A 60,948-nucleotide genomic window follows, 5' to 3' on the forward strand; every position below is an offset into this window, starting at 1 on the left:
TTTAAAAATGAATTAATTTAATTTTTTAAGCAACTTTCGTATGGAATTTTTTTTAAAAAAACGCACCGTTTAGTAGTTTAAAAAGCGTGCGTGTGAAAAATGGGAGGGATGTGTTGGGAAAAGGGGATGCCTAACAAACCCTCAAAAACGATATTTGATTATACTTTTACTATAATATATATACTTGATATTTAATTTGTTACTATTTAGTATAATATAGTTAATATTTAATTTGTTACGATAATTTTTCTAAAACACAGTTCAAACACATATACACACTTTTTATTTCCAATAGCACTTCTGAATTGGGCTGTGTACATCCATTGTGGATGTAGAGACTGGATTTTAATCTATTTTCTTAAAAAAAGCACTTCTAAAAGACGAGTTGGCATATTTTAAAATTAACGAAGTCATTTTGGACACATCGTTGTCGATAGTTGTCACTTATCATTGAAATAATAATTAGTCACAAATACGAGCATCATTTCAAGTCGGAACACACCCAGAAATACATGAAGCAGCTCCTTTGAAGCAAGGTTAGAGAAACGTGAATCCTTGGCAGGTGGGGTCCACTCCTATGGATCCACAAGTAAGAGAGGCACATCCATCTAAGAGCAAGTTTAATAGTATAGCCGATTATTGGCTCAAAATCATCTATAATCAATTTAATAGCCAATTCATATAATAGTTACATATAAACATGTACTATAAAATTAATTAATGTATGGTCGCACCTATTATACACACATGCATCTTGCAGTCTGTGCTGAAGCTGGCTATAAATCTGTAGCTCGTTGCTCTTATCTCTCATCTTTTATCTGCTTAAAATATGCTGTTGACCTGTTGTACATGCTCTAACGTACTTTAGAGGAGTCCCATCGCGGAAGTACAGGTTCCCAACTTTTACTCTCACATTTTTTACGTGCACGCTTCCCAAGTTGTTAAATTGTGTGTTTTATACCAAAATTTTCCATAGAAAAAATGCTTTAAAATTTATATTAATCTTTTTTTTGTGTTTTTATGGCAAATACTTAATTAATCATGTACTAACCGAAAATTTCCTCTGAGTTTCATCGCTCTTAAATTTCTGTGTTTTTACTGCGATATAACCAAATGGGCATTTCTATTCCTTTATTTTCTGAATCTCAAGTTTTTAAGGAGCATGTGACATGATTGGTGAGATCCTATAAAATGGTAGTATTATTTATGCACCTGGATTCTAAAAGGAAAATAATTAAAACATAGGAGTTTCCCCTTTGAGAAGTCTAATCCACTCTTTCATCCCCCCTCTACTTCCTTTGTTTTCCTCAAGTAACTTCCAGTCATGTGCTTTGATTTGCTTGGAATCGTCCAAAGACATTACCTCAATTTTTCTTATGTTTTAAAATCCTGTGTATTCTAAAGAGAATGATGTTCGTTTAGGGCTATTGAAAAAAAGAGGAAAAATATAGGATTTTAACCGCTACTACAAGAGCAAAACAATGAGTTTCAAAACCTGACAAATCACATAGAAATGATAGTTTGATTAGACTGTAGAAAAAAAACGTAGAAATAAAATGAGATAGACTTGAAGAAATTTTCTAAGAGAATGGTTAGGCTCACTTTTCAATAAATTCTTTAAAAATGTGCATTCCAAAGGGAACAACATGTTTCAGTCATTTATTTTGAAGACCTTAATAGGAATTTTTCTAATAAAATTAAAATCCTCCGAATTTTCTATATAATTTTTCTATAAATCGAAGAAGACCTTCGTTTCAAAGAAAAAACCTTAATATATGCTTTTTAGTACGAGTACTCCCTCCATACTGATATTAGAAGTCGTTTAGGAGAATATTTAAGTCAAACCTTGGGAATATATATCATGCAGAACTCTCGAGTTGTTGAGTTTGAAAATGTAAAAATTATATGAATAGATTTGTCATGAAAAATACTTTCATAAAAGTATACATATATCACTTTTCAATAAATATTTTTATAGAAACAAAAAGTCAAAGTTGTGTTTTGGAGATCGTGTCACGGTACAAAACGACTTTCTTTACGAATACGGATGGAATATTCCTGTATTTCCTTTTACAATTATGGAGTACGTTTCGAAACAAGTGGGCCATCTCAAACGAAACTGGTCGTATGTGCACATCACCCCAAAACCCTCAGAAAATTTGCGCACCGCCCACTCCACCAGTCCACTCCCGGCCCAAGAAAGCCATGCTCAGGCCAGTGTGCTCAAGAAAGGGGCGCGCAGCGAGCTCGCGACTACTCACTCTCAATCCTTTGGGAAATGGAGCTGCTCAGTGGCTCAGTGGCCGCAGCTCCGGGAAGCGGAGGCTACCGAGAGCAACCGGACCACGCCAAGAAGCACTAGCTAGTGTACTGCCTCCTCGATCTTGCTCTATCTACCACTAGCATCGAGCTTGCTTCGCTAGCTCCTGTATATTTAAGGCCGTAATAAGTGTAAACACAGCACCAATAGTCCAACACAGATACTAGTAGTAGTGTGGTAAAAGGGTGAACTGAAGACCAAGAGGCAAAGGCGCCTGTGAGGCTGTGACTGTGAGAAGGTAGGAGGAGTAGGAGAAGAGAAGCTTTGGGCGCCGCCATGGATGCATACGAGGCGACCAAGGTGGTGTTCTCCCGGATCCAGGCGCTGGACCCTGACCACGCCGCCAAGATCATGGGCCTCCTGCTCATCCAGGACCACGGCGACAAGGAGATGATACGCCTCGCCTTCGGCCCCGAGGCGCTGCTCCACAGCGTCATGGCGCAGGCGCGCAAGGAGCTCGCCCTCCTGCCGCCGCCTCAGGCGGCGTCGTCGTCGCCCACCGTGCCGGCAGCCCACTCGCCGTTCCTGCTGTCGCGGCAGAACTCCGGCCGCTGCCCCGCGCCGTCGCCGTCGTCGTGGGCGCAGGCGCAGCCGTTCTCGAGGAGTAACAGCATGGGCAATGGCGGCGCCGCGGATGAGATGGTCGGCGCTGGGGAGGAGCTAATGAGCCCCTTGAACGGCGGGGGAGGCGCCGCGGCGAACGCCCCGCCCTTCTTTCCTCGGGGTGGGGACGCGCTCCTGGACGACTTCGAGCTGCAGGAGCAGCTCGCGTTCCTGCACGACGGAGCCGGGGGCGTGAACCCCGGGCATGCTCTCCAGGCGTTCGACGGAGCGGAGTGCCGGAGCCCCGGCCCCGGCGAGAGCGGCGGGATGCTCCCCTACGGCCTCGCCTGGGCCAACGGCGGCCCTGGGCACCGCCGCAGCGCGTCGGTGAACGAGCTCTGCCTCGGCGGCGACGGCTTCGGGTGGAAACCTTGCCTGTACTACGCGCGCGGGTTCTGCAAGAACGGCAGCACCTGCAGGTTCGTCCATGGCGGCCTCTCCGACGACGCCGCCATGGACGCAGCCACCGCCGAACAGCAGCAGTGCCAGGATTTCCTCCTCCGCTCCAAGAGCCAGCGCCTCGGCCCCGCCGCCTTCCCGTTCACCCCCACAGGCTCTCTCCCTGCCTCGCCATCCGCCACCAGCAAGTGCCTCAGCCTCCTCCTGCAGCAGCAGCAGCAGCACAACGACAACCAAAGGTACTACCGCCTTCGCAACCTCCATGCGTTCTCCAAGCCAGAAGGCATTTCAAAGTTCCAAAACGTTTCTTGCTTGCGCGTGTGAAGAGCCGCCGCGGCCACGCTGATGCTCGCCGGCGGCGACGAGGCGCACAAGTTCATGGGGCGGCCGCGCCTGGACCGCGTCGACTTCGCCAGCATGATGAACCCCGGGTCGCGCCAGATTTACCTCACCTTCCCGGCCGACAGCACGTTCCGCGAGGAGGACGTCTCCAACTACTTCAGGTATATAATGCGATGTTGCAATGATGCTTCTTCCTTCTTTCATGGCGGGCTCGGTAGGACGCGATCTGATTGGCATTTTTGCATTGCTGTTCTCGGCAACGCGCCGCGCTGCAGCATCTACGGGCCGGTGCACGACGTGCGCATCCCGTACCAGCAGAAGCGCATGTTCGGGTTCGTCACCTTCGTTTACCCGGAGACGGTGAAGCTGATCTTGGCCAAGGGCAACCCGCACTTCATCTGCGACGCCCGCGTGCTCGTCAAGCCCTACAAGGAGAAGGGCAAGGTCCCCGACAAGTACAGGTACGTTCGAAACGCGGCTTGAATGAAGAAATGCATGCGCGATTATGTTAAGCGCTCCAAATTAGTAGTAGTAGTACTACGTTGCTTGTCACGACTGCAAGCCACCAACCTGCATGCATGTGAATTTGTTGTTCGTCGCTCCTCAGGAAGCAGCAGCAAGGCGATTTCTGCTGCATGTCGCCCACGGGGTTAGACGCCAGGGACCCCTTCGATTTTCACCAGCTCGGTATAAAAAGATTCAACCTTTACCTGCTCCTACCATTTGGACGCCCTGTTTGCCTGATGTTCAATGTTGCTTGCTAGAGCTGTAAGTTTTGATGGATGTTGGTTTGGTGTTCGTCAGGTGCAAGGATGCTGCAGCACTCCAACAGCGCGAACGAGCTAATGCTGCGGCGGAAGCTCGAGGAGCAGCAACAGGCGGCGGATCTGCAGCAGGCTATTGATCTCCATAGCCGCCGCCTCATTGGCCTCCAGCTGCTCGACCTCAAGTCTTCTGCCGCTGTCCATGCGGCGGAGACGACAACAATGTCTCTGCCCACTCCGATCACCAATGCCTTCACCTCCGGCCAACCCGGTGCCACCACAATCGTCGAGTCACCGCCTAGCTCTAGTAAGCATAGATAGCATTGATCGAACTCGTTCTTTAGACGTCAATTAATCAAGTTCTCTTAACTTGCCAATATCCACTGTACATTGTCAGCTGGGCAACTGATGGCGAGCTGCGGCTCTCCATCGGAGGGGAAAGTTGTCAATGGTGGTAATAAGGCGGATTCTGCCGGTGAGGTTACCCGCATTGCCGATAGTGACCAAAGGTAGATTTTTACCATTATTGGCATTCTGCTTGCTCATGATTCTCGGACTGATGTCATTAACTCATGAACAACAAGCCTACAAATCTGCAATTATTCCGTGGCTGAAAGTTTGCTTCACCATTGTTTGTGCATGTATTTTGAGCAGTGGTGAGCACAACTTGCCAGACAGCCCGTTTGCTTCCTCTACCAAGTCGACCGCATTCTCTACCGCAACCGCTGCCACTGCCATTGGTAGCGAGGGAGATTTCACCACCGGTAGTAGCTGCAATATTGGTGGCAGTGCGGTCGGCAGCGCCAACCCTCTCCGGCCTCCCACATTGGACATACCTTCGCCAAGGACCTGCTTCTTCCCCATGCCCAGGTTTGGCCATGCCACTACTTTGAGCAGTTGATTACTACTTGATTGTACTGGTCATTTCGTGATCACTTGCGATTGGAATGATTCGATCAAATGCAATGAGCAGGCTGTCCGAGCACGGGGCGATCGGGATGTAAAGTAGTCCACAATGGAAGTGGCTGAAACCCTCTCCAGAAATCATAGTAAGCACTGCTTTATTCCCACTACGTTTCCCAATTATTAGGCTTCTACCCATCTAATTATGCTGCCATTTTTGCGTTCTTTCTTTTGGTGTTTATTTCTGTGCAGGAATACATGAAGCAAAGAAAGTGTTAGCGGAATATAGGGGAAAAAAGGAGTGGAGTGTCAGCGTAGTTTTTAGGATGTTTAGCTCCCCTTTCTTTTCGTTTTTAAGCTTCTCTCACCTTTTAGTGGATAGCTCCATTAAACAACACGAGAAGAAGAAGATGCCATTTGCCCTTATGGAAGAAAAAGTGGCAGCATATGAAGTATTGTGATATACTACTATATATAATACTTCTCTATATATATATAAATAATTTAGTGGTGCGCCTAATTATACTAGAGAATATAGTACTATGTGGCAGTTAGCAGTTATTTTGTTTACTACTGCCATCAGACAATTGATGTTACCCAGTTCTTCCATGTATAACAACTACTCGTATATTATACTGATTCTGTGGTTAATCCTGGAGGCAAGTGCCTGCCACACGTTCACATGTTTAACAACAGTACTACCTGCAAGCTGTAAGAGTGTCATATGTGGACAGCAGGACAGGGGTAGCCCAGAAACTGACGAAGGGCACATGGCCATTGCAGTGGTCTCTGAAGCCTTTTACTGGCCGCAAGGTCCTACTTGGCCGTGCGGTTACATCAGGTGATTATGGTGAGATAACAGATCAGTGTCTCCCACTTACCCCCCACTGTTTTGCTTAAACTCAACATGTGGTTGTTAAACTCAACCTGTGATTGTTATAGTACAACATTACGACATTACTGTGAATAGATGCTATTCCCACTACAGCAAAACAGGCAACTATAGACGACTAAAATACTACGGGTCATCAAATCGTTGCTACTAAACTATCCCAACGTACGTGCGAGAAATCCCCCCTCACCTAGAGTTGGATAAAAGAGACGGAGAGATAAACCGTGGCTACCTCCCCACTTAACTGCACCCACCATCATAATATCCTTTAAAATTATTAATTAATCGGATAATCAATATTTATTTTTGGAACTGCTCGGTACAATCGTTGGTCTATCGAAACCCTCGACGGAGTCGCACGCCGCTGCGCGCCCGCTCCAGATCGTCGGCGTGCCTCCACCACCATCGCGCGCCACCGCTGACCACCGCCGCTCCGGTCCTACACCCTCGCTTCTCCTTTTTGGCCGTTGCTGCCTATCGCCACTGCGCTGCCACTCCATTGCAGCCACCACGGCGCGGTTCAGATCTTGCGAGTCGATAGGTAGATGAACACGTGGGGAGCAGATTTGTGGAGGGATGAGACTCTGATTTTTGGCTGATTCAGAGTATGATCCCCTGATTGGCTGATTGAAAGTGCTAGCACGACCAAGGGATTGACCTATCGTGAGGAATCAGATCGAGTTGCACAGCTTCATCAAAGAAAAGGTAATTTAATTGTTCTCCCTTTCTATTGAGAATCCACATAGGTATACATTGGTTTAGGACGATTCGTGATGAACATCTGGTTTGGTGTGCTTTGGTAGTTTTAATTTGCATTCATTGGGACTGTGGTTAGAGGCCATTGTTCTTAATGATCTTTCTTTCCTGAAAAGTTAGGTATGTTGTTCAAAGTTGTCAACATTACTGCATTCAATGTAAATCTAGTTTCGGGAAAATGAACTGAATCCCTTAATTTCTGAAGTTCAAAAAGGGAACAACAGATATACACATATATATATATTGACTTTGATTGCTTTCATATGCTTCCTACCTTAATGCAGGGTCTCTGTTAGCAGACTAGCTAGAGGGACGGCTTTTGCTGCTATTTGACACATATGTGATTATCAATTCTTAGGAACTTCAGTTACTGCTGAAGCACCTCCATGTTACTACTAGCAAGGTGAGGTTGATTAATTCCCAATAAAATATTATGCATATATGATTGCTAACTTACATGTTGCCTTATCATGAGAAATGATATCAACTCTGCACTTGTTGTCAATATATATTTTGTTTCACTATATATCCAATGCAGGACATTATTAATCATGTTTCACTATTCTTTTGCTTTTCCTTAGCAGATCAAAAGACGATTTCTTCTGTAGACTTCACTACAAGCTGAACCTGGAAACTCCGTGATATACTTGATGATTGAAAGGCATATTCCTTTGCATCCATGTCTTGTATGACATAATTTTTTTTTCATAGATTCTCTCACAAACTCTGATCGAGTGATCTACTTTCAGTTTCAGATGTTCAGATAAACCATGGAGTTAACTTGATCTATTATTCACATGATTCATAGTCCATCCCGTGTTGTTTTGCATGGTAAGTCTTGTCATTATTTTGTTGACAGAATATTTTATCAATAGCTTCCTTCACAATCTCTACTCTAGTCCACTTTCACTATTTATTTTTTTTCACATTGTAAAGTTACATTGTATAGCAGGTTCTTATGTGAAGATGATGATTAACGGGTGCATGAAGATGATGATTAACGAAATAACAGTTCAATCAATCTGGAGCAATAGAGAGTATACTTCAATTAGATGGAGAAGTCCAAGTTATGTATTTGTTTATGATACTGTAGCTGAAATTGTACATTTTTTTTCCAGAAGTTCACCTTTTCATGTAAGATGTAAATTACCATTCAGTGAATGAAATGTGTGATTTTTCGACAAGTCCCTCCCTATTTTTTTATTTATAATACTAAAGTGTGATGCAGTCTGATGTTCTCCAAATAAAATTGTGGATGCCAGAATTGAGGAGGTTTGTTTCTGTATCTAAGAAATTTATCTGTAGAGACGGTCCGAAGCCGTGTCTAGTGTGTTTATTATGATATTTCTACAAAATATGGAAAATATATGTAGAGACGGTTTTTCCGTATGGACCGTCTCTACCTGGTAGACACGGCTAGCAAAACCGTCTCTTGTTTATTGAGACGGGAGCAATGGCAACGCCTCAGAGACGGTTCACAGGGCCGTCTCTAGTACACCTAGAGACGGGCAAAACCGTCTCTACAAGAGAAGAAAACCGTCTCTACACAGGGCCGTCTCTAGTACACCTAGAGACGGGCAAAACCGTCTCTACAAGAGAAGAGAACCGTCTCTACATCCTGTTTCTGCTGTAGTGACCTTCTCATTTTAAGTAAAGACGTGGGATTCTGTGTACAATATTTTACCGTTCGTCTTATTTAAATTTTTATATAATTAGTATTTTTATTGATATTAGATGATAAAACATGAATAATATAATTATTTTTAAAATTTTTTATAATTTTTTTAAATAAGACAGACGATTAAATGTTAAACATGGAAACTCATGACTCATGACTGTATTTAAAATGGGATGGGATGGAGAGAGTATTACTACAATGGACTAGTACTTTGGTTCTTAATATTATGCTTTATTTGTATCCATTTTGTTGGAATGAGCTCAGAACTCAAGAAGAGCTTTTTGTTACTAGTACAAGAATAGCAGTGCTAAGAATATTTATATTTGTTGTGGACGGGGGAATAATAAATTTTACGATGAATGTATAGTTTGGTGATAATTTTCGAAAATAAATGTTTTTTTGTGCAAAATTTTAGGCAATGAAAGTTTCTTTCTGCTAAATTGAACGCTATACCTTTCTTTTTTTTTGTCTGAAGTCCCTACTCTTTACTGAGCTGCAGAGAACTACAGTTATTCTTCATCATGCTGAGGTTTGGTGAAATCTTGAAAGCAAGCTGACTTGGATCAAAGATAGGCATGTCTTTTGGGGTGTGCAGAAAGAACCAAGGAAAAAAAAACAGGAGCCAGACCAAATTATCCGATCTATTTTTCGTTATTTCGGTCGTGTTCCTCAGGTACCTGAGCAAACCGATTATTACGGCCAAACTTAAGTCCACCTTCGCTACGACAGGTCACAGGAGAGTCCAGCAGACTCAAGTTCCCATTAAGGGCTCCTTTATTCAAAGGATTGGTATAGGATTTTTTAGGATTCACAATCCTATGGATTATTTCCTATGGAGGCCTTTGATTCATAGGAAATGAAAGAAAACATTCCTAAGGATTGCATCCCTTTAGTTCATTTTCACAGGAAAAAAAGAAAGAGGTCTGACCTCTTTGGAAAAGAAATCCTATGTTTTTTCCTATAGCACTATCAAAGGGCACATTTCTTTTTTTCCTATGTTTTTTATTCCCACATTGAAGAATCATACTACTTCAATTCCTATGTTTTTTCTATTCCTATGTTTTTCCTATCCTGCGAATGAAAGGGGCCCTAAGTAGGGATGGCAATGGATCAAGTTTGGTTCAGGTGGAGTAAGAATATACCTAACCCAAGACGACAAAGTTCTCGCGCATCCATGTCCAATGCTTTCATCGTAAAATAAAATCCATGCCAATACCCGTCATGTATCAGGTATCCATGGATTTTTCAACAACATGATGTGATATATCAATTGATACATATATATCTAAACTATCACAATAAGTATAATCACAAAGTATTAAATACGGACCAAAATCCATAAATTCTACAATTACAAATTATTTCATCACCAAGAAAAAAAAAGACAAATGACTAAGCTAGAGTGATATATGACTTTGTTGCACTTACACAGCTAGTATGTTTTAGTTAGTATTGACACTTTAAAAAAAAATCATGTATGAATAGAAATATTTGGGTACACATGCCCATACCCATCGGGTGTGGTACCAGCGAATGCCCGCACCCACGGGTAAAATTGCCATCCCCTACACTAGAGTCTGCCTACGCGGGAGTGTTCGGTCAAGTTAGCTAAGACTGGATACACCGTCATATCGGTTAACCAATTGTCGGTTCAAGAAATCTTATTGACCGAAATTATGAAGATTGAGATATCGGGTCTGAATCTTCAGAGAAGATCGAGTACATGCCATGTAATCATATTTTCTTTGCCTGTAACCAAGAAGGTAAATGGGCATTGTGATGCTTGTTGACATTGAGATAGACAAAACACCAAAGCACTACAACGTGTGGATTGCAATTAGATCAACTCGTAACGCTTCTTGAGAAAACCGATTACGGATTACCCTGTTTTGGAAACCAGAGTACCTGTTCTCACATAATCGTCTTGAAGACCTACGAACCCCCGCTCAGGAGGAACCCCGTTAGGGTAGGTGCACCTAGGCTTGCTCTAGAATCAGCAGGGCACCTAGAGTGTCTTCAATTGCTATGGAGACGAAGGTAGAACATTAATTAGGGTTTGGAAATGTAAAAGGCAAAGAAATAAAGAGATAAAATGTTTCTCATAACATAAAGTTTTCCTTTGAATACCCAAAACCGGACCATACGATTTGGATCAAGCTCCTCCACCTTCAAAAGCATTTGGCTTTGTCACTGATATACTGATATGTGGACCCGATAAACCTTGGACTTATATATCAATGATAAAGATATGGTGTCTTTGAAAATAGAGGATCTAACGGGGAAAAGGGAGTATCCGATTTTATGAGCCGGTTCTAGCTTCTAGGGGTCAACAATGCTCTACCACTAGGCACTAGCAATTTCTCTTTCTCACCTCCTTGACTCATAAACCATTCTACCCAATTAATCCATTTTGCTTATCCACTCTGTACTGGGAAAGGTACTAGCGTGAAGCTGTCTGTGTGATGCTGCGTTTGCGTTGCATATGCGCACAGGAGTTGACTGGTGTTTCCGTCGTCCGTATACATGTTTCTCGCACGCACAGCAAAAGCTTCTGCTTGGCTTTACGGCTGTTGGTACAGCGTACGTGTAGCTTTCCCCGGTTTGAAAAAGCCAGTACCTGTGTGGGTCTCACGGCTCGCTATGCCCATGTGGCCCTTTGCAGTGCGTCCCCAAGATTTTATACATGGGTACTATACTATTACCACACAGCTAGCATGGTGGCTGATATGTGGGCCCCACCGCTCTCGGGCCCACCTGTCAGTGACCATGTCATGGTGACTTCACGTCCTAGAAAACCATAGCGATTGCTTATACTACCACATGCATGGCACTGTACAGTCTGTTGTCTGTACTCTTTTTTTTTTTTTTTTTTACTTTTACTACTATTTGCTTTATCTTTTCTTTTCTGATAACAAAACGCACAATGCTATTGAATGTCAATCACCAATGACGGGTAATTAGATAATGGGGTAGCGGTAGCACTAGGAACTGCAGTACTATCACACAGTGCTTCGCTTTGCTGCCTCGTTTATATTATAGTCTTATAGATGGTCAAATTTTACAGGATTTTTCTCCGAAATTAAACTATGGGCCCCTTCTTAAAACGTTTGATTGAAAAAAATATTAAAAATAGGAAAAAACAAAGGAATAAAATACGAGCATACGTGCAACATAGATGATTGAAAAACACATAAATTTTGTAATGATAAATGATTATTGAATAAATTGGGTTACTTATCTACTTATATCCATATAACCTACCCTAATTGAATAGACAAGTGACCAAGAGCTACTATTGCTGTCTGGGAAGCTTGTGAAAGCTGTAGCTGCTTTCAGAATCGAAAACCCCCAAATAGTCTTAGTTTTTCATTTAGGCCTTGTTCGGTTGGGCCGTTCCCGGCCGGGATCGGCGCCCAATCCCCGTGGATCACCCCGGCGAGGAAACAATCCCGGCCCATCTGAAATTGTGTGTTCGGTTAAGCCCAGTCTGGGTTTTACCCCGGCCTATCCCGGCCTTTCCCCCTCACCCAGGCCCGGGAAAAAATCAGCTTCTCGTGTGGCGTGGAAAAATTCCTCACGACGGGAGCGGGAGGCGACGCGCAACACGCGTAGCGGCAGCACGACGCGGAGGCGATTCGAGGTGGCGCAACGGCGGGGGCGGCGCGACGCGGAGGCGACGGCGATGGCGACGGCACGGTGCTCTCCTCCGGCCGCCATCTTCTTTCCGGTGAGCACGCAGCATTTTCCCCTCTCCCCTCCTCTTCCAAAGCTAGGGTTAGGGTTTTCTTCTTTTCTCCCTTTCCCGTCGTCGTTGCGATTCGTCGTCCTCCTCCTCGTATTTTGCTCGATCTAGTGAGTTCTTGATCTGGGTGAGGATTAGTGAGTTCTTGATCAGATGGGGAATGAGCTTTTTTTCTTGGTTGGGTGGTGATGAGTTCTTGATTCGCCACCGCCGCTGCCGCACGTCCTAAACCATATCATTAGTTCTTGATTTGGGCATGGTGAGTTCTTGATTGCTGCATTTCCGGTGAGTTCTTACTCGTGGTGAGTAAGATCGGAGCTGCGAAGGCTGTCCATGGCAATGCAGAATGTAATAACTCTCTGGAGGTTAGAAGAGGGCAACTTGGGCTTTAAACTGTATGATTTCTCTGACATAAAAGATGCAACTAATAATTTCTCAAGTGAAAGTTTGCTTGGAAAAGGTGGTTTTGGATCTGTCTACAAAGTAAGTTCAGATTTCAGAGTCACACTCTATTACCAGTAGCTAGCAAGCAAGTGTTTAGTGTTTTCAAGGCTGAATTGTACTTCCACACGTTCTAATTTCTAGAGAGAGAAACTAGAAGAAGGTTGAGGTGGTCATCCTTTTCTACATTCACCATATATTTGTTATACACTTGAGTCTGAAACTTTGTGCATTATAATGTTCACTGGTTTTATTTTATGTATGTACAACAAGAAATGGATTGTTGCATTAGTTCAGTTCAACATGTTTTCATAAGATTATACTTCATGTCATGTGCAACATGTTTAAGAATGCTGAAAGTTGACAAGATATTAATTTTTGTGATGTGAATATAATAATTCCTCTATCAATTTGTTTCTGTCTAAAGTGTTATTATGAATATTAATCATGCATGATGAAGATGATCATTTACAACTAGCTTATATGCTATTTTTAGAAGAAAAAAAATCATTTTTTGTTTGTGTGGCATGGCAAAAGGCAATGCTTGCATAAGTTCCTCGAAGTACTGTAGATTAAAGTTAATGGTATTTGTGTATACCAATGTCACCATATGGATGCATGGGGGAATAGGAGCATGTTGCTTAATTTCTGGATCATTGTTCTGAACATGGTTAAACTTCAGAAAATTGCAAGTAGTTTGTATGGTCTTCCATACAAAACTATATTAGATAATGCTTAATTTTTAGTTGTTATAATCTACCTCTCTTTGGGGTTACCCACAAGTAGTTGTCAATTGCTGGAATTTTAAATTACCATATACATATCCTCAATCAGCTCTATTATGGTCTTACATAATTTTTCGTAATTCTCCTGTGATGACAGTTGGAGAAGATGTTGATGATGGTGTAAATTATGGAACTGGAAGGCTGTAAGGATCTTTTTGTTGCAGGGGCGCTGAAGGATTAATTATGCATCTGCACTGCACTTCTTTCACTATGTCTAAAATATTTATTAAGCATAGACTGTAGAAGCTAGGACTGATCGATATTCTAACTTATATTAGATAATGCTATGTTTCGACGAAAAGCAAAAGTGACATTTGATGTTCATTGGAGATTACAGTAATTACTCCACTGAGTATATTTTGTTTGTACGATAAGATATTATCAAATTCCGTTGCTATGTTTGATGCTTCCTCCGTTTGATGCTCTGAAGTTGATGCATATAAACTGCCAAGCTGAACATCAACTCAATAGCAGCGTTGAAGCAGGAAAGCACCAATCCTGCTATTGTTGATCTTAACCAAACCGAACACATGGATTTGAGAGGGGGATTAGTGGGTAGGGTGGGATTCATCCCCAACAGGGATTGAGTGACATGAGAGGGATTCACTCAATCCTCCCTGGATTGATTCCCCTTGGGGATTAAATCCCTAGTAACCGAACAAGGCCTTAGGTTTTGAGAACAAGTAGTTGTTGAATTCAGCAAATAAACTAGAAGAGAAAGTCTTTGTTTAGTTCCCAACTTTTTCTTCAAACTTCCAACTTTTCCATCACATCAAAACTTTCCTACATACAAACTTCCAACTTTTTTCTTCAAACTTTCAATTTTAGTCAAACTTCTAATTTTGGCCGTGGAACTAAACACACCCAAAAGCTAATTTTCCCAACTTCTTAATACTCTCACAAGCTAAATCCCCTCTAGCTGTTTCTAGGGGCGGATCCAGGAACAAAAAATTGGGGAAGCTCAATTACACAGTTTCTTCAACCTTTAGCTATTTAAAGACCTTTAGTTTATCATTTATGGTGAAAAAAATTGAAGGGGGTGCTCCAGAGGTATCCATGGGTCTTGAGTCCCCCCTGCACCCACATTGGATCCGCCCCTGGCTGTTTCTCAGAATGTAAAACTATCCCAAACAGGCCCTAGATTTGCCTCGATCTTACGTGAGCTAGAAAAAAAAACATGAGCTTATAGTCGATGTTAAATGCCCTATGTTTCCCTCACTACTACAAAATACCTTATAGGTTACGGCTCTAAGTGACGGTTTATTAAAACTAACACCTATTTTCCATTTATCACTTCTATCAGGCAAAAATCTAGATAAAAACCGACACACATAGTATAGGTGTTGGTTTTTTTAAAAAAATAGCATATATACTTATATTATAGGTGTCGGTTCTAGATAAAAACCAACACATGTAGTATAGGAGTCGGTTCTAAAACAACCAACATCTATTAGAAAAACTGAGCCGAGCCACCATCAGGACGAGAAATTTTTTTAGCCACCCTCTCTCTCCCGTCCTTATCCCTTAGCCTGTTCTCTCTCTCGCCCATGCCTCCCTCTTTCTTCTCTCTTGCGAGCACCGTTTCCTCTCATTCCAGCTCTCCCTCTTCGCTGGCACCTTTCCCTAGCAGGTAACGGCCGGCCTCTCCCCAGCCAGTGGATTCATCAGCGACGGCGAGGGTGGTGGCACCGATGACAGATCCAACGGGCCCAACCTTGAGGGCTTCCGGATCTGCTCCCCCCCCGGGGGCGTCGTTGCCCTACACCATATCCGTGGTGGCGTCGGCCTTCTCTCAATGTCGTCAAGTGCACTACCGACGGGTTTTGCTGATTTGGATGTTTTTTCTTTTGTTGATTCTGTATATATTCATGATTTTGTGATGTCAATCAATCTTGGTAGCGATCTAATTTTGATTCGGGGATTTGAATTTGGATTTTGGGGCAATGGGAGAACCTCGATTCGAGCCGATGCATCGAGCCAATCTTTTTTCGCTTAGCGAGTGCCTCAAAGGTGTTAGTTGTGGAAACGACACCAATGACTCGGGGTCATCTATGCCGTCTCTGTGGTGCTGGCTGGAAAATCCACACGTATAGAGGCTTCTTAACTTACACCTATGACACTTTCTATAGTAGTGCCTTCAGAATCATTAGGAAATGCGAGTTTCATGTGTTTTTCTTTTGCTCATTCTTAAGAACAAAAGGAATGAACATTAACCTTTTCTAAAGGATTCCAATTCCTTTGCTTCTTCTGTATTTTTTTCTCCAATTCAAAGAGGCCCTAGTTCCTGAATTTGAACAAGGCAAAGAACTTTACTGTACTATAGGAAAATATTCCTTAGTCCTAGGACGCTCACAACCCCTGCCTCATTTTGTGAGCTCCGAAAATTTTAGGCCACTTTGAATCGCAGGATTGAGAAAACGTATGATTTTAACAGGAATGTAAGTGGAAAACAAAGGATTGTCAAACACAGAAAAAACACCGGAATAATCGTTTGATTGGATCTCAAGAAAAACTCGGAAATTATAAGAGAGATAAAAACTCAAAGGAACGTTTCCATGAGGTTCTACCTCATGTTAGATTTCCTCGAAAATTGCATGGCATGAAGCATTCCATAGGAATTTTATAGCATTCAATTTTGTCCATTCCTTTGATTCAAAGGGCCATTTATGAAAAAAAATCCATAGCAATGAAATCCTCCAAAATTCCTCTAACTTTACTTTGAATCAAAGAGGGCCCTAAATGAATGATTGTAAAATAGAATGACGTTCTCATTAAATTTTTTTTCTCAAAACAAGGTCCTAAAACTATCGTTTGGTTGATACATAGGAATTTAAAGTTATAGGAAAAACTTGAGGTGAAACCTCATGATTATTTTCCTTCAAAATCTCTAAAGGAAATTTCATTCCATATTCTCAATCCATTGTTTCAAAGTGGAATTTTAGTCATTTGGATGGTAGAATTGCTGCTGAGATTTTTGTAGGATTGGAAAACCCCCTTCTGTTTCATACAAATTTTGAACAGATGATTTTCATACAAACATTGGAGGATTCAAATCATTTTGAAAATTTCCATATATTGTTTAGAGTAGAGTTGTTTTACAAGAGTCTCTACCGCACGTTGCTTAAATACAAGAATAAGAAAAATGTAATAATAGATTGTTGCATGCTATGCAGTACATGATTTCAAAATAGAGGAACACTATAGATAGAAATACATGAAGTTTGGAGGAAATTACTAGTGGAAAAGATAATGTAGAGGGAGAGGGGGGGATGCATTGAATTTTGTCAACGCTTGAGATTGCGACTACAATATTTGGATGGTATGGGGATCGTTGGTACCAGGGTATATGCGAGATTGAGGTAAAAGAGATGGAGACAAAGATTTTTATATAGGTTCGGGCCCCTTATCTGACAGGTAATAGCCCTACTCCTGTTGGCCGAAGCCGGTATTGCTCTTATTCACTATAATCACACCAGTACAATAATTGGGATAACCTATCTAGCTGCCGTCGACTTGGCGGCATGGATAACCAATACATAGTCGATGACAGGGTAGTCTTCTTCCTCGAATCCGCACTCGGCGAGATCAAAGATAGCGCTAGATCCCTCCTGTTGGCTTCCGCAGAACCATATTGGGTTTGTCTAGGCTTATCTGATGTCAATATTCGGCGGCTTGTCTTGGCGCATGTTGGTTTGTATTGATATATATTGATATGTTGTTGTTCCCTCTCCCTAGGGGGGGTCTTATATTTATACCCATAGATGTCCCCTTGTCCAAGTAGAACTAGAGAGACCAATATAGATGCAATTCCAACCTTGCCACCTCTCAATCTCTCAAATCTCTTGCCAAATCTCACTCACAAAGATCTACCACTAAGGTAGGAGGTTTGGGAGGGGCTATTTGGTTTTGGATAGGTCTATTCTTGCCCAAAATCAGCAGCCAACAAAGAAGAGGGTGAAGGGGATTAAAAACCCAAGCCCCCAAAAAACTAGCCGTTACTCACATAACAGGACCCGGAACTTCCTGCCCCGAGACCTGGAACTTCCTGGCCCAGGGCCCGGAACTTCCGAGCTACCCTGACAGCACTTCACAAAAACGGTCATAACTCCTTGCTCCAGAGTCAGTTTTCGGTAAACTTGGGCTCTATGGAAAGCTTATTGAGAGGGCTACCCAACCCAACTAGAAACAAGCTCTAAAACCACTCATATGTTAGGTTAAGGCTTTGGTTTCTCTCAAGGTAGCACTTGCATAGGTCACTTTTATCACCGAGACATAAACAAACATATCAATGTTGCATCCCTCTTAATAGTATGGTATTCCTATACTCAAATGCAAATAGAAAAGCTATACCACAAGGAATGCCTTCTTGCCATCTTCTTGCTTCGCCTTGAGGGGTGCCAACGTCAACGCCATTTCTCCATTGGGACTATTCTTATCTACAACTAGTTAAGCACATTAGTCCCAAATCAATTATACCTTTGCCTTGATCAATGCCTACTTTGGCTTTTGACTTGATGTTCATCGGAGAACAGCTTCCTCTTGATTTTCGGCATTCTATCTTGCGGTCTTCTTATAATTGATACGGATTACTCATAGCTTCAAATGGCCTCGCACGGTCCATAATGACAAAGCTTTCACTCGCCCTTCACCACCGGATTTGGTTCGTCGGCGCTAGCCTCTTGCTTGCCCTTCACCCCCGCATGGTCCATTGTAGCCGAGCCTTGTTTTCCCTTCACCGTTTTGCCATAGATAGCCACTTCATACCCCGCATCATCAATGTATCCACTTGCTCCTCATCAAGGTAAATGCCCATCTTACTCGATGCCGGAACTTAACCTAATCTCACCAACTCATGAAAATAGTTAGTTCCAACAATGGGTTATTATTAATCACCAAAACAATCACCACACTCTTAGGATCATAGATCTTCCAATCCCCCCTTACAAGGGCAACTCTAGTGCATATATCTTTCAGATATGAGTTAGGATATGTGGATTGAGATCCTCTAATGTAAAGTCAGAGGATATGATCATTTACATTCATTGACTACGTTAGGTGGGATGTTACGTAGGAGGAATTCTCTTCATCCTGCCAGTCATGTTTGTTTCGTTTTCTTCCAAGTTCGAGTAAAATTATTCTGATTTTTCTCGATACATTTGGCTAGAGTTTATGAGTGTACACAATGTGTAGAAAAGTTCTTATTTATCCTTTGAAATAATGCATTGGAGTTTTCTAAATCTACTACTACTTTAAAAATAAGAGGCGTTTCCATCGTCTAGTGGAAAAAAAGGCGAGAAAAATAAGAGAAAAACAACTTATATCATAAAATAAAAGAAAAAAAGTACCACTCCTCATGTGGAAAAAAGAGAGAGAGAAAAAACCAAAAATAAAAACTTATATCGTAAAAAAATCCGTCTGACTTAAAAAAAATTCCGACTCTCCGTGGAGAAAAAAGAGAAAAAACTTATACATTAAAAATACTGACTCCTAACTACTTTTTTTAAATATATATATATATATATTGAAGATATTTTTGCCGGTACTTTACATTCGTGCGCTTTTGGAAATATAAATCCGTATTTGAGTCGGTTTTTAAATTCGTTCGTTTTTGGAAATACAGAATGAATCATATAAGAAATTTCTTCTAAAAACTCGCGTGCTAATTTGAGACGGTCGGACTCCTAATTGCAGCTCATGATTTTCTAACAAAATATATATGCAAGCAAATTTAACACAGTGAATTTCATCTTAACTAAACCATATAACAATAATAAGATTAAAATAATCTTCACTCATTGCAACGCACGAGCATTTTTTCTATTACTATAGAATTTGTAAGGAGTGGTTTTTAATGTACTATGTATATTTCAAATGAAAGTTAGCAATAGCTTCAATCTTTATGAAATTTTTTCTTTGAGTTTATCATTCTCATCAGATTGCAATGTTTTACCTATGGCCTATTTAAACTTTATATATATTTTTTTCCTATATTTTATAATCCTTTCTTTTATACGCATATTGCTATCAAAATATTATTTACTTCCTATACATCGTTCCTAATCTGGAGCCAGGACGTATTGGGAAACAGTTTATGAAACTTTTGTACTCGCCGAAAATTTTCGCAAAGAGGACTTTTAAAAAGCGAGAGTCCAGCCACAAGTCTTTTTTCAATGCTTTACACTGTAGACTGGCAACAAAAAAGCCTGTAAAGTTTGCTGGACCCTGAACATGCACAGGCAAATCTTTACCCAATGAACAAACAATTGGCAAGACACGACATTGGAAAGCAGAGCTCGAATTCCGAGAAGGAATAAATAAACAGAGAGCCTCTCGGTCACGGGCAAAGGTACTGGGTACTCTACCAGGAGTAGCAAAAGTGCAAAACTCAAGGGGCTCGATGAAATTTCTCCCTCAATGCAGTAGTGGGGCAGTATTCTTTTGGACAGCGTTGCAGTCAAACCTAAATAAAGCAAAAGACCAGATCTTGGAGCCCAGGCCCACGGCCCACATCTCCGCCGCTAATCTATATACTAGGATCTCACTAACACGTACTACTACTCCTCTAGTTACGTCGTTTGCATTAGCTTGTGCTGTTGTGCCTAAGTTAATTAATATCCTAATGATCCTTTGCTAGTCTGGGCCAAACAGGACACGGGGCCCGGCACAAGCCCGTCGGACCCACACATCAGTCTGTCAACCCGCTCCCGGTCCCGAACCTGGGCCCACAGGGGCAAAGCCCTGCTGGGTTTTGTTTCCTAGCCGGGGCAGTGCAGTCCAAGATGCAAACTTGCATTGCAGATAGCGCTGCCGCATATGCACGCCGGCCACGGGCCACGGCTGCTGCTGCTGCTGCTGCTGCGCACAGGTGTGGGCAAAGCGTGGTAGGGCCGAGGATAAGCAGGGTGTGATACGGTATCATGGTGCTGTGTCTCTCCCCAAGACTCCCAACTTGGCCCGTGGCCTCTGGGCTGACTGGGCGTGCGCAGCGGGTCGCATGTGCCGCGCCATGTGCACACCGTCTTGTCCTAGTGTGGATCAGTACTGCTACGGCGGCTCGCCCAGTTTTCATGTGGGTTAAAGATCAGGATTGGATCGTCCGCCGATCTGCCTCCTCGGGCTTGTCGCGCCGAGCGAACTGCGGCGAACCTTCTCTGCGTGCACACGGTCGTGCGTGCACAGCCGCCCGAGTGCCCGACGAGCATGCTGTTGTCTACGGCTGCGCCTCGCGCGCGCGCGGTGGATACACACATATGGTCACTTGCCACACAGCCCACACGGCCACACCCCGACGAGTCGCCAGCCAAGGCTGGAACCTGGCAGCTGCGTGGCCCGCAGTATTGCGCCGAGCGAGCCGCGAGAAGTAGTTGCAAGTAGGGCTGTGAACGAGCTGATCTCGAGCGAGCTCTCGCCTAAGCTCTAAGCTCGATACAACCTCGAACCGAGCCTATAAAATATTTGATCTTTCAAACAGCTTGGTTCGAGTTCGATCAAGCTCAAGTTCGACTATCAAGCTTAATTTTCAAGTAAAAGAATATATATTTTGAGAATAATGTCTTAAAAATTATTAATATCTAGTTAATCATATTAATAGAAGAGGAAACAAATAATAAAATAAATAGATGATGTCAATATAAGACATGCAAATATCATATAATTTATTGAATAACAACAAAAAAAATCATATATTAGTAGACTCGATGGAAGCTTGAGCTCGACTTAACAAAGCTCACGAGTTTTAGGAGAGGCTCAGGCTCAACTCGTTTGGAGCTCAAGCAGTTTACGAGCCTCGAGCATTTTTGACAGCCCTAGAACTTGCAACGACCACCGAGGGAATTCACTGCAAACATTTTTGGATGGTCTGGGTTGGACCTTCAGGCCTCTTTGAATCGCTGGAATGAAAAAAATAAAAGAATAGAAAAAACACAGGATTCTAACATAAATTGTAGGGTAAAATAGAAGATTGAAAAACACATGAAAAACAAGAAATGGTTGTTTGACTGAGCCGTAGGAAAATACACATAAATTGGAAGAGAGAGACTCAAAGGAAATTTTCCAAGAGCTTTAAGTTCTTGCTAAGTTTCCTCCTAAATCTCTACGAGATCGTCCAATTCCATAGAAATTTCAAAGGATTGGATATGATTTAATTCTTTGATTCAATGGTATTGATGTGAATTTTTTCTTATAGGATTGAAATCCTTCAAAATTACTGTGTTTTTCCTCCAAATCAAAATCTACGGTCTGCAGTAGTACTACTACTATTTTGTTCTATGGTATTATTTTCTTCCGTATTCGGAGTTCAATCCATTTACCCGCAATTTGAACTCGCCACAGAAAAAGCGAAGTTTTTTGCCGGACCCATATGCGGCGACAACAGAAGACACCCCTTGCTGGCGCCGACCAAGTTCGAATGGCCATTATCCAAAAGTATACTAGCAGCGAACTCGGTTGGGCTGGATTAGGCCCGCGGGGTAGTAGTAGTAGTAGTAGTATGCTGGGGCGCCACCGGCGGGGCCGATCGGTCGTCAAATCCAAAAGAAATCGGAGCGGTGCAATTAAAATCCGCCCAGGCGCACACCCACAAGTCACCAACCCTGCCTCCCTCTACTGTCAATCGATTTGTTCTGCCTTGTGCGGCCGCTAGCTTGTTTTGGTCTGTAGGCAGGCCGCGGGTCCCGATGCGGGATTCAAATCGCGCGTGGGAGACCGCGCGGTTTCTCTGCTCCGCGACTGCGCGTTGCGTATGCGCAGTGTAGTGCGCAGGAAGGCTTGCGTTCATGCGCGCATCGATGCGCTCCGGTCGCGCATACTCCATCCGTTGTTCATTTCTTATCTCTCCCCACGTACTCCCTCCGTAAAAATAAAAAAATAGAAAAAAAAAACCTGGTTGTTTAATGTTTGACCGTCCGTCTTATTTAAAAAAATTATGAAAAAATTAAAAATATAAGTCATGCATAAAATATTAATCATGTTTTATCATCTAACAACGATGAAAATACTAATTATAAAAAAATTTTATATAAGATGAATAGTCAAACGTTGGCACGGAAACCCACGGTTTGTCTTTTTTGGGACGGATCCCAATACAAGGGATTTTGTGTTTTTGTTTACACTGTTTGATCACTCGTTTTATTTAAAAATTTTTGAAATTATTATTTATTTTTTGTGACATACTTTATTATCGAAAGTACTTTAAGCACAACTTTCCGTCTTTTGTATTTGCACAATTATTGTTAATAAGACAAGTGGTCAAACAGTGCAAGCAAAAACTCAAAATCTCTTATATTATAAGACGGAGGGAGTAATAAAAAGTAAAATCACTAAAATACCCTTTACTCTTTTCGAATACTAATGTAATTATCCCACGCTTTATCTGGTCACAATATATTTGTTTCTATTTTATCAACTTTGATATAATAATTGCTTGGAACATAAAAATAGTTTGTGACGGAGGAAATAAATCAATGGCAACCGTATCCGGTCTAATAATCAGGCTTGATACGATCAGACAAGCACTCCTTTTGTTTTGTCTGTGCTCATTCCATTCCCAAATAAAAAATATTACACTTAGGTGCGTTCTTTACATCAACTTCAAACTATAATTATCTTATTTTCAATAATATAGTTTTCAAATTGCTAAACTATGCATTTATGTAAAAGTTTTTTATATAAAGGTTTTTTTGGAACAAAGGATTCTTTTTAAGGAATTTTAGAGAAATTCAATCATGTGAAAATAATTTCTATATGGACATTTGGGTTATAGGAATAGCTATAAAAATCCTACGGATTTCCTTTGGATTGGCTCAAAACCTAGAAGTTCTAGGGGAATTCTAACATGAGCTTTAATTTCTTAGGGAAAAAAGTCCTTTGTGTCTATCTCTTTTCTTATTCCTGTACTTTTCATGTGCTTATTAAAATGGCTATTTTTTGGGGGTTTTTTTTCCTAATCCATAGGATTTGAGGTGTTAGGACACTGCAATAGTGCATTTTTTATGTTCCTGCGTTTTTAAAATCATGTGTTCCGAATGAGGCTGAAATGTTTCTTGAAAAATTAAATAAATTTACTTTTAAGTTTATGATAATTGATATGCTAATGACTTATCTTGTATCACGTGTCACAAAAAATTTAAAACTGCTACTGCTAGTATAGGAAGGGTACGTGCTATTAAATCGATATGAATTTAGAAGATAAGAGCAGTGGCGGATCCAGAAATAAATAGCAGTGGGGTCTGAATAAACTAGATAGAGTTACAGTCCCCCTCCCATCTACATATGGTAAAAAAATTTAGTGGGGTCTTTGTGGCGTCTCTCATAGTCTTCACACTAGTAGTGGGGGCTCGAGACCCCGCCGCCCCCATGCTGGATCCGCCACTAGATAAGAGTAATGTGTTTTGATGGCTCATATGGTTTATGGATTATAGAGAGAAGCTAAACAAAAATATATTAAGGGTGTGTTCGGCAGTACGATTTTCAACTTCTAGTTCTTTATTTTTAGCTCATGTTTTCCTAAAAATTAAACGGTACATAAAAAAATCATACATAGAGCCGTACTTATCGGACCAGGTATCCACGGATAACCAAACCCAAGGGCAAAATTGCAAACACTCCATGAGAGACTACGAACTACTAAGTACTCCTACCGCTGTGTGAGGCTTTCTTCTTTGTCTCCTCAACGGCGACGAGCGGTGGCAGTGAACCTCGTTGGCCTTACAGCCTCTGACAACCCCCACCACGATCACGATGGATTATAAGTGGTGGAAGACTAGAGGTCGGCGCAGGGGTGTCACTCACGCGACGAATGCTTGGGCAATGGTCATCGCCGCCGCCGTGATCGTCTTGGCCGCCTTGCTCATCACCGGTCTCGTTGTCGTCTGGGTATGGTGGCGTGTGGTGAAGGCCAATGCCACGACGCCTCCCACTCCCCCTGTCCTTGCCCCTCGGGTGACGGTGGCGGTAGAGGCAACCGAGGTCTGAGCTCCGGCGGCGACGAGTGCGATCTAGGAGTAGAACCACTGCGGTCTCTGCATTTCTACTTGTGCTTGAATTCGTATTGTAGAATTAGTAGTAAAATTGGCTCTGCATTTCTGCAATAATGATGGTGGGAGGGCGGGCGCTGCCTCGAGACGGAGCGCCTATGTGACGACGTCGTCGTCGCTGCTGCCGCTCCAACACCCACTCCCTGCACACAGTGCACACAGCCGAACAAGGGAGAGAGGGAAGAGGAAGAAGGGAAGAAGAGAGGATGACACGTGGGCCCCACATGTCAGTGGCCCATAATTTTTTTAATGATAAATGGGTCCATGTATTATAATGGCATACCATATCAATGTCACGTTGGACGAAGACCAGGTCAATACCGCCACGTATGCACCACGCCAGCGAAACAACCCTCTAAAAACGTCAAGGGAGTCAAATTACACCGGTTTTAATAGTTGAGGCTTTGGGGGGTCGATATATCTGGTATTGTGATTCAAGGATACGAATCAGATTTGGTCATTAGTTTAGGGAGTGAAGGTGGACTTTTTCCTAATGAAAATGGGTTGCAAGAATCATCATTATTCATGACCTTTGGCCCAAGTGTGGTACTCAGTTTCATCTCAGTAGAGTACAAATCGAATGGGTTAGGACGTGAATGTTAATATGAGCGTTGCCGTTTCATAGACTGATTCAAGAAAGCAGAGTCTTAAAAATCTAACTCCCACAAATCCACGAGGAAAGATAGTATTAATTAGTAGGTTCATACCAGAACAGCAATAGTGTTACATAACATGGGGATTATACAAGTATACAACAATGGGAGAAACAAAGATAAAAACCTGACGCCTTCTTTTCTGTTAGGTTTCCCCCAGCATTTCCAGAACAAGGGAGAAAAACACTAATCTAAATAAGCCGTATACAAAATGAATCAGAATCAGATAGTGGCAGCCAATCATGGTTTCCATGGTGCCGGAGGCGGTGGGGGCGAAGGGAACATCGGCGGCACGGCAGAAAACATAGTGTTCTTATCCACGCCATGGCCTTCACCTGACAATGCTACTAATGCTGCAACTAGACCGGCATTGCCAGCTAGAGTTGCTTCCGTGTAGTTGTAATTCTTGCGAACATCCTTGAAGCCGTCGTGGCGATCAGGGCCAGCTACCATCGCTCCGACGATGATGTTAGGGTTTGGTTTCTTGGTTTCTCTCCACTTCCAACCTCCTTTGCAACCGTAGTGGACACCATTCTTTGGGATCGAGGCACCCCGATGATGAACATGTTTAGGGTAACGGTTTCCGTAACCAACCACATAGCTCATCTTCAAAGGATTTTTTCCTAAGATGTATTCGATCTGAAATAAGTAGTGAATTAGTATCAGGAGTTAAAAACTGCTGGAATTACAAGATTCCAACATTTTAAACTCTGCAAACCTACTTGAGTTCTTGCAAAATTGCGCAGAGTTTCAATTGGGTAGAAATGGGGCCCACAATACCAGCCAGGGGTATCTGCAGCCTCAAGATAGTCACCGTACAAAGAAGCAAGGAATGCAGCGTTCACCACATACTGAAGAGGTTGTGGCCTCCCGTGATTCAACTGGATCAAACCACCTGAAATACAATAATAATAGGGCCTGTTTAGTTGGTGAAATGAAAATTTTTGGGTGTCACATCGGACATTTGACCGGATGTCGGAAGGGCTTTTCGGATACGAATGAAAAAAATAATTTCATAACTCGCCTGGAAACCACGAGGCGAATCTTTTGAGCCTAATTAAGCCGTCATTAGCACATGTAGGTTATTGTGGCACTTATGGCTAATCATGAACTAATTAGGCTCAAACGATTCGTCTTGCGATTTACATGCAAACTGTGCAATTAGTTTTTCTTTTTATCTATATTTAATACTCCATACATGTGTCCAAAGATTCGATGTGATGTTTTTGCGAAAAGTTTTTGGGGAACTAAACAGGGCCTAAGTAACTAACTGTTCACAAACCAATGTGTGACTGTGTGATTCAGTGAGTTCAAGGTCAAACCTTTTGTCCTGTTGAAAGACTTGAAAATTGGAAGATAAGAGCACATAATAATGCTTGTTTGATTGTGGAATGTCCTGAGGATCTCTTCATATGGATAACCAGGACTTAAGAAGAGCCTTAACCGGCTCAAAAGAACCTGTAATGACAGACCATAAAATAAGTACCAATTGATATGTTAAATCCGTTTATTTGTTCATCTGGATTTTTTTTTACTAGCTACTGCTATGTACTCCCTCCATCCCTAAATGTTTGACGTCGTTGACTTTTTTAAACATGTTTGACCGTTCGTCTTATTTAAAAAAATTAAGTAATTATTAATTCTTTTTATATCATTTGATTCATTGTTAAATATATTTTTGTGTATACATATAGTTTTACATATTTCACAAAAGTTTTTGAATAAGACGAATGGTCAAACATGTTTAAAAAAATCAACGGCGTCAAACATTTAGGGAAGGAGGGAGTAGCAAAGAATTTTAGCTCTTGAAGGTTAAGAAATAGCATATACACAAAAGTTACCAGGTTCTATGATTCAACGGGTTAAACTAGAGAGAAGTGTGACCAATTCTTTTGACACACATAGTTGAAACCTACCAGAACTGGTTATTTAACAGATGAGCCCAAATGCAGGTTGCATGCTGAAAACAATTGTTATCATGGGTCACATTTTTAGGAAATTCCAAAGAACAAAAAAGGGAGACAGGACAACACTGACGGTGTTCCAAACCTTAATATATCATACAAGTTGTGTACCTCTTTCTCTATAATTGTTACTAATGCTCTACATTTCAGGTCTTGATATACCACATAACAAGTTGACTCCACACAAGATAGCTACTGCAACTAAACCACCTCACATATTATATACAAAATTGGTGATTCAACAGATAGTCCTATATTATAATGATCAGCATGTTAGATACGGAATATTCATGTCAAGCATCAACCAAGTACCAAATTAAATGCCAATGGGTCAACCTGGGGAATGTCTATATCATTACTTAAACAGAAGAGAACAAATGCAATTACCTGTGCACCAGTAAGCTTATTGTCCCAGCTGAATACACCGTAGTCTGGACCACCCCAGTAAGCACCAGCATGCTTTGCAAGCTTGGGGTGTGTTGCCAACTGCAGGTACGATGAATTGCCGGTTGCGAGATACATCCATGAACCACCCCATACAAACTCATCCCAGTAGCTGGTTGAGTTATAGAATTTTGCAGCATCGGAACCACCTGCACTATATCTTCCACGGTTTTGCCTTGCAAACTTGAAGAGGGTGGTAGCACCATGTACCAGCTTCTGCGAGTACGCCTTATTGTCCTTGAACACAATTGATGCTGCTGCCAATGATGCAGCCATCTCAGCCGCAAGATCTGAACAAGCATGGCACTCAACTACTGGGCGAGGGTAGTCAATGTCCTCTGGTCTCATCCAACAATAGTGATCGTTCGGTTGAGTCGAACCGGGTGATGTTGCACCGCTCCCCACCTGCACCCACCATAAAATCTCGAATTAGCAATGGCTCTGATGGCAAGAACTACAATCCCTCTGCACATATCCATGTTTGCATCTTTGTTTTACCTGCATAACGACACGATCAATGGTATCCGCCGTTGAGTTGAAGGTCTTCAAGAAGTAATCGGCCCCCCACTTGACGGTATCACGGATATGGCCAAGTTCCCCAACTGCCTCGTATTTAGCACTGTACTCGATGACGCTCCAGCTGAGGAGGGTCATGGAGAAGGCAGCTGGAAAGTTGAACTTGACGGCGTCGCCGGCGTCGTAGTACCCTCCGACGAGGCTGCGCCCGACTGCCGGATCCGAGAGTCCGTCCTTCATGCACGAGTTACCACGCCAATGCACATTGTTGTTCTTCGGAAGCTTTCCAGCTGCAGCAAATACACAAATGGGAAGTACCATCAAAATGTGATCTTTAAGTTGGACATATTATTCTTCTAGATAAACTCCTGTAATCTTTACGGATGGATCTGATGGACAGACCGGTTTGGTGCCAGTTATTCCCATTTCAAGCACCGGAAAAATAAATCCAAGCTAATAAAATAAAAATCCCATCTCTGAAACCGGCGTCTCAACTCTCAAGCCATCGTAACTCTAGGAAGAAACCGGAAACCAAGCTAAAGACTTGAAACTTCCTGTCCACAAGATCACCGGGAGAAACAACGGGAAAATCCGGTCTTTCCTATTCTACCAAGAGAAGCATGAAAAAAAAATCGAATCTTCAGAACTTGGCAAAGCTCAAACGCACAATAATCAAATCCTAAAAGCTCCCGAACATAAATCGCCCAGATCGCCAAAAAAAACCCACCATTTCTAATCCAGCACAACTGAGAACTCACAAAAAAAGGAAAAAAATGATCTGATACTCCGACGCGCGAGGCGGCAGGGAGGGAAGCACACTCACATTTCTGGGCATTGAAGAACATGAGCGCCTTGCGCAGCGCGACGGTGAAGTCGTCCGGCGGCGGCGGCGGGCGGTGGTGCCTGGGGATGGCCTTGGCGATGCCGGCGACGAGCCCGGCGAAGACGGCGGCGGCGAGGAGCACCCCGACCGTCCACACGAAGAGCTTGCGGCTGACGACGAGGCAGCCGAGGTCGACGTACTTCTTCTTCTTCCGGCCCTGGTCCCCCGGCCCGGCCAGCAGCCAGCTCTGCTGCGTCTCGTCCAGCGTCCGCGACAGCGCCCCCCTGTCCAGGTCCAGGTTCCGGCTCCGGTCGTCGTCCGTCGCCGAGTCGTGGCATATCTCCAGCGGCCCGCCCCACGGGTCCCTCCCGTACATGCTCATCTCGCCGCCCAACCTCAATACCCCCTCGCGATTCTTGCAATGGCACTGGCTGCGGCGGCGGCGGCGGCTCCACCGAGTGGTTCTTGGGACGGACAGTGAGGAGGACTGGAGGAGGAGGAAAGGAGAGGAGAGGCTTTTGGCGTGTGTGGGGAAGTGGGATTTGTTAGGGATGGATAATCAGGTACTACTACTACTGTTGCCGTTGTAGTGTGGTGTTGGGTGGGGATAGCGATGGACGCCTACGAGACAATCTTATATGTGGATTTTTGTTTGTTTTTGTTTTGATCTTTGGTCGTCTGGGTTTAGGAAGGGCAGTTTCAGTTGTGCCGTGCGGATCTTTAGTTTCAGCTGTTTTGTACAGAGTTTAATATTCGTAGTCAGTCACTGTGTTTATCAACCACTGTTTTGTACAGAGTTTACTTTACTTTAGTATACGACTGTTATTCTCGTACTAGGATAGATTATCTTCAGATTATTTTTATTCTCCGTAGTATGTTTATTTAGAAATAGTTTTTTTCAGTTTTAAACATGACCTGGGAGTTCTGAAAAACGCTGTTTTAAAAAACTGTATAGTACATGCATGTGAGTTAACATTTGAGGGGATGGAGTCATGGAGCAGGTGTGCTTCACCAAAGCACCTGCAGGACACCTCGCTCATCAACCCGCATCAAACTGGCCTCTCGGATTGATCTCAGTTAAGTGCATAATCTGGAAGCATCTGGATTTAACTACAATTGATTAGGTCACTTACTGTGCTGGAAAGGAATTGCACGCAGCTAATAAAGGCGACAGGGACAACGCACAGACCCTTCCATATGTCGAAGAACGAATTAACAGTGGATCGTTATGTGGATCGAGATGGAGCAGGAGGATTAGCAATATAAGGATTCTCTTACAAGGCAAGGTACGGGTGTAAGCCGATGCGACTTTGTTAGTTGTTGAGAGTCCGAAAGCTTAGCGCTTTCTAGATTCTACTTTGTGGGCACTAGCTGGTAGCATGCAACTGGTATGCTGAACAGTGAAGCAATTAACCTTCAGGCTCAAGCTAACCAAGACAAGTCATCTCTTGACGATCATGTATGTATGGGCTCCTTTTTGCTGGAGCAAAAGCTCTAGATTTCCTTTTGTAGCTCAAACATAACAGTTCACTACTCTCTACGTACCGTCCTTAACTCTTACTGGCACGAAAGTATGTTCAATACATTACCTATTATCTCTCTGCGTGTAACCCGACCGACCTTCTACAAGCAACTCCGTGTACAAGACTGATGGAGAGAGACAATTTCTACAAATTCTGAAGCCACGGTTTCCGGAAAAATTTCCAGCTTGGTCCTTGGGTGCAAGTGCAACGGGGGCCACGCTACGTACAAAGCATGGCCACCTTCATTGCCACACGACACGCGACGACGGACCGGACGCCGATGATCCAGCTGTCTCGACGTGAACGCATCAACTGATCGATGAGCCGGTTTCGCCGTGTCCGCGGTGTGCATGCCCGCAGGAAAACGCATACGCATCGATCTCGTGCTGCTCGTAGGCGGCGTGTGGCTGTGTGCCGGGGCGCCCGGGGGAAATGCGTGCATGCAGCTGGATATTGCGCCGAAATGGTGAGCGTGTGCCAGCCAGGAAACGGCGCGTCGCGACGGGGGGTCCCCAGCGGCGAAATGCTTTGGACTGGTGGCGTGGCAAGGGTCCACCGGAGTTAACAGGAGCGCGTGAGGGTTTGTCATGGTTGGCTTCACGTGTCCGGCCTCGGACCAAGGCTGCCTGCTAGGATTAATGTCCGTCCACGAGATAGGATTCCGTGTGGACCGTCGGCTTGTCGTCCAATATTTTCGTGTTGGTTGACCAAGCGTTAGGTCGTGTCGATAAGGATGAAACTGGACGGTTCCCTAACAAAAAAGAGAAGGCCTATGCACGAGAGGATGCTGAATGAATTGGGCTGGAAAAAATGGATGGCTATTGCAAGGGGATAAGTCTATTTCGCTTCCCTCAACTCATGCCCCTTGGTTGAATCGTATCCCTCAACTGTAAAACCGGGTATAACCCGTCCCCCAATTTTCAAACCTGTAGCAAATCGACTCCCCAGACGGTTTCGTCATATGTGGCACGGTTGACTTAGTCTTTATCCATGTGACATCGACGTGGCACTTACATCGCACTAAAATAAAAAACAAACCTAAATGGGCCCTAGATGTCAGTTATTCTCCTCTCTCTCATCTCTCCCAGTCAGTCTCACGACATCTCAGGTGGATTTCAGCGCATGGGAGCAACGCCGCCGCCCCTCTCCGCGCCCCGCCCCTGACGTCCCCCGATCTCTCCGCCGCAACAGCAATGGAGGCGCAGGCGAACGTCGCCGCCATGAGGGAGCAGCGCCAGGCTTGGAGGAGGCCATTGGTTTCCATCGGGAGATGCAGATGGGCCTCGTTGCCTTGCTCTAGCGCCCCGTACCAACCTCATCTCCTTCCTCGACCGCCCTTGTGACCTCCTCGCCGCACAACAGCAATGGAGGTGTAGACGGACGCCAGCGGCGATGACCTTGTAGCCATACAGGAGCAGTGCCGGAGCCTGGAAAAGGCCATCAACTTCCACAGGGAGACGCATATGGGCCTCGTCCCCTCGCTCCCACCAAGAGCCCCGCCGCCCTAAAGCCCCACCACCGCCGCGTCCTCCCTGACCAGGTGTGCTCCACCTACCGCAAACCTCGCCCGGATTCTCCCTTGCCTCCGTCACCGCTGGGGTTGTGCGCGCCATGGTTGTCGTGTGCCCCTACAGCTCGTCCCCTTCGCCGAGATCAACGCTGCCGCGCTCGCGCACCGCCTGCAACGGAGAGCTCATCTACTAGCGAGGCCGAGCAGACTGCTCTTGCTGACCTAGCCGTCGAACTCAGCGGCCCGGCAGCCTCCGCCATAGTCCTCGCCCTCCGTCGTGCTCCATCTCGCTGTTGCCGCCATCCACCATCGGTCTCTGCCATCACCTGCGAGAGAAATGGTAAAGAGGGAGGAGAAAGGGTGGCTGACACGTGGGCCCGAAATTTATTTTTATTCTTTTACTCACTGACAGTGTGAATTCCATTTAGGTTTGTTTTTATTTTAGTGCTATGTAAGCGTCATGTCAACGCCACGTGAGATAAACACCAAGTGAACCTGCCACATAAGTGGTGTGTAGGACGAAACCACCTCTGGAACCACATGGAGAGTCGATTTGCTATGGTTTCGGAAGTTGGGGGACGGGTTATACCTGATTTTGCGGTTGAGGGATGGGATTCAATAGGGGCATGAGTTGATGGAGATAAAGTAGATTTATTCCTATTGCAAGAGACTGGTGCGAGTGGGTATTTTTCTTAGGCAGTCCAAGGGACTCCACCAAACTTCAACATACCCAAGCCCATCCTTATCATGCTAACATGGATATGGCAAGTGCCACCCTCTTCTTAGTACAACTTCACTGTGCTAGGCAATAGACGACCATTGTCCATTGCTCATTCGTTCTTCTTTTCTTTTCCTCGAACAAACAATGTGTAAGGAGGATGGACAAACGAAACTGTTCTTTTATATGTATTTATAGTAGTCGAGATATACGGTTAACACAAATTTTATGATACGTCAGTTACTGACCGTTGCTAGTTGTTTAAAAAATATCCTAGGGATTTTCTTTTAACTTAGGGATATTTGGTACCATGGCTCATTGAACTAGCCTGTTTTTGAAGAACATAAGTTTCGTGTTTTTTTTTAACAGAAAGCATTTGGTGTTCGCAGCCGATGAGGAAGATGGGATTAAGGGATGCAAAACGAGAAAATCATTAGCATATGATTAATTAAGTTTTAACTAGCTGGGTGGCCCGCGCAATTACGCGGCTAGCACCCAAACAAAATCATATATTTTTTTTAAGTATGATTTTACTTAAAATTTATTAAATAGTTATCTCATTGTGTTAAGGCTTTGAAAGACAAAACCTTATCACCCATGTGTTTCTAATTATATAGTTTTTAAAAGTCACACCAATTGCTACCCCTTATGTCATCTTCTTCTTTAGTTGCTTGCTCGATCTACCACCATTTCTATTTATTTTCCTTGGAACCTTTTAAAATTAGATCTTATAGTTTTTAGAGTTTTTTTTGTCACGTTGGGTTTCTTTTTATAATTTCTAGATGTCCCGTCAAACGTTGCCGTTATACTCCTCTACGGCCCATCCATTGTCTCTTCTCTTTATTGTCATTAAAATTTTAAAAATCGAACATAATTATCGTTTGGATTCATTTTTATTTTCTAGAAGTCCGGCCAAACCGTCAGCGGTTTTGCCATTGTACTCCTCTACAGCTCGCCCGTTGCCTCCCTTCTTTATTTTCATTGAGATTTTAAAATCGAACATGATCATCATTGTTTTTTTTTTATTTTTTAAAGTTTCGAACCTTTAAAAATTGGACCTTATAGTTTTTAGAGTTTTTTTTGTCTTGTTGGGTTTTATTTTTTATAATTTTTAGAAGTACCTTCAAACGATGCTACTATGCTATTCTACGGCCCGTCCGCCGCCTACTCTTTATTGTCATTGTGATTCTAAAAATCAAACATAACTGTTTTTGGGATTCATTTTTTATTTTCTAGAAGTTCCGTCAACCGTCAGTGGCTCCGCAACTATACTCCTATACACCCCACCCGTTGCTTCTCCTTTTTATTGTCATTGAGATTTTAAAAATTGAATATGATTATCAATGGGGTTTATTTTTTTTTACTTTCTAGAAGTCCCGGCAACCGCCTTGCTTGTTTCCTTCACGGCATGTCTGTCGTCCCTCCTTTTAATCGTCATTAGGATTCTATTTGGTGTTTTACTAACAGTTTTTATTTGTCATATCAACCGAGGCATGTTACTTAATTTATCTCGTCATGTGTTTTAGATCGTCTTTTCTTTCAATAGTCATTATTTTTATCACAAATTTTAGTCATTTATAAATTGCATTTCTAATTGAAATATTATTTTTCTTTTTCTAATTTCAAAATTTATTTTTTTTCAAATTTTAATTATTATCGTATTGTGTTCTTTTAATATTTTTATTTTTTATTTTTAATTTCAATTGTTTCAAAATTGTATTCCTGTTTGAACTCTAATTTTAGATATTATTTTATTTTTTATTCTGAATTCTAATTAATCTCGTATTGGGTTCTTATATGGACTCTTCTTTCAATATTGCTTATTTTTAATTCCGAATTTTAGCTAATTTTAAATTTTAAATTGTATTCCTACTTGAGCTCTCTTCTTTTATTTTATTTTATTTTTCTAATTTTGGATTTTATTTTATTTTTATTCCGAATTTTAATTAATCTCGTATTGGATTCTTATATGGACTCTTCTTTTAATATTCTTTATTTTTAATTTCGAATTTCAGCTATTTTTAAATTGTATTCCTACTTGGATTATCCTTCTCTTTTCTAATTTTGGATTTTATTTTATTTTTATTTTGAATTTTTATTAATCTCATATTGGGTTTTTATATGGAAACTTCTTTCAATATTGCTTATTTTTAATTCCGAATTTCAGCTATTTTTAAATTGTATTTCTACTTGGACTCTCCTTTTCTTTTTTCCTTTTTATCCGATTAATATGGAAATTTCTAGCCCCCACAGCGAACGTGATGACTCTTTTCAAAGCTGTTTTAATAATAAAATAGATCATTATAAAAAATTAAAAAATAGATTTATTTTATATTTTAGATCAAATGTAGAAAGTTTTCACATAAAAAGTACCATTTAGTAGCTTGAAAATCATGTTAATATGTACTACTATCTCTGTCCAATTATAAGCGCAGTTATGAGTTTTCGTGTCCAATCTTGATAGTCCGTTATATTTGAATTTTTTTTATGATTAGTATTTCTGTTGTTATTAGATGATAAAACATGAATTGTACTTTATGCGTGACTTATATTTTTTATTTTTTTTCAAAAATAAAATTCAAATAAAACGAATGATTAATATTGGACACATAAACTTATGGCTGCGCTTAAAATGGAAAGGATGGAGTAATAATTCAGTTTTAATTATTACAAATTTAAAAAATATATTTATTTGATATTTTAGATCAACTTCTGTGTAGGAAGTTTTTACACGAAACATACTGTTTAGTTGCTTGAAAATCGTGTTAACAAAAACTGATGTAGAATCTATATCTTAATCAGGAAAAAAAAATCCTAATTTCCACATTATTTAGCCTTTACATGTATATCGGTCTATACTTTCTTTGTGTTGACTGTAAGATTTTTCCTACATATCCATCCCAGTCAGCATTAAATTCGACTTCAATGAGATGAAGAACATGCGCATCAATATTGAATTCAACTCTCTTTCGTTCTGCGAACTGAAACGAAAATGTAGACCCGAACATAGGTGCAATGAATTCATTCCATGAGAGCTTGTTCACATCAATACAGCACCTCGTAGTCAAAAAACCCATCACAGACATAAACAAAAGGCAAACTTTTGTAAAGATAGCAATGGTGTTTTTATTCACTGCGAAAAAAAAAGGAAAATATGTAGGATCCCGTGGTGTGAAGTAGCACTAGCCCAGTCCATTCCCCTGTGGCATGATACATGGAGCTTTATGCTCCACTTGAGATTATGGTAGGTGCTAGTTGCTATTTATTGCGCGCACCAAGCTACTCCCTCTGGTTCTATATTAATTGACGTTTTGAACAAGGTTGAGGTTAAACTTTTATAACCTTAACCATCAATAATTTTAAAAATATTTAGTTTAAAGAAACTAGAAAAACATATATAAATTTGTCTTTCAAAACGCTATAATAAAAGTAAACATGCATTTATTTATTGTATATATTATAATAGAAAAATAAAGTCAAAAGTATATCCTGTAAAGCGTGTCATTGTCTAAAGCATCAATTAAAATGAAACCGGAGGGAGTACATAGATGCAGTGGATTATTACTAACTAATAACTCCACTACAACTACCTTAATGTTTTCTCTAATTAAGGGCCTGCCAAGGGTGGGAATGTGTGGGATTATGCATCATATCTTTGTGTTTATTTCCATATTAATCTCTTTTCATTTATCTACCCTTTTATTAGTGAAGTTGTACAAAAAAAGGGTTCGGTTTGAGGTAAAGCCATCAAGATTCACGTGTAGTGTATGTGAAGAGCATTAGGTAGTCTCGAAGGATTAATCAGCCACTATCTCGATTAATTGGTCACTCTTCAAGTTTAATTGTCGAATCCTACATTTTCCTTTAAAATGTATATGGAATAGCAATTCTATAGATATTTTGGAAAAAAAAATTCTCTGAGGTAATTTCTTTCTTTCTTTTTGAAGAACCGGTACAAGTTCGTTGCCAATTTCATTAAATAAAGACCGTCATTTGTCTATTTCTGTGGCTTATGTGTACATGCAAACAACTTTTTTTGAAGTTTTCTTGGGTTTTCTCTTCCCACGGGATTTGAGAAACCATACCACTTATTCGGTGTATACTAATATACGTGCAATATAGATTTGATTAAGTCACTATATTGATTAATCATTTGTCAGTATTTTGTTCCTTACAACATTTTCTATCCACTACTTGAAATTCATCAACCTATGACAAAAGTTCCCACGAGTCATATATATTACTCGATCTTATTTGGAGAGACATTTATGAATCATTTGTCGTTCTGTAAAATATGGCAAGGTAACATCTATGTGCACTTCTTGATGTCGAGGTTTCTTTCATGGAACCTGTTGCATAACTTGTTCGATGCGTTTCCTCCCACCTTTGGGCAAAAAGTTCCTAGACAGGACAGTCAAACTCGTGATTGTGACCTAATTTCGTTTAGTTTTTTTTCTAGCTAATTCTACTAGTAGATCTTTAATGTTGTCTTCAACACCGGTATCATCCCAGCCAAAGGCACGAGTTTGCCGTGTAAAGACCTCGTGATGGGGTTCTACTTGGCAGCTCTCACCGCAGGTTGGCAACTGCGTGGAGCATATTCCAGAAGACTTGAAACCATGTTGCTTGATGTATTTTTCATAAATTATAATTTTACAATGTAAAATTGCTGTAAAAGTAGCCCAATCATGATATGAAATTAATCTGCTTCGAAACAATTATCCCGCTAACGTGATTCAGGACCAGCCAGCCATCATCATCAACCACCATCATGAACTAAAACGCATGAACCAGCCGGTAAAAAGAAGAGCTTCACTTCTGAATTTTCACAGCACCGAGGGTAAAAAACAAGAGAGAGCATATGTTTTCAATGTTCAAAAAAAAAAAAAGCATATGTTTTCAAAACCATGTAGCCAGCCATCGTTAATCGTCTCGTTTCCAACTGAGTATATATTCTGATGGGAAAAAAAAGCATATCAGATCAAAGCTTTGTTTTATGTATAACTGGCTGTCCTTTTCCCTTGCAGCAGGCATCACTCTCACAGTCTCACTCATTTCACTGTTGTCACACGGACCAACATCAGTGAAGTCCATTTGACAAAGTCTTGCTTATTGTTCCTAGTTAGGCCGTGACACCATGCTGACACTGACGTCTCTGTGTATCTCAATATATCGTAGTTCTGTTTTATATCATAACTCACGTTTGGGATTTTTTTCCTAGGCAAACTTTTCTAGTTTTGACTAAGTTTATAAAAAATCTAGCAAAATCTATCACACTAAATTAGTTTTATTAAATGTAGCGTGTGTTGAAAATGTTACTATATTTTTCTATAAATTTTATCAAACCTAGAAATATTTGACTTAAAAAAAATTACGAATTACTATGTTATGAAATGGAAGGGATAGTAGTTTTCTTGCATCAAATCAGCATCATCGAACATGTATTGCCTGCAACAATCGGTTCTTCACTTCTCCCTGAAACTAAGGCTGCGTTTGTTGTGATGAGTTCTGGGGGATTGGGTGAGAAAAGGACATCGTATTACGCGTGCACGCTTCCCAAACTACTAAACGGTGTATTTTTTGCAAAAATTTTCTATAGAAAAGTTGTTTTAAAAAATCATATTAATCAATTTTTGAAATTTAAAATAGTTAATACTCAATTAATCATGTGCTAATGGCTTACCTCGTTTTGCGTATCTTCCCAATCTTCCCAATCCTCCTCTCAAACTCACCCTAAGCCTACAAAACATCCTAACAACATTCCTTCTGTCAATCTGTCCACACTTTTTTCTCCCAGTGCATGCCAAAGTCCCAGCACTTGATCATGGACATAATTTTGTTTAATCCCCACCAAATTGTTCACCCGTCGACGTACCTTAGATCACACCCCTCATCATCACTAAGCTCCCCATCATCACCTTTAAGAACCCTCTATGGAACAAACCATTTCTTCCTCTCTTTTTTTTCTTTAGACACCGGGAACCACCAGTCCACCACCAAAATTAGCATGGAAGCAGCTTCTCCGACGTGAATTTCTCCGTGACATGATCACTAATGTATGGATCCGATAGGATCATGTATCAGTAACCACATCCTCTAACTTTACGTCAGATGATCTCAATCTGGCTAGCACTAGCACCACGTCTACGTACGTCGCTGCCACGGTACAGGGAATCTGAGTGAGGACTTGCCGTGGAACGAGGGATATGTTGATGAGACGAGGGCGCCCGCGCGAGCGTCTTCTTCCTCCTTTTTTTGACCCCTCGCGCGGTGGCTTCCGCGGACACCGCGCGCGCGAGCTCACCACGACACCACCCAGGCGGCCGGGCCAGGAGCTTGCATTGCTTTCAAGCCAAGTCGTCGTCGTCGTCTTTCTCTCTCACACACACACCACACTCTGTTCCACTGTGTGTATCTCTAACCTCCAAGCTTATCATGTCATGTTGGCTTCTTGAATGCACATCCCATCATGAGGCGCATCATGCCGGTTGTGGTGCTGGTAGTTGCCTTGCGCGCTCTTTGTCTCTGTCTCTCTCTCCCGAGCTATAGCTACAGCTATAGCCTTTTCCTGAGTGGCCGGGGCGACCTAAAACCGCACCTCTGGTAGCAGCAGCAGCTCGCACGCAGCTCATCGTGTCGTCTGCATGCATGGCGGCACCGGTGCCCGGAGGCTGTGCGAGGATGAGACGGGTGGTTCTCGGCGTCGTGCTGCTGCTCTCGGTGTGCGTCCGAGCAAGCCATGCCGTGACGGATAGCCAGGACAGTGAGTACCATATGACCCAACCATTTAATCAGCTAGTGTTAAGATCGTTTTGTTTTCTCAGTCTTGAACGATTGGATTTATTGATTTTGAGGAGGGAAAGAACAGATGTTTTGTATATTCTTCGATGATTGGAAGGGAACACCAGAGGCGTGTCTCCATGATTGTCCAATCTTGAAGGAGTGGGATAACCTTGTTTATGAAGCTCGTGCTGCTCTGTATTTATGATCTTATTGTGTGATATCTTAAAGAATGAAATGAACCGTGGATTTGGTTGTAGCATCTGTTCTCCGCGCGTTGATGGATCAGTGGCAGAACGCGCCGCCAACGTGGGGGCAGTCTGACGATCCATGCAGCGATTCGCCATGGGATGGAGTGGTATGCAGCAACAACAGAGTGATCTCCATGTAAGTGCTCTACTGCTCTGTTCTATAACTCTGCATGTTTCCAACTACAAGGTTTACGTTTACCCACTGCTACCCGACTGTTTCAGTAAAATTTCTACCATGGGCATCAAGGGAGTTCTAGCTGCTGACATAGGGCAACTGACCGAGCTTCAATCCCTGTATGTAGCAGCAGAGCACACTGTTCAAGATTGATCTTTTTTTCTGAAACCTCATGCTGTTCCGACCTGCAACGGTGAATCATGAGAGAACTGCATGTATGCAGGGACATGTCATTTAATAAGGATCTTGGCGGCGTGCTCACTCCAAACATCGGAAACTTGAAGCAGCTTACCACCTTGTAAGTTCTGAAAGTATTTCTCTTTCAGGTTTCTGCCATCTAAGAAGTTAGTATGCTCATGTGCTGCCTATTTTGTAGGATTCTGGCCGGTTGCAGTTTCCATGGCAACATCCCGGATGAGCTAGGGAGTCTGCCAAAATTGTCTTACATGTGAGAATTACTCACTGGTGAATTAGTAGACATACAATTGGGAGACTTCTGCAACTTAGTGTCTGGAGAAGAAGACTGACATAATCTGTCTTTCAGGGCATTGAACTCAAATCAGTTCTCTGGAAAAATACCAGCTTCTATGGGCAATCTTTCCAACCTCTATTGGTTCGACATCGCCGACAATCAATTGTCAGGTCCCTTACCGATCTCGACAAATGGTGGAATGGGTTTAGACAAGCTTTTCAAAACCAAACACTTGTAGGTCCTAAGAAGTTTGTTCATTCCTATTCCTCAAGAGGCCATACTAAATGAAATGTAGCACTGACCATATGTTTCTGGTTCTCTCTGCAGCCACTTCAACAAGAACCAATTGTCCGGTCCAATCCCAGATGCCCTCTTCAGTCCTGAGATGACACTGATCCATTTGTAAGTTCCTGACCTCCTGCTTCTTTGATTCAGTTGGCAATTCAGCTAAAAAGGTGAACTAACACGTTAGGAGTTTTGATGCAGGCTTTTTGATGGAAACAAATTCACTGGTAATATCCCAGACTCTCTTGGGCTTGTTACTACACTTGAAGTTGTGTAAGTGTCCATCCACAAACAAAAGCTTCACATGAAACTACGTAAACAATTTTTGTTATGTCGGATTACATAAAACATTCATCTGCTCTGTTTGTTGTTTGAACAGCCGGCTTGATAGGAATTCGCTCTCAGGGCCAGTTCCAGAGAATCTGAATAACCTCACTAAAGTAAATGAGCTGTAAGTTGTTCAAGAATTGCATAGATACCATTGACAGTTCCAGTGCACCTGTATATGTGAGATGGAATATTCACACTAAACAAGCTATTGTCATATTTCAGCAATTTAGCCAACAACCAGCTTACCGGCCCATTGCCTGATCTATCTCAGATGACCCAACTCAATTATGTGTAAGATACTGGCACTCCTCCACAAAATTTCTTCTTCTAACTTAAACATACCATCAATCATGTTTGACTTGAAATTTCCTCCAATTTTACCACAGGGATCTGAGCAACAACACGTTCGACCCTTCTCCTAGCCCACAATGGTTTTGGAGGCTGCCACAGCTCTCAGCTCTGTAAGTGTTCTCCTTCTCCAGTGCCTCCAGCTTCAGAACATGCTCTCACATGTGGCATAACCAAAAAACCTGACCTGATCATCTCTGTGATGCTGTTCATCAAGGATCATACAATCCGGGAGGCTTTACGGCACGGTGCCGATGAGGCTGTTCAGCAGCCCACAGTTGCAGCAAGTGTAAGCTCACTGAACAAACCAGCCTCACTGTGCAGTAATCCGCCTGACAAAACGGCCTCAACAACTTGTGACGCTCACCATTCGCTGCAGGATCCTCGACGGCAACGCGTTCAACGGCACCCTCGACATGGGCAAGTACATCAGCAGCGAGCTGAGCATCGTCAGCCTCAAGGACAACCAGCTCTCCTCCGTCACGGTCACCGCCAGCTACAACGGCACCCTTTCGTGAGTCCATTGAACCAACCATCTCCGAATGATGCCGTGGCCTTCGCTGCTGCCTCTCCTTGCCTAACTCCCTGTACATCGATCAGGCTGGCCGGGAACCCGGTGTGCGACCGGCTGCCGAACACGCAGTACTGCAACGTGACGCAGCGCGCCGCGGCGGCGCCGTACTCGACGAGCCTTGTCAAGTGCTTCTCGGGGACGTGCAACGCGGTGGGGGAGAGCATGAGCCCGCAGAGCTGCGCGTGCGCGTACCCGTACCAGGGGGTGATGTACTTCAGGGCGCCGTTCTTCGGGGACGTGACCAACGGCACGGCGTTCCAGGAGCTGGAGAGCCGGCTGTGGACCAAGCTGGACCTCACCCCGGGCTCCGTCTTCCTCCAGGACCCCTTCTTCAACGCCGACGCCTACATGCAGGTCCAGGTCAAGCTCTTCCCCTCCGGCTCCGCCTACTTCAACCGCTCCGAGGTCATGCGCATCGGCTTCGACCTCAGCAACCAGACCTTCAAGCCGCCCAAGGAGTTTGGCCCTTACTACTTCATCGCCTCGCCCTACCCCTTCCCAGGTCAGTCCATGACTCCCATGGATCAATTTGATTCAGACATTGTTCAGCTCGTTACCATGCAAACTGACCTGTTGGTGTGCAGAGGAGCGGTCGTCGTCGAGGAGCAAGGGTGCCATCATCGGGATCGCGGCCGGATGCGGCGTGCTGGTGGTGGCGCTCGTGGGCGCGGCGGTGTACGCGCTCGTGCAGCGGCGGCGCGCGCAGAAGGCGAGGGAGGAGCTGGGCGGGCCGTTCGCGTCGTGGAAACGGAGCGAGGAGAGGGGCGGGGCGCCGCGGCTGAAGGGGGCGAGGTGGTTCTCGTACGAGGAGCTGAAGCGGAGCACCAACAACTTCGCGGAGGCGAACGAGCTCGGGTACGGAGGGTACGGCAAGGTGTACAGGGGGATGCTGCCGACGGGGACGTTCATCGCCATCAAGAGGGCGCAGCAGGGGTCGATGCAGGGCGGGCACGAGTTCAAGACGGAGATCGAGCTGCTCTCCCGCGTCCACCACAAGAACCTCGTCGGCCTCGTCGGATTCTGCTTCGAGCAGGGCGAGCAGATGCTCGTCTACGAGTTCATGTCCGCCGGCACCCTCCGCGACAGCCTCTCCGGTAAAACCACAAACCACATTTGTCCGTGCGTTCCTGACGCGCCGCGCGTTCTTGCACGGCACGCGCCCTGAACTTGTTGGATTTTTTTCTTTGCAGGGAAGAGCGGGCTGCACCTTGACTGGAAGAAGCGGCTGCGGGTAGCGCTCGGCGCGGCGCGTGGGCTGGCCTACCTCCACGAGCTCGCCGACCCGCCCATCATCCACAGGGACGTCAAGTCCAGCAACATCCTCATGGACGAGCACCTCACGGCCAAGGTCGCCGACTTCGGCCTCTCCAAGCTAGTGTCCGACACCGAGAGGGGCCACGTCAGCACCCAAGTCAAAGGAACACTGGTAAACGCGCGCACCACGCCGACCGATATGCTGCACCCTTCGCCGTCGGCTCGTCTGATTTGTTGTTCTCCTTCTTCCATACTTGCAGGGCTACCTGGATCCCGAGTACTACATGTCCCAGCAGCTGACCGAGAAGAGCGACGTGTACAGCTTCGGGGTGGTGATGCTCGAGCTGATCATCGCCAAGCAGCCGATCGAGAAAGGGAAGTACATCGTCCGGGAGGTGAAGCGGGCGTTCGACGCCGGCGACGCCGAGTTCTGCGGGATCAAGGACATGATAGACGCCAGGATCATGAACACCAACCACCTGGCCGCATTCAGCAAGTTCGTCCAGCTGGCGCTCCGGTGCGTCGAGGAGGTGGCCGGCGCGCGGCCGTCGATGAGCGACGTCGTCAAGGAGATCGAGATGATGCTGCAGAGCGAGGGGCTGAGCAGCGCCTCCACGTCGGCGTCGACGTCCGCGACGGAGTTCGACGTCACCAAGGGTGCCCCACGCCATCCTTACAACGATCCTCTCCCGAAGAAGGACAAGGACATGAGCACCGACTCGTTCGACTACAGCGGAGGGTATTCCTTCCAATCCAAGATCGAACCGAAGTAGAAGATAACCGGATTGGGATTCTGTTTTGGTCGATCTTTTTCTTCCTCTTCAGCAAGTGGATTATCGAATATGTAGAGATGCGAAGAAATTTTATGTTATGTGATTGGTACATTTACACTCTTTAAGAGTGATTTTGTATGGTGATTTTTCTAATATATTGTTAGAAGCACCACGAAAGAACCTATTCTCCTCTGGTCCCTGCTGGCTGTTACTACTTACTTGTATTAGATTAGCTGTATCAATGGATATTGGATGCTACCAAAGTGGCGAAAGATCAAAAGGGCAATCAATTCTAGTTTTTTCACAGAGAGAGATGACATGAGAGTAGGTCATCAGAAAAAAAAGGAGCAAATTTTGCTACAGCACACCGTGATTTCGCGGTTTTAACTATAGAACATCGCACGAAGTGACTTTTGAAGGAAAACACTATCAAAAGTTGAATATTTGTTGATGGACACCGCACGCATTAAAGTAATAATTTCCAGTTGAAAAGGAGGAGAAATCGTGTGAAATGTTAGAAATGTCCTTGGGCCCACTCTCCTATCTCTCTTCTCTCTCTATCCTCTCCTACACTTCTCCCTCTAATCTCTTCTCTCTCTATCCCACATGTTAGCAACAACGGTGGACAGGCGAGGGCGAGGGTGAGGGCAGAGCGAACGCGACCAGCGGCGTGCGGAGGAGCGCCGGCGTCGGCAAGTGGTGTTGGCCAGACAGCAGGCGAGGTTCGGCGGTGGCAACAACGTGTGGAGGAGAGGCGGCACGGCTGGACGACGAAGACGGCTGCAGCGCGCAGAGTGAAGAGGGCGGGGCGCCGTCGGCGATCAGCATCGCTGTCCGGGCGCGCCATTGGCCGGAGCCATCGCCCACGCGGAGTGAGGAGGGAGGGGCGTTGTCAGTGGCCGGAGCCATCGCCCTCCCGTCACCGCTGCCGCCGGACCTCACCTGCGCGCCGACATCGCTGACATGTGGGATAGAGAAAGAAGTGGAGGAGGGGATAGAGAGAGATAGGAGAGCTGACATGTGTGCCCAAGGGCGTTTCTGACATTTCACACGATTTCTCTCTCATTTTTAACCGAAAATTATTACTTTAATACGTGCGGTGTTTATCAGTAAATATTCAACTTTTGGGGGTGTTTTCCCTCCAAAAGTCACTAGTGCGGTGCCCTAGAACTAAAACCACAAAGTCATAGTGCTTTATAGCAAAATTTCCCAACAAAAAAGATGTCAGAATCAGAAAAATACTAGGCTTTAAGGGTTCGTTCCATCATTCCAGGCATCTCCAGCCTCCTCGTCACTCCCTCCACTCCGATGGACACATAACCGTCCAACACCATGGCTGATCAGGAGAGGCTTAGGGTCAAATTTCATTCAGATAGTAATTTACCCTAAATTCGGAATCATGTTCAAACCTTTGAACAAATTCACCCTGATTTTATTAAATTTTCATTTCCGAACGGAATTGATTTCCCTGGTCAACATGACGTGAATTATGGTTTCTCCTGATCATGTGGTAAATCACGCAGCAATTACTATCATTTGTATCCTCCATGTGCAAACACATTCATCCTTTCCATTAAAAATGAATCAATTTTATTAAAGAGAACACACACGATGTTACAATGGTATAGTGACTGTCGTTCGTAACATTAGCTTTCAAAATTTTGGATCATAGATCCTTCTTCCTACCTATTGGTGTACAATGTTAAAATGACGAATTGGGAAAAGCAAATGTACATTATCAATGCATCAAAGAGGAAAGAGTACCTCTTTGATGACTACAACAATTGGATACTTTCGCTTGATACATTTCCCCAAAAGATGTCAAAAAAAGCCGGTGGAAAGTAAAGGCTAATCTGCAACATATAGCATATTTGCAAGAACCTAAAACTATGTCTCGAATTACGCAAGATTATAGTATAATAGATTGTAGTTCACTTATAGGATTGGTAATTGAGCATTCATATATCTTACTCTGTTTTCCAACAGTGGCACCTTGCACATCCATCTCTCTAGAAATTAGCAAACCATTCTACTTGTACTGATAGCTAGGAGTAGTTGGTGACCCATTCAATATGTATAAAATGGAGTAAATTGCATTGGTGGTACACAAACTTGTTAGATGTGTGCAATTTAGTACATGAACTTGTAAAATGTTTGTTTCGGTACATGAACTTATCTAATCCGTGCGAACTAGGTCCAAAATGGCTTGGCAAGGTTAATTTTACCTAGCTGATGTTGATTAGGATGCGGCGTGCATACGTATAGTGAGTATGCATAAAACATGCTATATTTATAAATCTGTTCTCTACTTTATCTTAAATTTCGTATGTTTCTAACCAATGTATCATTGCTCGGTATTTTATCTCTTTCTCTATAATCACTATATCTCATTCTATCTTTTTATTGAACAGGTGTATGTCTAAATAGCAACCTTCTTATCTATATGTTTACGTAGTATCCTGATCAGCACCTAAATCAACAAAATTAGTCATGTAATATCCTTTTGACCTTAGTTCGCACACGCAAGATAAGTTCGTGTACCGCATTTTACAAGTTCATGTACTAGATTGCACCCACCTAACAAGTTCGTGTACCGCCGATGCAATTTACTCTTTGCATTGTCAGTACACGAACTTATCAGGTGGGTGCAATCTAGTGGACAAACTTATAAAATGCTTGTTTTAGTGCACAAACTTGTATGGTGCGTGCGGTGAAAGTTAAAAAGAACACTACATGACTAATCTTATTGATTTAGGGGCTAATTAGGATAGTATGTAAAAACATACATGAGAGAAAGTTACCATTAGACATCATATTCAATAAAATATAGAATACGATTTAGTGATAGTAGAAAAATATTAAAAAACGAGCACTGATATAAGGGTTAAAAACATATGAAATCTATCATTTCAATGATGAAAGATGAAATAGAGACTAAATCTATAAATATTACATGTCTTATGCATACTCACTACACGTATCCACGTCACATCTTAATCAATATCAACTTCGTAAAATTAATATTGCCAAGCTATTTTGGTCCTCGTTCGCACGAACTAGCTAGATAAGTTCGTGTACTGGAACGAGCATTTTACAAGTTTATATACTAAATTACACCCACCTAACAAGTTTGTGTACTAACAGTATAATTTACTCTAAAATATATTTATATTGGGTAGTTGTTAAAGTGTTCTTAACCTAATAATAAGTAGGGGGTGTTTAAGTTTCTTCAGCCATAGTTTTTAATCCGTTGGTCGCAATTTGCATCATTATTCCGCTTTTCTTTCTTCAAAGTTCTGGCGCACACGTTGCCACTCTCTCCCCTCCCCAGTCCCCATGGACCACCATCCCAGCCGTCCAAGTTGGCCGCACACACGGCCGAACAAGAAAAGCCTCCCATGGTGGAGTCCGCGGCGCGCGTGCGCCTCACCGGGCCGCGCACCAGGTTCTCTCTTCCCCCCTCCCCATCCCTCCCCTCCCCTCCCCTCAACGGAACGAAATCTCGATCAATCTCTCCATTCCCGCATCCTCTCTCTCTCTCCCTCCTCACCCTCACCTCATCGTCGCGACACAATCGCGACACCGAGGGAAAAAAAAAAAAAGCGATCGCCCCAATCAGATTCCCCCCCCCCCCCCCCTCCTCCCCACTTCCCTCGTCGCCTCCGAAAAGCCAAGCCGCTCCCCGCCGCGCCGATCGCGCCGCCGCAGCCCCAGGTACGCCTCCTCTCCTCCCATCCAATCTAGTCTCAGTCCACGCCGTCTCCATCGATCGGCCCCGGTTGGAGCCTATGGAACAGGAGCGGACGAGCGCGTGCCCGCCGGGGAGAAGCTGGGGGTAGGGGGTTTTTGGTTTAGGGTTTTGATCGCGACATGTAGGGCGTGGGAGTTTGGTTGGGGGGGGGGGGGGGGGGGGAGCGGCTGTACCGCATGCTCGTGAGCGGACATGATGGTGTTGGTACAGGGAATTATGGGGGGTTGATTCTGTGAGGGTACGAACCGGGGGAGCTTCACGGCAGAATTATTAGGTAGTACTGTGGAGTGGTGTAGTGCTGTGATGGTTTGCTTCCGCCCTAGAAACAGGATATTCTAGTGCTTAACCATTGGTTGCCGTACTGTGAGTTAATCGGTGCAGGCGTGATAGAGAAGTACACATTTCATGTGTGTGTGTGGCAAAAAAGTCTTAGGTAAAGAGTTATTTGCTTGATAGTAGGAAAAGATGGTTGGGGCCAGTTGTGCCACCACTATTCAGGCCATCATTATGGCGCCCTGTTCCACAGAGTTCTGCATGTGGGTTTGCTATGCAGGAAAAATATCACTTTATAGCTTCAAGAAAAATGTTAACTGAATAATACCTTGGAACTGGAATTTGCGGCATTTTTGCAATGTAGCTAGAAGTCGAACCTGCATCGCGGGTATTACATTTTAACTTTTCCGAAAGTATCCGGTTTGTAATGCTAATAAATGAGGTTTATGCAATGTAATCTACCATTGGAGTGGTCAAAATATTGGGGGTGTAAATTTTGTTGTTGCGCATCAGTGTACAAAAGGTTTACACCTAGATGTACATTTCATGGCTTAGCCGTTTTTGTTTTCTGCTTGTGTCATCTGCTTGACACTAGCAACACTGCTGCTTATTCATGATTAGTTCCAGCATGCTTAAATGTGTGAAATATTATTTACAGTCTATATATGTTCCTTACAATTATACTATTATTTCCATGACCTCAAAATAAGCTCACCCCTTTAACTCTTCATTTCTTAATCATGTACAGAGTGATGGATTAACATTTTGGGCGAGTTTGATCTGTAGAAAGGCATTCAAACTATTTTATGGGAAAGAAGCAAATCTTATGCACTATTTGCAGAATTGCAGTGAGGGAAGTTTGATCTGAGGCAGTTGCAAAACAAGTATTTCTGGAGAGATGTCATCCTCCTTGCCTATTCTACCGAAATCTTTGAAAGATATCCCAAGATCCCATAATACCCAGAATATTCTGATGCCAGGGCAACTGCCAAATGATTCTATGCCTTTGCACCAGAGTGCAACTCAATCTTCTATTTCGCACCCAAGAGCCAGTGTTGTCAGATCATCATATTCAGCAATGTTAGGATACGCTGCTAACCCAATTGATTCTGTGTCTAGCCATGAGGGGCATTTTATGGCTGCTCCCTTTATTTCTCAGTCGTCGAATGCTGAAATGCTCCAGTCTTTATGTAATAATAATACCCATGGGGGACACACTGTGCCAACCTTTTTCCCAGCTCCTGCCTGTGGCGCGCCAGATTACATGGATACTATAACTGTCCCTGATAATCACACCCAGAGCGGCTCCTCTACTGTTACATCTGATGCTGCTAAACAAAATGAATGGTGGGCAGATATAATGAATGATGACTGGAAAGATATTCTAGATGCAACAGCTACTGATTCTCAGTCAAAGGTATGTAACTGCAATACCATAAAGAGTAAAGTTGTATCCCTTTCTTGTGTTCTGGAAGTTTAGAAATACACCTATTTATTTTAACATGTTGACGAAAGTTTCTAACATTATAATCTATTGAGAGTATTTTGACATCATCCTACTGGTAATAGTGGTACCATCTGCCTACACGCTAACCCGGTTACTAATTTATATGATCGTGATTAATTTAGAGAAATTTTGCCTTTCCAGCAACATACTTCTGTAACCATGGCGGTATTTTTTTTCCCTTATTACACAAGGGCATTTTGTTAGTTTATCTATTCATTTATTGAATGCTCGAAACTTGTGTGAGATGTCATTTGTTAAAGTGATTACCTGTACAAGAGCAATGATTACTTGTTCCTTGGCTTGAAGAGATTGTGGCTGTTGGTAGATTAAATATTTGATTCAATGTGTTAAAAATCCTGTAACGAATTGTTCATGTTCTTGACATAGGCTGCTCCTGGAAATTCTAAGCAATGTATACTGCATCTTACCTTTAACGCATTTTTTTTTTGTCCCTGATGCTATAGATAGCGCTCCTTATGTTTCTACCCTGGTCAGAATGCTAAATATTTATGGATCTCTTTTGTTACAGTCCATGGCCCAACCTTCCAATTCTGCTGCATCACAGCCTGCTTTCAATCAGTCAACTTCATCCCATAGTGGCGATATTTGTCCTGTCACAAGTCCTCCTCCCAACAACAGCAATGCCTCTGCAAGTAAACAACGGATGAGATGGACCCCGGAATTGCATGAATCTTTTGTCCATGCTGTAAATAAGCTTGGTGGTAGTGAAAGTATGTCCTCCGTGTCGTAAATACCACTCAAGTGGTTTTCTCTTATATATACGAATCCTATTCTGGCATAGTCTAATAGTTTTTTTTTTTTAACCTTCAGAAGCTACTCCAAAAGGTGTGCTCAAGCTTATGAAAGTTGATGGTTTGACAATCTATCATGTTAAGAGTCATCTGCAGGTTCTTTTTTTAATCTTTCTAAATGACATATTTGCTGAAAGGAGACTTCAGTTTTGACTTTCTTTATCTGCACTTATTTTTACTGCAGAAGTACCGCACAGCTCGCTACAAGCCAGACCTATCAGAAGGTTTATATCAATTGGGTTCCTCTCTGACTTGCATTTTATTTATACATATTCTTACATACGGGAACTCATTTTTCATGGCAATAACTTTTTTTTTTAGAACTTCATGGCAATAACTTAAGTACAATTTTCATGATAATGGCAAGGGCTGTGAATTTATTTGTAAAAGCATATTTTCATGATGAAATATTAAATACTTAGTGTAAGATCCCTTGTTGCAAAATAGCACGCATGCAACCATATTCTAGTTTATGTGAGTTGTTAAGACAACTCTGACCTTTTCTTAACTCATCATGCAGGTAAAACACAAGAAGGGAAAACTACCGATGAGTTGTCTTTGGACCTGAAAGCGTGAGTGGATATTATTATTCCATCGTCTCTTCTCCTGTTTCATTGTACTTTTGGTACACTTCACATGGCGCTAACTAATAAGTAGGGTACTGTGTGGTTTACAAATCAACATGCATCAAAGTTCAGATCAAGAGCGTAGGCATGACTGGATGGCAGATTGCATTACCGACTAAAGTAAATAATTGCCTTGAGAAAAAGTTGGTCGCACATATATATTTGTGATTCACTTGCTAGCATGGTTTCAAAATAAGAGTAGGGATTCGCCTACTAGTATGGTTCAAATCTACAGTTTGCTCATATAGCACAATAGAAGATATATCCATTTTACTTCAAATTATGTTTAGGAGTTACCATTATGCATTATTGAGGGAATGGTGGTATTTCATGTTCATTTTTCTGTTGGATCAGTAAGTGCACCATGTTCTTCCCAGTCACCAGTACTAGATACCCTTGCATTATGTTGTTTTGCTTATGTAGGAGCATGGATCTTACTGAAGCACTGCGCCTTCAGATGGAAGTTCAGAAGCGCCTTCATGAACAACTCGAGGTACTAATTCAAAAGCATGTGCACTGACTCTAAATTTGGTTGAAATAGGCTCATGCCAAATGGGCAAATGGCACCTTAATAAACTAAAAGAGGCATGCAACAATTGCTACCCTTTTGGGGATACAAATATGAGACTCAGAAATGTTCCTTTCGACACTAGTTTGTGGCAATGAACAAAATTGTGACTGCAGGAATGTGGCATGCTACAATTGCACTGGTCTTAATAATATAGGGGGTAGGACATGCTCATATACTTCAAATTAAATTCCCATGACCTGAAGCACATTTGATTGCTCTATTGCAGATTCAGAGGAAATTGCAGCTTCGAATTGAAGAACAAGGGAAATATCTGCAGAAGATGTTTGAAAAGCAATGTAAATCCAGCACACAGAGTGTGCAGGATCCATCGTCTGGAGATACAGCAACTCCATCTGAGCCAAGCAATTCTGTAGACAAGGACAGTGAGGCTGCCTTGGACCCAAACAGAATAGGAGACAACCACCCTAAAAATTCTACCAATGTAGGTGCCAACCTGAAAACTGCAGCAACCGAGTCCCCTGATTCCCCAGTAATTGCAACTGATGGATCGGTGCTCCCCCAAGAGAAGTGTCGTAGAGTGCATGAATCTTGACAGTTAACTCATCTGAATGTAGAGTGCATTCAGATTATAGCTGTTCTGCCCATGTACTTGGTAAAAGAAAAATGGTTCCATCTATATTGGCTGAAATTCTAGTGCTGATCCAAGTCTATTGAGCTGAACTATTTAAAAGGAACATAAAAAAGCCTAATAGAGAAGGGGAACTGTTTGGTGTCCGCTTGTATTATAATTCAGTAGCAATAACTCAAATTTATCTCCGGTACTATGAAATAAGGAGAATTTGAGATCTAGCCATCTTCCTGGGTACAATTTTTATTTCAGGGAGTCAGTTGTAAAAGGCTACGGAACTCCCTCTTCCTCCTTGCAGCTCAGAAGATATTGAGCTAGGTACTGAAATGTCCCGAGTTACTGGTATCTCTTGAATGTGAACCAATGGTTTTTTTTTTTGTTGGAAGTACATGAACCAATGGTGGTAAGGTTGAACTAAACCTGTTTGAAGCTTTCAAGTCAAATAGTCTTATGGTGATTTCTCCTCGAGGAATCCAAACTAAAACTGCAATAGCCTAGCCGGCTGTATGATTCAGCTGCTTCCAACAAGGCGTGAGATCTCCGTGCATGTGTCGGCTGTCGGCACGGCCCCAACGAGCGTGCAATGGCACCCACCCGCCATGGCGCTCGTTGATGTGTCCACGGCCAGTGGTTCGAGTCACAGCAGTCAGCACGGCCATTGATGAGGATGCCCTCGGATGGGGAGGGCCGGAAGGGGTGGTGCGTACGTTGCATGAGCATGATGGATATTGATCAGGGGCGGGTATATATAGCAGTAATGGAATCCACAAATGAATTCTCTTCCTAGCGTTTCTTTAAACTACCATATACTTAAAATTTCCCTTCACAATTCAAGCGAAAGCATCGCGAACGTTTAGGCTAGAGAAGACATCAGTAGGATGACTTAACAATGATAGCGGTGTAGCTGAAATGTGGACTGCGACAGAGCTAATTTCAAAAAGGGTCGTGATTAGAGTAGCCTTTAGATGATGTAATCGAAATCGGGGTACCATGGACAATTTAGCCAAGTCACAGGGCACAAGGGGTGCCAACGAGTGGTTGTGGGCACATGGAACGACACCCTGGACTAAGGTTCACAGGGACGCACTGAAGACGAAAACGGTAACTTGATCGAGACAGTCGTGGAAGATGACGTCGAATAACCGATATTGTCAAACCGTGAAGAATTAGACATCATACCGGCTTTACCAACCCTAGGAACAACTCAAAACAAATGCGTGCACTAATGTTGCCAATACGCGCGAACAAGAACTGAACGGTGTAAACAACGTTGGTAGCAGAGGGGCTAAACCACTGGTCTAGAACGGTAACAGTGGCATCATGAGAAGATGCAGCGGTGGTGCTCGAAGTAGGTGAAAAAGAACCTGACAGCTGACAACGATTATTGCTGGTTCCATGGCCATCCGCTACCGCGGAGTCCCGCGCTGCTGCATAGTGATAGCATTCCCTCCCAGTGTTCGAGGCACCCTGATCCTGGTGTTCTTTAGGGCAAGTTTTATAGTGGAGGTGATAGTCACCCTTAATTTAGTACACATCATCAACTCATTAATTAAGAGGCAATATAGATACAACAAATTACCTCTAGCACACTTGCCCCACATCATACTCCCTCCGTCCTAAAATATAACAACTTCTAGTCTCTAGAATTTGTCCCAAATATAAAAACTTCTACACCAACATTCTCTTTTCAACCAATCACAACTCCCTACCATTCAATGTTCCTACATACCTTCACTTCTTATCCAATCACAACCCTTCCCTATTTAATTGTATCTATTTTCTTAATAACAGTGTCTAACTCTAAAAATGTTTATATTCTGGAACGGATGGAGTATTAATTTTATTTTATCTGTTTCCTATCAATTCATTGGTCTCTTTGTTATCATCTCTCTTGTAGTTTGTGTAGAGATTACCTCTTACATGAGAGATGGCTCATTCTCTCTTCTTTCATATCTCTCATCCAGCTCATCATATGAGCTTACATGACATTTAGAGGCAAGTGTGTAGAGGCTTATAGTAGTTGCACTTATCCCCTCAAGTAACCAGTGAAGATTGTGAGCTCCGGACCTCCTGTCATCTCAAGAAAACAAAGAAAAGGAAAAAAAAATGACCGTGAACTCGCGGCATGTCGTGAACATAAGGCCCTGTTTAGTTTTGGGGTGAAAAGTTTTGGCATGTAAATCCAGCGTGGGCGGAGGCAGTGGCCGAGTCCGAGTGGGTTGTCGAATATGCCTGATTCCGCGGTAGCACTGGTATTGCTTTTGACAATAGTGGTAACTGCAGTGCAGACTACAGAGGCTGAATCAGGCGTGTTTATTCGGCTACATTTATGATATTGTAGATCAAACGAGTTCGGTGAGCCGAAAATTAGATTGGTTGTTGAAATTAGGATGAGATAAGATTTTATGGATGACTCTCTTCTAGAGCTGAACTTGAAACGGTGATGGTTGCAAGATAACACACCCATTTCAATGCAATACAAAGGAATACAATATTGGAAAATTTACTGGAGAATGAGAATTGGACTTGAGCACTCAAAAGATATCCAAACAGCTGTCAATCTCGTTGTGTAACTGATGGTTTTCTGACAACAAAATATACTTTCCACCGACACAAAAATGATGAACAATCAATGTGCAACTAAGAACAAAGAATTTGAATTTAGCCTGTGTATGCCCTTATTGACAGGACAAAACAAGGGGGTCAAAAAAATTCAACAAAGAAAAGAATTAACCTGCATCGATGAGGCGCAAGGTACCAATTTGAATAAAGGTGCCACAGCCCACCACCGATCGATCGTTCTGTCCCGTACTCTAGAAGGTGAGAGTGATGCTCCCTTTACCTGAAGCCTCACTAACACTCATCATCATTGTCTACTGAATTATCCTTCAGCTTAAGACTAATTTCTCTAACTGTAGAAAAACCATCCATCAAGCTCACTAATTCAATGAACAGATGGTGCTGGATCTACTCTGTCAAAATTGATGGCTAATAACTGCTTTCCTGGCCCCATTTTTCCTCAATGGAAGTGCTCGTCCCCTCTAGGTATATAATACAGCAGCAGACGTAGCAATCTACCGTCAGATATTTTGTTTCCCAGGTTTAAGTGCATTATGGACTTACATTGCACTCATCCATGAATCGTTCATCTCGTGTAAGAAACCTCTTCCAGTACTTCCTGTAGTCCGGTATACCTAACTCAAGCCAAGGCTTCATATTACCGTTATAATGCAATGATACAGAATTCCGGACAAGTTCCTCTTTGATGGCATAGTCATATCCAAGCCCAGATATAGTCAATCTTTCATCGAGAGGATATATAAGATGTTCAAAGGCAAGCAAGCTTATTGGCAAAGCTGCAGCTCGCACTGAAGCTTCATCATCATTGTGTTGGAACTGTAACAAAATAAGATTACTAAATAAGCTAACAATACATTCTCAGAGAAAAGGTTGAGCAGTTCATTTCAACGACCATAGCAAGTCATGATCCCATATAATTAGCAAATTTGTGGCCCCATGGAACAGAATTACTAAGCACACTATTATGTTTTTGAATTTTAAACAGAGGACTGACCTTTTTCAGTAGTTGAAGGTAATTCTCTGTGACATTATGCTCCCTCCATTTCTCCAAATCAATCACATTCACCCCAGACATCCAAGCACACGACTGCGGATCATATGTTGCTTTACCCAGAAGGTTTCTTAGTTGTCCCATTCTCAGACCACAAAACTTGACAGCACCATTGACCTTATCTCCCATATCAATATTCCACAAGAAAGAGAGATCACGTTGAACAACCACATCATCATCCAACACAATCACCTTCTTTAAATCTTTTAATATTTCTGGGATGAAGAAATGTGAGTGACTGAACACTGATAAATATTCCATTCTGGTTTTCTCACTAGGTCGTTCAAGATTACTGATGAAAACACGAAATTCCTCGGGTAAATATAATTGCTGGGAGCTGAACTCGGGCAAATTCTCCAAAATAATATGCTCATAGTTTATGACATGAACAGCTGACTCCCTGTAGGAGTTCCTTCCAAACCAGTGCTTCATGGCATAGAAATTTTGAGCGTCAGTTAATATATGAAATACTACATTTTCGGTCTCCTGCAAAATCACAAAAAGAAAATCAGAAATGGCAAGTGTAGAGCAGATTCTACCAACTTGAATGTGTTAAAATTTGGTTGCATACCTCAGAATTACTAACAGTTGAGTTGATGACAACAGAAGCTGCAAGTACATTTTTAGATAATATGACATAGTGCCTATGGTCTGGAACATTAAACTTATGCACAGCAGAGTCATCTGAATCCAATGGAGCGGACTTAAAATATTCTACCGTCAACCTCATGTTAAGGCAATGATGACTTTTGGGCATCGTGTGAACACCAAGATTGTACAGATATGCACTCTGCTTCATATGAAAATGAGCTTCATCCTCTGTCATATGAAGTATTTGGCGAAGCTTTCTGTCGACGTTGTTACAATCAACAGTGCATGCTTTAGCTCTTCCTATTGTTTGGTCCATCTTCTCTATCTTGCTTTTGATACTGAAAGCACAATTTAAGTGTTAATTACTAAGAGAACCAGACTGAAATTTCTGTCAAGCTACCAAGGTGCAAGTTCAACATTTACAACTCAGAAAACATAGAAATGTTAAAAGAAAATTTTGACACATGAGTGCTGGATTAAGATATAAAAGACATGGATTTTCAATTCTTTTGCTTGCAGAAGAATCTATGCAGTACATAGATGATCTAGTTACCACCCCCACACAAAAGAGGATGTTTTAGTTTTCACAGTTTTAACTCAAAAGATGGACCCTGAAAGCATTGAAGGGGGCAATCACAATATGCATGCTAGGTACTTACAACGATGGTAGATCAGCATCAACAATGGACTCACTGAGAACCCTCTCATGTTCTTGAATATTTTGCTTCAACCCACGAGTCAGTGCCTCCTTTCCTTTTAGTTTGGCAATGCTTGGGTAGTACGAGCGAGCTACAAATAGCTGATCTTTTAGTCTTTTCACAATGGTGTCTTTCATAACTTCTTTGTGCTCTATGGACCAGAGGCAGTAACTCCCAAATTCAAGCTGACAAGCCTTAGCCTTTTCCACATCGTCCGCATTTTGAACTTTGGCAGGTTTCATGTTATTGCCACTAATAACCTGAAACCAGTAAATGTTTATTCAAACGAAATGTATCAGCACATTTCTCATTAAAAACGACAACCAAATTACAACCTAGCCTAAGGTCATAGATGTAACTGCAACTAGCCAAGAGCCATACTTCTGTACGTTGAACTGGAACTGGTACTGACTTTGCCTTTGGCTTCAGTGGTTCAATTTTTGGTGGAGGGGGGACTGCAGACAGGTGCCAATTATTGAGTCAATAAGACAGTCAAATAAAATATGAGTTTACTAAGGGAACAAAAAAAATAGAATAGAATAGATGGACTACTCATACACAGCTTGAGCACACAAAACACCATTTATGAATAGAAGTCACCATCTTGCCACACTATACATGAATGTAAATATTAAAACTAGTAAACTGCAGGTGTTGGGATATTGAATAGTAACTGGTCTTCATCCTCAATAGCCCCAAAATGATGTATAACTGCATTGTTTTTTAATATTATCCAAATAAACATTTTCCTACAAAATTGAAAAACAATCTATGCTTCTTTTCTTCAAAGTTGTACATTAAATTGCCCAAATGGCACTTCCTGTATTTTTTTAGTAGTTTCGACATATATCCAACTGAGTCTAATTTATAATATTTCTAATCTTATAACCAATACCTTTTGGGTTAGCACTAACTTTGGAAGGGACATTATCACTATGGTGATGTGAGTTTATACCGCCCCTGTGAATCATCTCAGGTGTATCCTGAAAAAGGAAGAGAAAAGGGTGTGAGGAATAAGGGATTTTAAAATACATATGGAGCTGTTATGGAATGCAGTATTTATTAAGAACAAAAGAAGCAAATTAATTACTAATTCTATATTTCTGCAGGCATAGATCTTCCAGATCCTTCGCAGTTCATAATCATGAACAAAGAGACTAGAATAGAGGGAGGTACTATTGATATGCAATATTGCTTTGCTCATTGGCTATGTCGGGGGTAGTTCGTAGCAGTTGGATTTTGTGGCTCAAATCGTGTTAGCATGCCATATCTCAGTTGTCATACTCAGTCCAAGAGAAATAGCATAGAAGCAGTGCAGTCTACGGCATTATGACTAGTTCGCCAAATTCTCCAAAAGCTGACAAAAGCCCCGTTTCACTGGATAAGTTCAATTTGACATGGTCTGTCTTGATATGCTCTCCAGTCGTAAACTCAGTTGTGTTATGGCCAGTTGTTTTATCTACCATACCATACAAATTTTAAAAGAACAAAAATACATTTGAATGCAAATGCACCTAAACCAGGTAGTTTTTATTAAAACCCAGTAACCAACCAAGAATCTAAACCACGTTAGGAGGAATGAGGGATACAACGACATGTCCAGCCTATGAAAAATAAAATGCTAATGTTATTAGTTTAATGGTTATTCATGTTTTGTCCTTCTCCATAGAGGTGAAAATGCAATACAAAGGCCAAGCTACTAACCTTCGTCAACATGATCATGTCAGAGTTTTACATTGCATGACTATGTCAAAATCCACCAAGCTAGCACAAGGCACAATGCCGTACGGATTAATCACTATCACTACGTAACAAAAAGATCACAGAAAATCACTAACCTTTGTCTCTGCGTTAGCACCACTGCCATCTTCCGGCTTCACTACGGTTACTCCACCGCTCCTTTCCAACCCCATGCGTCCGAATGAAGGCAAATCAATCTCCTGTACCAAACACAAATCACCAAAATAGCAATGAGTGACACATATTGTCCCAAACAAACAGCATTTTCGTAAGAAAACATCCACACAAGACTATCAAAAACTAGTTCAATATGCACATTTCTAGAAACAACAAGTTACCTGTTGGGGGCGCTCATCCGTCACATACACTGCATCAGAAACATCCAAACCAATCAGAAAACTGACCCCCAAAAAACACAATCCCCAATAAGAGAACAGGAATACCACCAAAACAACCCAATATCCCGCACACTAAACGACAAGGAAGGAACCAGCGAGCCCCCGGAACAGATCCGCCGGGAACGGCGCCGATCCGATCGGGGGGGAGGCCGCGGCGGCACCCGCATTCCCCCGAATCCGGGGGGGCTCGAGCCGCGTCGCGTCGCGAGGGGTGGGGGCGAACGTGTCGGCCGCGGAGAACTCACCGGCAGGGAAGCGGTTGAAGAGGAAGGCGATCGGCACGAGCAGCGAGCAGAAGACGAGCGCCAGCACCGCCAGCCGCGGGCCCCTCCGCCTCTTCGCCGGCGGGGGCGTCGCCTTCATCGCCTCCTCCCACCACCACCACCACTCCTAGCGATCTCCACCGCCTCTTCCTCCCCCTCCTCCTCCGCCGCCTCTCCCGACTCCTCTATCGATCATGCCACACCGCCTCCACCTCCACCGCCACCGCCACCGCCGCGGGGCAGCGCAGACGAATGCCTCCCGGCGGCTGGGGCCAGTGGCGCGGGGGCGGCGGCGTGGGGTGGCGCTCGAGTCGATCGATCGGGGCGGGGCGGGCGAGGCGAGATGCTCGGATTGGTTAGTGTGCGCGAGAAGCAAGGGGAGCGGAGAGGAATAAGCAGCGCTGCGCGTCCTAGGGAGAGAGAGATGGGAGATGGGAGAGGATTTTTGCTTTGCATAAAACAAGTGTGTTGCGGTGCGACGTGATATACGCCAAAGAGAATAAACCCCCCCCCCCCCCCCCCCTTCTCTCTCTCTCTCTCTCTCTGGAGATTTGTATGTTTTTCACTTTGGAGATTTGATTTATTTCGATTTGCTTTGCTGTTTAGTTTAACTCCGGCCAACTGGTTCGCATATTATGAGATCAGCGGTGGGGACAAGGGATCTTCTGCGGCGAACGATGTGGATGCATGTGGTTTTGAACTTTTGGAGGTTTTCCCCCAACAACCTGGAGTATGCTCGTGCTCGATGTCTCTATTAATTTTGCGTTTGTGAGCATAGTAACCTCTCTAGGAAATGCTATATATATACTTGTTTATTTTTCTATTTTCCATGCACCTAAAATAATGTCTAGGTATGATTCATGGTTTATGATCATACTATTATGCTAATACATATAGATATCTTTACTGCCAGCAAAATAATAAAAGAAACGATAACCAAATCATCATTGGTCATAAAGAATGAAATTTCGGTACTATTCATAATCGAAGATTAACACAACTCAATATATGTCAAATAATTATTTTTTATTAGGATTTATTGTATCTGTGTCATTACAAATTTATCAATTCTTTTTTAAAAAAATACCATTACTCTTTGTGATACCTGCTACATACCACTTAAATTTTCTAAAATTTGAATCGTGCCACAGCCATCAAGTTTGTTGTCTTCTTACCCAACACATTTCGGTCTAAGACGAGCGCAACAAGGCCAGCAGCGCCTAAGCCCCCAGAGCAAGAAAGGTCGATGACGAAGAGGTACGACACGGCAAGGACGGCACGCAAACAGAGAGAGCGAGTCCTGGTGGCGTCTGAGGTCGGCATCAAGGGTAGCCACCGCCTTGCATAGCTCTCGCGCAGTCTCAGCCACCGCCATCGCCTGACGAGCAACGAGCTGAAGCCCACAGTGGATGTGATCAACCCCACCTACGACAGAAGAACAAATCGC

General features: G+C 43.0%; 5 protein-coding genes and 1 long non-coding RNA gene across 6 annotated transcripts; 4 read left to right on the forward strand and 2 right to left on the reverse strand.

The window, feature by feature from the left end:
- Positions 1–2,176: 2,176 nt before the first annotated feature.
- LOC127765875 (zinc finger CCCH domain-containing protein 23) lies at positions 2,177–5,970 on the forward strand. Its single transcript, XM_052290842.1, has 9 exons — positions 2,177–3,561; positions 3,649–3,825; positions 3,940–4,125; positions 4,272–4,351; positions 4,469–4,735; positions 4,826–4,937; positions 5,083–5,298; positions 5,402–5,477; positions 5,584–5,970. Exons 1-8 carry the CDS (start codon positions 2,597–2,599, stop codon positions 5,430–5,432), a joined length of 2,034 nt encoding a protein of 677 aa, XP_052146802.1. The 5' UTR covers positions 2,177–2,596; the 3' UTR covers positions 5,433–5,477; positions 5,584–5,970.
- Positions 5,971–12,230: 6,260 nt separating this feature from the next.
- Positions 12,231–14,022, forward strand: LOC127768294 (uncharacterized). The gene is made up of 2 exons (XR_008016571.1): positions 12,231–12,384; positions 13,723–14,022. It is a non-coding gene; the product is annotated as an uncharacterized LOC127768294 (long non-coding RNA).
- Positions 14,023–25,318: 11,296 nt separating this feature from the next.
- Positions 25,319–29,644, reverse strand: LOC127767393 (endoglucanase 9). Its single transcript, XM_052292719.1, has 6 exons — positions 29,059–29,644; positions 28,218–28,525; positions 27,663–28,124; positions 26,634–26,769; positions 26,034–26,206; positions 25,319–25,950 (listed from the first exon to the last, which is right to left on the reverse strand). Exons 1-6 carry the CDS (start codon positions 29,438–29,440, stop codon positions 25,552–25,554), a joined length of 1,860 nt encoding a protein of 619 aa, XP_052148679.1. The 5' UTR covers positions 29,441–29,644; the 3' UTR covers positions 25,319–25,551.
- A 9,625-nt stretch (positions 29,645–39,269) lies between these two features.
- Positions 39,270–44,355, forward strand: LOC127767989 (leucine-rich repeat receptor protein kinase HPCA1). The gene is made up of 17 exons (XM_052293487.1): positions 39,270–39,572; positions 39,850–39,976; positions 40,063–40,134; positions 40,239–40,313; positions 40,392–40,463; positions 40,560–40,721; positions 40,815–40,889; positions 40,974–41,045; positions 41,152–41,223; positions 41,325–41,393; positions 41,489–41,563; positions 41,668–41,739; positions 41,830–41,964; positions 42,051–42,526; positions 42,609–43,118; positions 43,215–43,450; positions 43,539–44,355. The coding sequence occupies exons 1-17, from the start codon at positions 39,458–39,460 to the stop codon at positions 44,049–44,051; spliced, it is 2,928 nt and encodes a 975-aa protein (XP_052149447.1). The 5' UTR covers positions 39,270–39,457; the 3' UTR covers positions 44,052–44,355.
- Positions 44,356–47,490: 3,135 nt separating this feature from the next.
- Positions 47,491–52,554, forward strand: LOC127768236 (protein PHOSPHATE STARVATION RESPONSE 1). Its single transcript, XM_052293769.1, has 8 exons — positions 47,491–47,765; positions 48,824–49,492; positions 50,112–50,313; positions 50,414–50,490; positions 50,579–50,618; positions 50,915–50,966; positions 51,444–51,513; positions 51,818–52,554. Exons 2-8 carry the CDS (start codon positions 48,974–48,976, stop codon positions 52,142–52,144), a joined length of 1,287 nt encoding a protein of 428 aa, XP_052149729.1. The 5' UTR covers positions 47,491–47,765; positions 48,824–48,973; the 3' UTR covers positions 52,145–52,554.
- Positions 52,555–54,722: 2,168 nt separating this feature from the next.
- On the reverse strand, positions 54,723–59,967 carry LOC127767845 (probable galacturonosyltransferase 7). Its single transcript, XM_052293301.1, has 9 exons — positions 59,484–59,967; positions 59,179–59,207; positions 58,939–59,040; positions 57,996–58,083; positions 57,482–57,555; positions 57,062–57,360; positions 56,383–56,740; positions 55,755–56,297; positions 54,723–55,576 (listed from the first exon to the last, which is right to left on the reverse strand). The coding sequence occupies exons 1-9, from the start codon at positions 59,599–59,601 to the stop codon at positions 55,292–55,294; spliced, it is 1,896 nt and encodes a 631-aa protein (XP_052149261.1). The 5' UTR covers positions 59,602–59,967; the 3' UTR covers positions 54,723–55,291.
- Between the last annotated feature and the right edge of the window lie 981 nt (positions 59,968–60,948).

This window comes from Oryza glaberrima, chromosome 3 (assembly GCF_000147395.1).
Source record: "Oryza glaberrima chromosome 3, OglaRS2, whole genome shotgun sequence".
NCBI classification, from domain to species: Eukaryota; Viridiplantae; Streptophyta; class Magnoliopsida; order Poales; family Poaceae; genus Oryza; species Oryza glaberrima.

Excerpts from the sequence above, each read along its gene's own strand:
- LOC127765875 (XM_052290842.1), top strand. The coding sequence starts at position 2,597 with ATGGATGCATACGAGGCGACCAAGGTGGTGTTCTCCCGGATCCAGGCG. Across the intron at positions 3,826-3,939 it reads GACGTCTCCAACTACTTCAG|CATCTACGGGCCGGTGCACG; the intron begins GTATATAATGCG and ends GCCGCGCTGCAG. Across the intron at positions 5,299-5,401 it reads TGCTTCTTCCCCATGCCCAG|GCTGTCCGAGCACGGGGCGA; the intron begins GTTTGGCCATGC and ends TGCAATGAGCAG.
- LOC127767393 (XM_052292719.1), bottom strand. The coding sequence starts at position 29,440 with ATGAGCATGTACGGGAGGGACCCGTGGGGCGGGCCGCTGGAGATATGC. Across the intron at positions 28,125-28,217 it reads TTGATCGTGTCGTTATGCAG|GTGGGGAGCGGTGCAACATC; the intron begins GTAAAACAAAGA and ends TGGTGGGTGCAG. Across the intron at positions 26,770-27,662 it reads ATAAGCTTACTGGTGCACAG|GTTCTTTTGAGCCGGTTAAG; the intron begins GTAATTGCATTT and ends CTGTCATTACAG.
- LOC127767989 (XM_052293487.1), top strand. The coding sequence starts at position 39,458 with ATGGCGGCACCGGTGCCCGGAGGCTGTGCGAGGATGAGACGGGTGGTT. Across the intron at positions 40,722-40,814 it reads CTTTTCAAAACCAAACACTT|CCACTTCAACAAGAACCAAT; the intron begins GTAGGTCCTAAG and ends TTCTCTCTGCAG. Across the intron at positions 42,527-42,608 it reads CTCGCCCTACCCCTTCCCAG|AGGAGCGGTCGTCGTCGAGG; the intron begins GTCAGTCCATGA and ends GTTGGTGTGCAG.
- LOC127768236 (XM_052293769.1), top strand. The coding sequence starts at position 48,974 with ATGTCATCCTCCTTGCCTATTCTACCGAAATCTTTGAAAGATATCCCA. Across the intron at positions 50,314-50,413 it reads TAAGCTTGGTGGTAGTGAAA|AAGCTACTCCAAAAGGTGTG; the intron begins GTATGTCCTCCG and ends TTTAACCTTCAG. Across the intron at positions 50,967-51,443 it reads TTGTCTTTGGACCTGAAAGC|GAGCATGGATCTTACTGAAG; the intron begins GTGAGTGGATAT and ends TTGCTTATGTAG.
- LOC127767845 (XM_052293301.1), bottom strand. The coding sequence starts at position 59,601 with ATGAAGGCGACGCCCCCGCCGGCGAAGAGGCGGAGGGGCCCGCGGCTG. Across the intron at positions 59,208-59,483 it reads CTTCAACCGCTTCCCTGCCG|TGTATGTGACGGATGAGCGC; the intron begins GTGAGTTCTCCG and ends TTTCTGATGCAG. Across the intron at positions 56,298-56,382 it reads CAACTGTTAGTAATTCTGAG|GAGACCGAAAATGTAGTATT; the intron begins GTATGCAACCAA and ends GTGATTTTGCAG.